Genomic DNA, 72,089 nt, shown 5'->3' with positions numbered 1-72,089 from the left:
TTTTGTTACGGATGGACAGACAGACAGACAGAAACAGAAAGGTATAACAGTATACCCCCCCCCCTTCTCCGTTAGAGAGAGGGTATAACAATTTCATGAATTTTAACAATACTCATAAACTTTCAAGTGCAGCAACTCTCAATTTTACAAAAATATTGACAGGTACTTTATCTGAAACTGCCCCTTGCTACCTTTATCTAACAGTAACATTCTCTGAAAAGTCATCTTGTATTAAAATTAAAAAGCTTATGCTATTCTGAGAAAAAGTGTACCACATTTTGCCAATTCCACTGAGATTTAAGAAAAATATGGTTATTTAAGTGAACCCACTATTTCCACTTCCCTCTATTTAACACAGATTCATAGTACTCTCCATAAATAAAGTATCTTTATCCAATCTTTTAGCAGTCAATTGTTGTTCAACCTCCTTAAATAGGAAATCTTATTCAATACTACATGCATCTACATGATATTATCATGATAAAAGCATCACATCACTTTGAAATAACCTTACATTTATACCCTCCCCCATCTTTTGATTTTCATAAGCATTAGTTCAACACTTAAATCTAATATAATGAAACCAGCTTTGCAATTTCCTTGAGTCATGTCTCATACAAATTTGAAAACAACCATCACTGATATTGAAAATTGATCTTTTTTGGTAAATGGATGATTTGTAGCATTTTTATTTACAAAAAGACATGCTGCCCTACATGCGGTTTCTTATTTTCATAAAAAGGTAAGTTTATGATCATATTTAGTTAATATCTTATCTATTTTGGTTTCTAGTTTGCTTTTAACTTTGCTAAAATAGTAGGACCTACAAGTGCGACACCAAAACTCCTGTCCCATTGTCCATGAAATTCATAATTTTGGAGAGGGCTTTAGTGGAAAGATAATTTAAGATAATAAGTGTGCATGACCAGATACATTGAAAAACTAGAAGACTCTTATGATACAAAACAAAATATTTGTGAGCCAATGCTCACTAGTAATACCTGTGATTTGATGTAAATATACAAAATAAGCAAAGAAGACATTTTTAAAACAGGAAGTTAATCAATTTGTTGAATCCCACCTTATGGTATGCCTAAACAAACTAGATGTGTCGAAACTCCACAAATGCCACCGTAAACAGGACCTTTCAGTTTTAAAAACCGACATTCCACCAACTGAGCTAAAGGGTCAATCCACTAGCTAATGATAGTAGTGAGCCTATTATATATACCTAATTTAATTTTAAACACTATTACATTTTTTCCCCTTTTCTTAATAAAAGTCTATCATTTAGAAATGTCACACAAGAAACTCTCAACAACTCTACGTCAGTTTTTTTGTTGTTGATTGCTACAAATGTAATTGAAGAGAAGGCTCGCAACCTGAACCCTTTAGTTTAAAAACCAATATAGCAGAGGGCTAAACCTCTAGCTCAAGTGCTAATAGAAGTGTAGAAGTTCTGAGCCTATTATATGAAAATATACAGACTAATACAAATGAATAAATGCTAAGAAATTTATTTAAGAATAATTTTTTGGGGGGTAAATTTAGGTGTATAATAATATAAAACAAAAGAAAAGGTGTCAATGTGACAGCAAACCCTTCTTTTGTGTGATCAATATCCATAATAATCAATTAGTCAACCCTTCATTAATAAACACCACAGAACCCACAATTTTATTTATTACAATTCAATCCTTTCCCTTTGTGTATTAATCCTATCGTATTGTGCGAGTATGTTGTTCTATCGTGCCTCAGAGCTATCAAATTGAGTGTTGATCCTATCAGGTTTATCATTCTTTTTATCAGATTGTCCGTTTTTCCTATCGTGTTTATTGTATCCTGCCTTTTCCTTGAATGATAATTTTATTTTGAAGTAACAAGAGACTCAATGTGCTGTATAGTATAATTTATGGAACACATAATGTACAATTCTATCACAGTTTTATTCAAATCTATAGACCATAATCTAAAAAGAAATTACATGTCAATCATATCTATAAGCAATGTAAATGCTTATTGAAACATTGAAACATACCAATTATGGGCAGTGGCTGGTGATTAAAGGTGCCTGTAACAGCAAGTGCCACTGATTTAGAACATTAGAACAAATACATTGAATAAAATGAATTTCTTTAATTTTTCTACCCAGCAAGGGTGCAACAATAAACCGTGAGACGGTATATGACAGTAAAAATATGCTACGGTTCAATGTCATGATACAGTAGGCTATACCGCAGTTCGGTATTTCGATCCGGAATACATTTATCCGTCTGATTCGGTTTGAAAATTATATTTTAAAAATGGCCTCGGTGTTGAAAAACGTGCTTCGCATTATTTAATTTTGCCCCCAGCTACAGTGCGTCCCATAAATCTTCAATATGGTTACATTTAGGGTTTGGTAGGATAAACGAAATTGGTTAACAAAGTTCCCAAATTGAGTGTTTCTACATGCTAGTTCTATTTTGCAGACGTTTTCCTAAAAACAAACGACATGTGTATTGCACCTTGTATAAAACTGCAATTTGTCTGTTGTCGCAAGAAATCAATGCAACTTTCCTAGATGTGCAAAAATTTAATTAAAATTAAAGGTTACCAAAGTCATTAAAAATTTTGCCTTCAGAAAATTCATTACAACTATAATAAGAGCATAAATAATTTAATTGTTGTCAATGTTGAAATACCGATATTGATGCCAACATTACATTTTTACCCTATGCAGATCATGTTGACATTCTGATATTTATAGAGCTGATTTAAAAGAAAAATATGTGGAAAAAATTATGTAACAAAAAGTTGGAGATTAAACAATATCAAAATATGCGTTCTTGTTAATTTGTAATTTTTACAAGCACATCAAAAGTATCACGATACGTAACATATTATATTGTCTGTATCATGATACGTATCGTAACGTGAGGCAAGTGTATCGTTGCACCTGTACTACCCAGTCATAAATTTATTTAATTAACAAACAATAATTTAAAATAACAACTAAAATCTCAAGAAATGATAAAGGTTTGGCTATTCCAGTGTATTCATATCAAATACAATCAGGGTTGGTCGGGAAATACCAGTGATGGGAATTACCGGTGGTAAATACTGGTATTTCCGGTTCTGGTAAATACTACTGATTTTCACTAAACTGGGGAATACTGAGAAATACAAATGTGTAAACCTTATTTCTTTAATATGCTTAATGTGGATTGTATGTTTGAGATATAAGATATTAACTATCAATAAGCATCAAAACACAATGTAGCATACTTTGCCATTTCACTGTCAGTTTATGAATCTTAAATTCACCAGATCACCTATTCCCAAAGACTTCTATAGTTGCTAGTACAAATTTTAGTCCAGCTTTTTGAACCCCTAGTTTAGTGATTTACAGATTAATAATTCAAAGCACAAAATAAACTCTTATAATTACTGCAGGTGTTACAAGAAACAATTTAATAATCACACATGTTGTTTTAATAAATAATTGAATCTTGACAGTTTTGAGCTCCTGTTTTGGGGAGATATATACTATAAGTGGGGTTAATTGGCTTCTCAAATGTGTTGCATACTAAGGTAGATTTGCAAATGTTTCCTTATATGAACCTATATAATAATATACAGTAAAAACATTTAATTCTGAGTAAAAATAATTACCAACAGGCTCATCATTAAAAGTTGCATCAATATTGTAAACATAAAAGCATAGTTATATTAATAATTTTGAATAATTTATCCATTCTTAGCTGTAAAAATAAGTAACAAACAGCAATGTTAAAAAGTTCACTAAGACATGAAATTGGTTGGTAAATGAAAAAAATATTCTGACAGGATGTAGTCAGGTGACCAATGAAATTCAGATCCAAGTGATATTTGTAATGTGTTGTGTTCTCAATAAGAAAGAATCTCTGTTTGGCATTTATCAAAATGAAGTAAAATGGTATGTTGACGGCAACATTTTGTACTTGAACTTCAATGCGGGTACTCACTAAAATCCATTTTGGACATTAATTTCAGAGAAAACTATGTACCCGCGCGTTGTGGAACAGCGGTGTTCAAATATTGAATAAAGGTTAACACTTAATTAACATGTATACATGTTTTTTATTTTTCTTCGTTATTAATCTGCGAATCTCATTGAAATTTTCAGGGTAGGTTACTGACCGGTGTATTTGTATTTGTTGAAAATATTGCTGCACAACAATGTATATTAAGAAATTTATCGACAATTGTCGATTTCCAAGTTGGTAAAATGGGTAGGCAAACCCGGGTCGACATTTTACGGGTTTGTGGACTTATTAAAAAGAAACTTAATAAAACTTAATAATTCATGGTTAATTCCTTTAGAACATATGAAATACTTTTGAAAAATAATATTTTCTTTAATGGAAATTGATATTTCTGTGATTAATAACATGTTTTAAGAAAAACCGGGTCATTAAAACCGGATCCAATCACTCGGGACAAACTCAAATAATCACGTTTTAGTTGCGTGTCTCTGTTATCCCACATGGATATCTATTTTCTGTTTTATGAAATGGTATCATCAGAAATATGCATGTGTAACAAACTTAGGTGACATTTTCCTATTCAACTGTCATTATATATATATATAGTATATGAGCCTCTTAATTGCTCCTATGGATAATTAATATGTTAAATATAATTTCCCAATTGTTTTATTTCTATCTGGTGCTTGTAAGATATTGGATTTTTTAATGGGCAAACTGAGTCTGTGCCTAGTTGGTAGGATGCCTTGTTAACCACGAAAAGAACAGTAGTAAGTTGCTTACAAAAAAATAATTCACACAAATAAAACCCTAAGCATACTTATTATCACTCTTTCAATAATAAGCTCTAACCAATATTTCAAAAACTAAAATAAATAAAAATACTGCTTTAAATGTTCATTTAATTATTTTAAAAAATAAATAATGTGTAACATCCAAAAATGATTATTGATCACTTTTTAAGGCTGTAATGAGGATACGCTGGGCAATGTCACTGCAGGGGCTAATTTGTGATATAGCTAACATCATCACTTCGGAATTATTGAGTTTGTCCCAGTGATCGGATCCGGTTTTAATAACCCGGTTTTTCTCAAAATACGTTATTAATCGCAGAATGATTACTTTCCGTTTAATAAATATCAATTTCTAACAAATATTTCATATATTTTAACGAAAGTTAATGTGAAATAATGTGAAATAATAAGTTTCTTCTTAAATAAGTACGCAAACCCGTAAAATGTCGACCCATTTACCAAGTTGAAAATCAACAATCGTCGATTAATTCCAAAATACGCATTGTTGTGAAAGCGAATACAAATATACCGCTCCGTGACATATCCTGAAAATTTCAATGACATTGGTTAATTATTATCGACGGAAATAGAAAAATCTCGATCTGCCGCGGCTTTTATTTTGCCCCGGCCCGGGTTTGCCTACCCATTTTACCAAGAACAAGAACGATAACTCTTGTTTTTAAAAATAGGAAATTATTAAAGCTAAAATGCGACCGGTTCTATAGATTTCATAGACTTAACGCTTGCCTATAACCTTGTACATGTAAGTGTATTTGTAGTCCCTGAATTTTTATGGGAGTATGTCCTAATGTATACAAATGTTTATTTTTGTGCACAAGTAACTCTGGTATGTTTACCTCCGCAATTACTGCAAGCATAGTTAAAGTGGCATCCAGGGCATAAAGGGTAGAATTTACCCGTATTGTAAGTATTGCAGGTTTGTTTAACATCAGTTTGTTTTGGGTTTGGAGAAGACCCATGTGCTATAGGTTTGTTGTGTTGTTGAAATCGAGAATAAGAACCTTGCTGTGAAATAAAATTAGATGATTGATTGGTGTATATCACCCCAAGACATAGCTGGGTTGGACACCTTGCGCAGACGGAATTGATCATCATAGTTGTCCAGTGATGTGAACGACTGCAGCTATTCTGATATCGCGCAGATATTTAAGTATTTATTGCCTAAGGTGGTGGTAACTCTCCACTGGAGCCTGTGGCGGGTCCGCAGCGGGGCCTGTTCTGGAATGGCGGGGAACTTTTCTCCCTGGCGCTCAGGCTGGCGTCCCTGTGGGTGCTTTACGCTTTGCTGGCATTGCTTTGCGTTTTGGGGGCATAGCAAACGGTGAATGCTATCCAACACTTGCTGAGAATTTACGGCATATATATATATATATATATATATATATATATATATATATATATATATATATATATATATATATATATATATATATATATATATATATATATATATATATATATATATATATATATATATAACAAATTACTATATAACAAATTACTATATAACTGCTCTAAAAAGGCAACACGTGCTTTCTGCTAAGACTCAATGAAACTATGGGGGTTTTGCAGAGGCTTCCGGATATGCCAATGGCTAACTCGTACAGAGTGTCTCAAAATTAATATATACTACTTGATATAAAAACAAATAATCCTGATTACATCAAAAGACAGTAAATCTTTCTATTCTGATATTTGGCATTTTGTATTTATAAGGCGAAATTAATTTGGATTCTATTTTAACCCGTGCTGTGAACGCATCATCAGATAAAGTTCATCAAGTTACATTTGTTTCCTTGCATATGTATCACACTACAAAAACAACATTGTTTGCTTTTGAAAATGAGTTCAATCAAATTAATTAGGTGACTTTGTGAAAACTCACCTAATAAAAGTCATCCTTGGATTGTTAGATTAAAAAAAGGTTATACAATTTCATTTTCATTAGTAAAAGTACACCCTTCCTTTATGAAACAGAAAAAAACCGCGCATTTCATTTTTTTCAGCATTGATGCATTGTGATTCAGTAAAATTTGTTATTATAATCCTAAGCACATTTTAATGATTTACAAGGAAATATTAGCCACTGAATGTGAAGTTAGACATATCTAGGTTAAGTCCCCTTTTCCAACTGTTCTCTATCCGGCAGGCAAACCGAATTCATAATTGACTTCATAGATATTTCGAATTTCATTTGTGTGAATTCACGGGCGAATAAAATGTAATTAAAAAATGCAAAAAATTCTTTTGAAAATACATTTATTGTTCCTTTCTTTCTATGAAACTAGCAAGTTAATTCTGTGTATGTGGAACTGCTCAAGAGGGACGCATTATAAAAAGGTATCCAAAATTATCGAGATATTCTCGTATTATTATTCTTTTTTGTATATTTAGTACTGTAATTACTTCAAAAGTCTCTATCAATGAAACTATATGCATTTGAATTATGCCTTACTTAATGACGAAGAACTCAACATTAGTCAATAAAAAGGTTTTTGGTTGGGAAATTCATTCACTTTCTAGTTTTCTTTTATTTCGTTTAATTTATCAATTTGTAATTGTTATCTCATTTTTTTAATAAGATTTTTTTATGATATTATTTAATTGGCCCTTGCAATGACAGTTGAGAGTGAAATTTTTTAAACCTTGATATTAACTCGCACAAGCAAACTTCACTTTTTTACGTTTGTTGATAAGTAAGGAATAAATTACAAATAACATGTACATCCGGTTAGCAGAGGGTGATCACTGCTCAAAGGCACCTGATCCTACCTCTTTCCTTTTAGAGGTCTGTGTTGCTTTGCTTTAAATTTTTATTTCATTTTATGGATTTTTGAGATGGTTGGAAGTTTGTTATTGTCATTTTTCATAACAATTTGAAATTATTATGATGAAACATATTTGTCAAAATCATTGGCAAATGTCTTAAAAATATTTGGAAAATAGAAGAGAGTTTACCACATAATGTCTAAATCGTATTAATCTTTATTAAATTTGAATTCCTGTTATCTTTTCGATCTCTGCTAAATTGATCCTCTGTCAGAAGTTCTTTGGCGTTATCCTTAATATTTTCCCTGTGGGTTTTGCTGGAGTGCTTCCTTAATGTGTGGTCAAAACATTGCATTTGTTAACTAATAAGAATGATACAAACTTCCAAAAAGCATAACATTCTATAGTCTGTCCCAAGTTATTGCCTCCATCACGTTTTGGTGATTTTAGATAAAAAAAAAACATACCTGTGAATGAAGATATCCAAGATATCTTCATTGAAAATTTATCATATTTCACTCATAAAAGTACACAAGAACGAAAACAAATTTCTTACGGAGATTTTCAATGGGAAATGTTTACATCTTTTCTCAATTTGGAAGTAGTCTTTTTTCGACGTTATCATCCGGGCTTATTAATGGCTGATGCAATGCAAAATCCCTGTAAGCTTTCTATTTTGGGATGTGTATTGAAACCTGAAGCGGTAGATGGGGTTTTTCAAAACAGATAATCTGGACATTTTTCATATTAATTGATGAAAGTAGTTTGAGCTCAAAAGGATTTATGATTATCGAAAGATCGAGCAAAATGTGGTGGAAACAAAAACTCGGGACAGAGTATAATCACATCTTGAAGATCTAAAAAAAAAGATTCATATAAGAACTTAAATGTAGTAAAAATACAACTACTGACAGAGAAAAAAATACCAAAAACAAAAGACTTCACACAAAAATAAATGAAAGTAATATCATATTTTTATGCTTTACGCAGTGAACTATAATGTTTTGCTAAATGTCTTGCTTTTGTTTCCTGTCTGTACGCATATTTCACCTTTTAAACGAACTTTGCATTTTTTCATTATACACCAGGATTGTATTTCTTTTGCCGCCTTTTATATCAGGAAAACCTAGAAATCATTTGAAAACGGAATATTCTTGTAAACCCGATAATGTTTAAGAACCACTTCAAGCATATTCATTCCACAATAGCATATGTTTTGTACCATCCAGAGTTCATGTACATCTTACACTAAAAGGTGCAATGTCTGATTTTTAGTAGAAAAATGATTCAGCCATTCTTAATGAATAAATGTAGCTTTAACACAAACTGATATCTAATTTAAGAAAAAGGAAGGACTATGATGAATATGAAGTAAATTTTACAAATTTAAGTTTTCATAAGTATTTGATCCCAACTTAGTTTACCGTGCAATCTTCTACATGAAATTGTAGTCAAGCAGAATATTAATGGATGAAAAAATGACAATAACAAACTGTTAACCATCTCCAAAATCCATAAAACGAAATTCGTATTTAAAGCAGAGCAACACGGACCTCTCTCTTAAAAGATTGAGGTAGGATCAAGTGCCATGGAGGAGTGAGCGTCCTCTGCTGAGCGATCACAGCCGTCGTGTGCTCTTTGTCGTAACAGGGGACATTGATTGGTTAAGACGCAGATTATAATTCATTCTATTACCCTCAGTGTTAGCAATACACTTGGTAACGGGTAACATTACGAACTGTTATATGCGCGTAAATTATGCACGTACGCTTCGCCTGGAATTCACGTCATTTCTACATAAAAGCAATAAAATTTCTCTAAGATTAAGACATTCAGTATAATGAAATAAAAAGTGTCTGTTTAGGAGGATAACAGTTGAAATTGACACCCTTCAGAAAACATTGTCAACCTCCGCTTCGCGTCGGTTGACAATGGTTTTCTCGGGGTGTCAATTTCAAATGATATCCTCCTAAACAGGCACTATTTATAAAAAATTAGATCATATAGTTTTTAAATGATCTAGACACGATTTTGAATTTTAAAACGCCAACTTTCCGTGATGAAATCCTTTTTTCAAAGCATTTAAGATGCTGATTCTAGTTAATATGCAGAGGAACTATGATATAAACATCTTTTATAAATGAATGATCCTGCAATAAGTTTTATATGTATTTTTGTAGGTAACTTTAAATATCATATACCTAGTAGTGTATCAGCGCTGATACACGTGTTTTGGACTAGGTGAGACAGCAACTGGAAGCTAGGGCTGTATCGCCCTCGGGGCTGATACTTCTCTATCTCAGCCCGTCGTCAAGTGGTGTATTGCCCTCTAATTTAAAATCGCTTATTCCTAAATATCTTTGCCTTAAATTAAGACTAGTTTGTAAAATAACGATAAAATAACAAATAAATAATACAAAGCATCACCTTACACGTCTGAATATTTTTACTTAATGCTGAAAATTGAAATATAATATATCAAAAATAGCGCCAAAGAGTGATATGTATCTAAGTAAGGGGAGGTAACCTACACAACGGTTGTGTATTCAGAACAATAGCACGCTTTATTTAATAGCAATCAACATTTAAATGATGGAGGATATAGAGAAGGATGGAACGAGACTTAATCTTAGAAAACCAGAGATTTAACTGTTGATATTAAGTGATTAAAGAAATGGACGCGCTTATGAACGTTCTCAAACATCTTGCTATAACAGTATGGATTTTTATGAATGGAATCTGACAGGAAACTTACAAAATCCAAGTGAAGGAATTTGACTCATTACGACGTTTCGAAGGATGGAAGTTTCTCTCTCGATTATTTTTAATTCTAGAAGATAGTGCTTTATTTCAGACGATAGACTCTCTTATACTGTATTTCAAACAACAATGGTTTGTCAATAAAGTCCGACAACATTTACAGTTAACACATATAAAAAAGAATAAAAACGAACGAGTTTTGTAAATCCGAAAAAAAAATCTATCGCGTCTTCATGATAAACTATATTCGTTATTTGGAATTTGAATTTGAATAAAAGTCTTTGATTTTAGATATTTGATATAAACTATATCACACTGTTGTTTTAATCTCGGCCCTGGTATCAGCCCTTGGATGGTATCGTTCCGTGCCCTTCGGGCTTGGGCCGATTCCAACCGCTCGGGCTGATACCAGGGCCGAGATCAAAACAACAGTGTGATATTCTATATATAACATCATTAATTTTAAACAAAGCAGTCTTAGTATTTTAGTATCAACAAGAACTCTTACGAAAACTGGATAACACTTCTGTGTATGATTCTTATGTAATATCTGTTGAATTTTAATAATGAATATTATCTTGGAATTAATCATTCAGTGCATGATAGAAATATATCAGAACAAAATGACTCTTCAGCACCTGGTATTTCTGAAATAAACAAATTTCTTTTTTTTTCATTTAGAATGATAAGTCACACATTTTGGAGTTGGAAACGAATAACATATTAAGGAAAATGACAAAAATATATAATCAGAGTGAAACCAACTTCATTAACCAGTTTGCCTATTACTGTGGCACTTGGGTTAATGCTAAATGTACAGTCCCTAAAACGTTCTACTTTCCCATTTTTGCATTCGCTTAGCGTGTGCTCACTGTGCCTTCAACGTTTGCTTACTGTGCGTTCACCGTTCAGTTTAACGCTCTCCGCTCTGCATTATTTGTGCTCTCCGATCTTAAAGCGTCAACAGTGCGTTCACTATGCGCTTAGCAATCGTTCAGCGTTTGCTCACCATTCAGGTTTAATTAAACTCAAACTCTATTGCCATCCAGAACTCCGAGATGGGAAGAGATAGAAATCATAAAAACAAACATGAGCATGTTTTCATATAAAGATATAAAACAATATTGTATACACTGTCAATGTCGTTCTGTAAAAAATAGCATCTGGATTCTGAGCAGTGAGTAAATATATTCATTTTGAATTGACTGGTTGATTGTTTTTTTTATTTTTTTTATGAAACATCGTCACCTCTTGTTCAATCTGTTTGACAATTACAAACTTTGCTGGGACAATAATAACGATACTGGAAAATAGCCAGTTTAAATATAAAGATTTCAAATACTTAAAATGATGCGGCAAAAATAATTCAAATACTACAAATACCTATATTTCTCACTTGTTTCCATTTCAAAACAGACTGGCCGATCACCAAAAGATTAGCCCGACATTTGAAACACAGGAAACAGTGTGAAAAAATAAAAATAAAAATAATCATTTTTAAAATTATAAAAGTTTATAAAAGTATATAACTTGTAACAGGAAGAAAAAAATGTATAAGAATATAAATGTATACTATGACATAAACAAATTAGATTACATATATACGTACAAGCTGACGTTAACGCAGTTAAAAATCCACGTACGTCATGCATTCGACATTAACAAAATGGCGAAAATCACAAGAGCATAAATTATTGCATTCATAAACACGTATATGTATATTTTTTAAACTACCCCTAACTCACGACTTTATTTAAACAGCTAGGTAAATAACGAAAACTGAATTTAAAATATGCCCTCACACACAAACACAGAAACGAACTAACAATACCAAGTGTCAGCAATCCTAAAAGGGCCATTCAAACTGTCTTAAAAGTAATAGTGAATCGATATATGCCTAAACTGATTTAATGTTTTCTGTATTCTGATAAAGCAAATATTGAATTTTTAAGATTATTTTCAAAATTTTAAAATCTTCTAGGAATTATTTCGGATAATTGTTTCATTATTTTCAGATGTTTATGTTAGTAAATTTTATGAAGATATTGATAATTTGAGGGAAAAACATCTTTGCAAACCGAAAAGAAGAATTAATTACAGGAATATAATTATGTTAAGTGGTCTTAGCAACAGCTAAGCATTTTATCTGTTGATGTTTAAAATTATACATGTAAATCACAGTAATGAAAAACAACAGTCCTGCTAATCCAAAAACTCCAAACATAACGGGGCGCATCCACTTACTTTCTGTTTCCGTGGTAAAAGTTTGGCCGTTCATGTTAGTATCGTTTTTTACTGTACTGCCATTACTGTCTGTAACTAAAATTGCAAATCGCAGAAAAAAAAAATAAAAAAATGAAATATATGTTAGCATTTTTTTTTAAAAGGTCGACAAATCCCGACGACCATTTCAAACGAATAATCGCAGCAATTCTACGAGTACAAGCATAAATTCGGGTTTTAAGTAAGAATTAAAATAGGTTAAAGAGTTAAATAAGTTTTTATTCGGGAATAAAATTGAAAATTATCATTAAAAATGATTGAGAAATCACAAATTGTTATGTAGATTTAAGTTAATGCTGAATATGGGTATACTATTGCAGATATTCAAACATAGAATTTAGGAGTTCATGTTTATACTGATCATGATTCTGGATCATGAACATAAAAACTCTCTAGATTAAAAATTGTTGTTTATTAGCTTAATTTTTGTTCTAAATCTTAACATGATCACTCATTCAAGAGTTCCATCTGAACTTATACTAGGCTCTTGAGCATTAAGAAAAGGACTGAGTATTATGCAAGGAAATAAATTATTCATTTTTTGAAAATGTTCCCTCTTTCATGAAAACAATCACATTAATTCTTTTCCAAAAGTTCATCATAGATACTGAGTACATGTATCAGTTTACATGTAACAAATATTGAAGAGAGCAATTAATTATGAAAAAAATATCAGTATCTTGTAATTAGCTGTTTCCAGCTGTAAAACATGTTTTCCATAAGCATTTGAAGAATCTTTTTTTAATAACATATTTTTTAAAGTTGCTTTTTGTCACGAAACAATGGAAATTCCATGTTAAACTTAATTAGAATTAATTATTAAATAAAGATACAGTATATTGAAACAACAAATTTTATCAAATTTGACCATAAAACTCACCACTTGGAATTTCATTACAGCCTTGGATATGGTGGCACTTGTCATCGGTACAATTACATGTTGATTTACATTTCCATCCATAAAATGGGATCAAACATTTTGATGTGCAATTTATTCCAAAATATCCCTGAGGACAAGCTGACAAATAAAGTTAAACAAACAATTTTAGCATTATTTATCACAACAATAGCTTGCGCTTTAAATTTTCACTTTTCAGAGATTTTTTGTAATAGATTTGTTGTGTAGGTACAAGCAGTACTTACACTTGCATTGTCCTTCTTCAGAATTCCACATTTACCCTCAATTCTACTAATACATAAAATTAATATATTTTATCGCATACGTTCATCTATTATAGGTTAAACGTTTTTGAATATTTTTATTTACCCTGTCATATTGACGAATTGTATGACCAGAAGAGGCAACACTATTAAAAGACTGCAGAACATGGTGCCTCTTTTCTAAATGTGTTAATTGCATGTCCGAGATTAAGCTAAACAACTGCAATATCATTATTCCGGTAAAACTTGGAAAATTGTTAAATTTTATTTGGACTATAAACATGGTATCATATTCCTTGTAACTAGCTACATATGCGCTTTAGTGGACGCTTAGTTACGTGTGGGAATTTTAATATTAATAAAAGTTGTTGTTAAATTCACTTCTAACAACCCCAATTATGACATAAACAACACACGTGTAGTGGTACAATTGTTATATTGAGGCGATTCTTTTATTGAAAACAGTACTACATGTATGATAGAGCTGAATATTTGAATCTTTTTCTATTTTAAGTTACTTAACAAAAACATACCGGAGCACTTTTAATCAATCGCGCAAAAATGTCAAAATTTGCTTTTTTGTGAATGTACTATAATCACAGGATGAATGACAATCTTTAAGTTCTCCTTAAAGGTAGCTTAAAGGTGCGGAGGTACCTTATAGGTCGCTTAAAAATGTGTAAAGATGGCTTTAAGGCAGCTTAAAGACTATCGTTAAGCCACAGTTAAGTCACCTTTAAGGACAATTTATTGGTCATCAATGTCCAAACATCTTTAAGCCACCTTTAAGCTACATTTTAGCTGCCTTTAAGCCATCTTTAAGCCATAAAAAAATGTGAATTTAAAATTGTGCTTAATTTACCAACAAAATGTATCAACTTTATGATAAAAAAGGTATTAAAAACAGTTTTTGTTCTAGAAAATAAAAGGAAAAAAGTCATTACGCCCAAGACGAGGATTGAACCCGGGGTCCTACGTCTCCAAGCAGCACCTCACACCCTCAACATACATAATAGAAACGGTTTTTATGTCCTATATATTAGTGGATATAATTCAATGTTATAAATGTGTATTTTTTCCTTGAAAAATTTTGACTTCCATTCAGTTTGTAACAATCAATTATATCTAATTTATAAATTACATGCATTCGTGTATTTAGAATAAAATACGGACCTTCTTCAGTGAAAAAAAATAGATTATATCTAAATGGAAACCATTAGGCTTAATAGTCCCTTACCGGTTTTCACCGGAGAAGACTATAGCTTTTCTCTGCGTCCGTCAGTCCGTCCGTCCGTCCGTCTGTCTGTTCGTCCGTCTGTCTGTCCCACTTCAGTTTACCACACTTTTTTTTCTTTATGCGTTTGAGGAATTATATGAAATTTGCTGAACAGCTTCAAAATGTTAAAGTACAGATCAAGTTTACACTTTTGTAGCGTCTGTTTGACATATTTTCGAGAAAATTCATTTTTTATTTTCCAAATTTTAAATGTTCGGGTTCGATTTTCTGCATACCAGTGCTTCCACAAACCGGTAGGGGACGTGTATTGCTTATGCAATACTCTCAGAATGTTTGTTATAGAAAGCCTACTTAGTTAATAAATTTAAACCGAGTAGATATACGTTCATCTCATTCATAGCTAAATGAAATGCAAGGAAGAAGATGAAACCATTTCTTTATTGAAAGCATTGAGACTATTAGGGTATTAATTCTACAAAATTTCCCGGTTTTCATGATCACTGTTCCAGTGTGTTTAAATATTTAATTGTATTCATGATTTTTAGACTATCAGTTCTATAACAAACAATATTACCAATTACTGGTGACGTATTTACTGCATATGGCAATTGCAAATGATGTATACATATACTTGTACATACAATTGTATGATGTACCAGGTCGGGTATGTGACGTTTTACCCTTATACATATATTTAAATGAGTAAACCCTATTTATGATCACCGGTTCAGTAGCTAATTAGCCTCTTGATTCTACTCTTACATACATGTATCTCAATTTGTAGACGTAACGTTTTTAAAACCCAGAGTTAGGAAATAATACTTTGAAAATGAATTAAAAATGTAAATAAACTTGTATTCACTAGACGCTAACGCCTTTAGAAACCTTGACGTGTACCTGGGCACACGACACACCTGTTGTGTAAATCTTGTATATTCTGTGTTAGTTCCAGAGGTTTTCTTAAGTTGGACAAATAAAAGACTCTAATTAGATATACACAAACGAACAGAAATATGTCTAGTATCGTACTAGGATTTCGCTCAATACCATATTTCAGTTAATTAGATCTTCAGGATCTTATTCGTCCTTGACCAGATCCCTGGCGTTGTCTGTGCCACGTTATATAACCCAGAATTCTCTCCTCCTCAACCTGGGGAGTAGCCCTTTCCCTGTATAAAAAGAGGAGGCAAAAGACAGCTTGACTACTCTTTTATAAATTTGATATGACATTTTAACAATAAATATCAATATTAATTACAATGAAAGGACTATGTGTGGTATAGTCAAATATCTGCCCCCGATTTCAACCAATTTTTAAATAGTACATGTATCGTATAAAAATAAAATCTTCACAAATCATTGTATAGAGGATGCCTATAACTTTAATCTTGATTTTAGTCATCTTTGCTCTTTCGTTGGTTATATATGACGTCACCTAAATGACCTAATTCCTTCAAATTTGTAAACAAATGAAAATATTATCATTTTTGCTCTATATTTTGCATTTGAAAGTAAAGAGCGCAGGTCTGCTCAAATGCGATTTTATCATATGTTTTTTCTTTAGATAATTATACACATTATACTTAAAAAATGGTACTTGAGCAAGCCTGCGCTCGATGTTTCCAAGTCGAAAAACCATCGGAAAACACCCATATTTTGCTACAAAACATCAATTTATCAAAATAATGCAATCTTCATGACGTCATTTCTACATTATGACGTCACTGTGGTGATAACCTTTAATACCTTTATTTCCAATATGATTTTAACTATCTTTCACCTTATTTTTAAAGCTCTTTCTAAAACTTTTATTTTGGGGGCACGAATGCATAAAACCGCACAAAGTCCTTTATCAACATTAATATTTATTACAATAATCTCTGAAAATAACATATTAGTTGAACCCTCTGAATCAATTAACTTTACTTTTGAGAATTCATCTTACCTGTATAAAAGAGGAGGCAGAAAGAGGGCTTCCAGATGACTACTAGAGAGCTGTGTTTCCCGCACCCCCATTTTATACGCACGGACACTGCGCTACAACATTCTCCTCCTAATAAGTAAATGCGATCAAATGCATACTAATGATCTGACGCACCGTGGTCAGTAGTATCGTTTTATTTTGATTTTTGACCCGGCGTCGACAGGCTCATCACTGAATTTAAATACACATTTCTCCCTGAACATAAATAAACATACTCTATCTATCTAACGCATGTACTTTAACCAATTTCTATAAAATTTCCGTTATGATACTAAACAAACAAAGCAGTAATATCCTGCCCGATATAACAAAGGCAGTTGAAGGTTTTTTTCATCTTTAACATGTATCTAGCAGATCTAGAATTAGACCTAGATATAATTAAAATTGAAAAACATGACATACCTTAAACCGATTTTTAAATTAAATCATGCATTTTTGGTTCATTTTCTGTATTTTGTTTAATAACCAGATGAACTAAGAGAGAGAGAGAGAGAGAGAGAGAGAGAGAGAGAGAGAGAGAGAGAGAGAGAGAGAGATATTTCACCGATTAATTTATAATAGGAAACAAGCATACTTTAATATGATTTCATGCACAGATTTAAATACAGAGACTGCGCTCACCCATACATTAATTTGGAAACAAAAACAAATTATAAAGAATTTTATAACGGCAATCTGTGTCCATTTGAGCGGTGTTGATGACAGCGATCTGTGTTTAATGGAGCTACAATTAAAACCGCCTGGAACACCCCCCCCCCCCTTTTTCTTGGAAATTATATCATCACTCGGATCACCCCATCCCATCCCTATAAAAGAGCTTTTACATTTAATATATTTGTTATTGTTCAGTTTGATCAAACTTGACTTAAAGGGAACTTAAAGATGGTGTAAAGACAACTTAAAGGGAGCGTAAATGCCACTTAAAGATGCTTAAAGGTGGCTTAAAGATGGCTTAAAGGTGACTTAGATAAGTTTGGACATTAAGGACCTATAAGCTTAGCTTAAAGGTGACTTAAAGGTGGCTTAAATATTGTATAGCGTTTAAGCCACCTCTACGCCACCTTTAAGCCACCTTTATGGACTTGCTTAAAGATTGTTTTTTGCCCCTTTAATGAATCCAATTGACAATTCAAAAATCCTTAAAAGTGAATGATTGTTTGTCTTTTAGCATAAGATTTTAGAAATATAAATATCCATTCACTAAGCATATTATATAAACAATTGCAGCTAAACAAAAATAAAACCAGGAAATTAAAATTGATATTTGAAAACAGATGTTGAAAATGTGGCTGCTCATATACACATTTTTTAATTTTTCGTTAGTTTTATATTTTACCAATACCACTAAAATAATGTACTCTATCATAAATGTACATAATACTATGCAGTGTAGGGAAGTTTACAGTTTAATCGACGAACAACGTTTATATCTTCGCATAATAAAAATAGAGTGATAAATTTTATCTGTTTTCCGCTTTCGACGGAAATAAAGACCTCGGCATTACATTTAAATAATTTTTAAAAATTGAAAATCATAGTTAAACACTCAATGCTTTTAATCTGATTTAGCAACGCAAATTCTCTGTAAGGTTTTACTTGAAATGACCAATCGCCCTTTGTGGCATTGAAATACTTAATGCATGTGTCAGATGTTACGATCGAATGACAGTCTATTTCATATAATAGAGATTTTGCAGTTTTCCTCTTATATACCACTTTCATTCACTTTTACAAAACTGAATTTTACCATTTCATTTGAGTGCTCATGTAGTTTCATATAATTGAGAAATCGTAAAGTATAATATTCTAATTGTAAACTGTATTAAGTAAATAGTACTGTGGTTTCAGTAATATTCGTATGAATCAATTTTTTTTCTTTCTGATCAATGAAATTTACAGCCTTATGGATATATGTAACGAAATACCACGAAAATTGGTATTTAACGAATATTGATAAAACCAGTATTTAATATACATATATGTGTTTTTGGGGTGGTAGGGTTGTTAAGCCTTCGCTCTTTGATTTTTAGGTCACCTGAGTCACTCAGGTGACCTAGTGCAATTGGTCTTAGTCCGTCGTCGTGCGTCGTGCGTCTGTGCATTAACAATTTTACATTTTTAACTTCTTCTTGAAAACTACCAGGCCAATCGTTACCATTTTTGGTGTGAAGCATCTCTATGTTAAGAAGAATCTAAATTGTGAAATTCATGGCTCTACAACCCTTGGGGTGCCACGGACGGGGCCAATTATGCAAAAAAAGCCAAATTTTCAAAAATCTTCTTCTCTACTCCCACGCATGTGAGGAAAAAACCGGTTGCATGGTTATGATGTCCATGAAGCCCTCTACCAAAATTGTAAAATTCATGACCCCTTTGTTAGGTGTTCAGGCTCTAGGATGGGGCCAATATGACCATATAGTAAAACTGTTTTAAATCTTAAAAAATCTTCTTCTCTACTCCCACACATGTGGGCAAAAAATTGAATACATGGTTATAATATCCATTTTTAATTTATAATGTATGGCCCCAGGGTCAGGGGTTCTGGCTCTAGGGTGGGGCCAATATGGCCATATAGTAAAAATGTATTAAATCTTAGAAAATCTTCTTCTTTACTACCATATATGTTTTTTCAAAACTAAATGCATGATTATGATGTCCATGAAGCCCTCTACCTAAATTGTGAAATTTATGACCCCTGGGTCAGGGGTTCAGGCTCTAGGGTGGGGCCAATGTGGCCAAATAGTAAAAATGTATTAAATCTTAGAAAATCTTCTTCTCTACTCCCATACACCGTATATCAGGTTTTTTCCGCGTCATGTTTTTTCCGCGAATCAGAGCCGAAAAGGGTATATAAGATTTACACGAATCAAACTTCACTATGTCAACGTCACATTGAAAATATAATTTACGATTGTTTAAACCTGTGAGATTAGAGGGGGAAAGTATCTAAATAGTCGCTCTTTCGGACAATGAAACCATATACACGATTTCCTTAGTGTGAAATAATTACCGATAATTATTTTCAGAGACGCAAACAGTCATAGATAAATAGATCATGTACCGTTACATATACCAGTAGCTCGGGAATAATTAGACATCTGTTTACGCAAGGAAAGCGACCGTTTTAATTGGCTTGTCAATTAATTATTAAATAAACAACGAGGCTTACAAATCTATAATCTGGCGCTTGTTCTCCGATCCCGCAACTGAACATAATTCACCGTACTTTTACCTACCTGTTTACGTTATCAGGAAAGAGAGAACTCTATTACAAAAACAAAACTTTGCATCAAATTTACGCTGATTTATTTTCCGCGATTCGGAAATCGTCGCAAACAAAGCGGAAATTGGATACACGCGGAAAAAACCTGATATACGGTATATTTGTTAAAAACTAAACGCATGATAATGATGTCCATGAGGCCCTCTATCAAAATTGTGAAATTCATGACCCCTGGGTCAGGGTTTCAGGCTCTAGGGTGGGGCCAATGTGGCCAAATGGTAAAAATGTATTAAATCTTAGAAAATCTTCTTCTCTACTCCAATATATATTTGTTAAAAACTAAATGCATGGTTATGATGTCCATGATGCCCTCTACTAAAATTGTAAAATTCATGACCCCTTTGTTAGGTGTTCAGGCTCTAGGGTGGGGCCAATATGGCCATATAGTAAAACTGTTTTAAATATTAAAGAATTGTTTTCTCTACTCCCACACATGTGAGCAAAAAACTGAATACATGGTTATGATGTCCATGAGGCCCTCTACTAAAATTGTAAAATTCATGACCCCTTTGTTAGGTGTTCAGGCTCTAGGGTGGGGCCAATATGGCCATATAGTAAAACTGTTTTAAATATTAAAGAATTTTTTTCTCTACTCCCACACATGTGAGCAAAAAACTGAATACATGGTAATGATGTCCATGAGGCCCTCTACTAAAATTGTGAAATTCATGACCCCTTTGTTAGGTGTTCAGGCTCTAGGATGGGGCCAATATGACCATATAGTAAAACTGTTTTAAATATTAAAAAATCTTCTTCTCTACTCCCACACATGTGGGCAAAAAACTGAATACATGGTTATAATATCCACAATCTCCTTTACATAAATTGTGAAATTCATGGCCCCTTGGTCAGGGGTTCAGGACATGAAGGGGGGGGGGGTGCAATATGGCAATATAGTGTTAATGCATATAATGTTTAAAAATTTTCTTCTCTATTCACACACATCTGTATTAAAAAAACTGACTAATAATTATGTTTACCCATCTTCGCTAGCCAAGGGTGACGATCCACTCTGCTACTCTTTGTAGCAGAGTGGATCGTCACCCTTGGCTAGCGAAGATGATGTTTACCAGAAAGCCCTCTACTGAAATTTTAATTTTCATGTCCCCTCAAGGATGGGTTTTGACTCTAGGACAGGGCCAAAATGGATGTATAGATGTTAATGCATATAACGTTAAAAAATTATCTTCTGTACTCCCACACACCTGTAAGGAAAACTGAATTCATGATTTTGTGTACCAGATCGTAGTTTTTCACCAAAATTATAGGTTTCACAGTTCTTTTTGAAATGTGGTCGTCATTACAAATTTATAATTTTTCTACTCCAGTATGAAAATTAGATGCATATATGAGGCTCCGTGACAAGTTTGTGTATGGGATGTATGCTACTCAGGTGACCGTTAAGGCCAGTTAGCCTCTTGTTTTAATAGGTTTTTTAATGATCTTTTTTTGTTCAAAGCTATCAGAAATATTAAGGTTCTTCGACTACCACAATGATGTAACAAGAACAGTCATGGCATTTTACCCGAGTTGAGTTTGATTTGAACAGACTCAGTTATAACGTAACATGATTTTTTTAATAATCGTTTTAAGTGATGTACATTGAAAATATGCTTGTATTGTTTAATCAAACACAAAAAACTAATTTAAGATTTTTTTTATTAAAGAAAATTACATATGCACAACATATATAAATGTAAATTAAAATCGTTCGATATAGTTCTTCAGACAAAGGATAATTGTGAATCATATATATTAAAATCACATACCTAGACACTTGGCAAGCCTTAATTATCATAGGCGTCGGAACCGGGGGAGGGGGGGGGGGCTTAGCCCCCCCCCCCCCCCCCACTTTTTTTGCAAAGTTATACTTAACCATTAAAAACATAGCATGATAGAGGGTTCACCCCCCCCCCCCCACACTTTTTCTCGCAGGAAAGATTATTGTTCCGAAATTCACCTTGAAAGATTGAGAAGTTGGATTCAGAAGCATACTAGCCCCATCCCCCCCCCCCCCCCACACGGATTAGGAATTTCATGATTTTGGGGGGAAAACAATTTGGGTAGGTAAATTTCTTTTACTTTTGTAAGTATAGGAATACCCATCCCCCCCCCCCCCCCCGGATTAGGATTTCCATGATTTTGGGAATTCCTTTTTCTCAATATTTCTGAGGATTAGTCTAGCCCCCCCCCCCCCCCCACTTTCAATTTACTTCTGATGCCAGTGATTATAATATGACAACACATTGAGATTAACAATAATCATGCACGTATGTTCTTTATCTAAAGCGTGGGAATTAAGAAAAATATATGGAACAATTCTTCAATAGCTTTCAGCGAAATTGAGCTATTCGCACTTTGAAACGTTTTTACCAAATTTAAACAATAAATAAAGCACCCAAAAAAACCCAATAACATAGGAAATTTCAGCTAGATGACATGTGTTTGGAAATATTAAAATACAATGTACAATACACATAACTTTGTAGATTCAGTGTTACCAGTATATTAGAAAAAGGATATTTATGTTTAGAATAACTCTTTAAAAAATCAAACTTTAGCAAGATGGAAAAAAAAACTATCGCAAATTTGTAATCTTTTATCTTTTCATTCACTATATATTACTTCTACCGTGATCTCAAAATAACACTGAAGACAGTTTCAATTACTGAATTTATAACATGAAAATAAATCATTAGAAAATATTTACAAATTTCAATTCTTTTTTATCCTCGCTTACACACTCACTCTCGTTCAAAAACTAAAAGCTTCAATCTAAACCCCCAAAATTAAATTCCCTTCTTAACAATTACTCTTTTCTCTCTCTCTCTCTCTCTCTCTCTCTCTCTCTCTCTCTCTCTCACAAAAGACAAAAAATACAAATACAAAGACGTTTAAAGTTATCAATAGAAATAAGAATGGTGTATCTTAACTTTCTCGCCACTGTCACACTGGAGTGAACAACACAGGTGAGGTTTGTGAATGCTAGCCTAGCTAAATTTAGAATTAGGTTAAAGTTAAACTTTATATACAACAATTACAAGAATGCATATCGAATGCACTGTATATTATTCATCACGATCTTTTTTTCGTGCCGGTGTTATGAAGTAAGTCGAGCAGCTATGTACATAGGCATGCTAGTAGATAAACCGTGCGCCCCACTTGCAACACAACCACACACCTGAGAAAATGGCTCGACTCTACTACGTCACACATGATCACGTTTTATAGAATTGTAAGTTATACCCAGCCGGGTTTTGAATACAGCGCCGTTAAGAGTACCTGATTGTGATTGGTATAATCACTACTTGTAACATATAATTAGTTCGCAGTAGAGCTTTTTGGCTTCAAAGAAGAATTCGTATTATTTCTTTTCCATTGTTTTTTAAATAAAGAGAGAACATGATGGGATGTGAAGAAACTAATGAAAATAAAGACTCCTTGCAAGGAAGTTATCATGGATGTAATGAAGGAAAAAACCGATAGATGTAGGAAGGCGTCAATAATTGTGAAAACAAAAATACCTCCTGTAACTGAGAACAGCTTAAGAGAAATTATGATATAGGATGTGTCCTCTTTAGACTTTTGAATATGTTTTCGACAAATGATTGTACAAACAGTAGAAACATATAGAACGATGTTTACCAGGCAAGAAGTCGCAACAGGAATTATAAATGTTAGCAGATTCGAATAAGTATCTTCTACGAAACAAACGGTCATTCCGTAACCAATATTGTTGTTTCTGTAAATGTTTGTCACAATCGACAATCCTACAAGTAACACTGGGACTGAATGAGTAAAAACAACATAATTATAGAATGTTTTCATGGAAAATCCTAGTTGCGATGTACTGAATAGCCAAAAAACTCGACACATATGTAAACAGCAGGTGAACTGACTGCAAGAAAGGGTTAGCCAAAAGTAATGAAGAAGAACTCCGAAGATTATGCAAGCTGATGTACGAACTTCCAGAAGATTTGAAATGGTAAAGACAAGTTGTGTAAAAAACAAAGATATCACAACATTCATCAGAATAAGACCAGGTAAGGTTTGCAATGTTCGAAATACCATGTAGGTCAAGAAAAGAAAGAATAGAAAAAACATGCTACAACAATTAAACACTATAGTCATCAGTGTAAGGTGTTGACTTAAAAGGTTTAAAAAAGGTTTACCTTCACAAACCCCTACCCTACCATTGAAATGCAAAACGAACTCGCCAATACCATATGATAATTTTGATGAAATATGAGTAATCTGAAATGTGCTGAAAACAAAATCTTTGCCAAAATTTTCAGATAGTATTTGGTGACGACAAAAGAGAAGGCTGGAGACGTGAATCATGTCTATTGCTGCGATTGTACTTTCATAATTTATTCGTGCGTGTTCCAAAAATCGATTGTATTCATCCAAAAACAAATTTTCTTTTACATTTAAGGCCCTTTCTATAGCATGTTTAGTTGTTACCAATTTGATCCCTTTTATCTTATAACTAGTGTGATTAAAAATAATACCAGAAAAGTGTAGAGACTCTGAAATTTTCGTAAAATTGTTCTCAACTACATTGCGAACATATGCATGAACATAGATTACTTCCATATGCAAGTAACATGAAAAATACGTGCTTTGGTCTTTAAACAAATCAATTGGAAGGAAGAAAAATGAAATGATGTCTTTTCCGAAATATGCTTGCATTTGTGATTTTGCCGAGTCCCGTAAAGCCAATGTCCATGTAGCCGGGTGATTTTCTGAGTTCACTTTGACATCAACCAAAAAGGTCAATACATATTTTAGGTTCTCTGCAACAGGAAGGAGAAGTTCACAATTGACGTCAATTAAGACCCTTCCCGGATAACATCCATAACTTAAGGACTGAAACGAAAAATATTTTTATTAATATAATGACTATCATATAACAATTTTTAAGATGTAAGAGAACAAAACAGATGATACCTCTGTTAACGGTCCTTTAATACGTTGATTTAATTGGAAAACTGTTGGGACAAACAAGTCCCTGTAGTTTTCTTCTATTTTACTGTAGCCCTCTCCTTTCGGTATTTTGCACATTTCGGGCTGTGGCTGTGTTATTCTACCAAAACAGTTAGAACAATTCAAAGCACAAGATGCACAGTAAATATTTTTGTAAGGCGATACCAGTGGATGGTTTGTGACCATGGGAAGCAGATTGCACGCCTCTAAGTCTCTGGAATCATAGCATTGGTTAATCTGTACAGGAACTGGTCTTTCGAGCGCACAGTCAAAACAGAAGTCCCATATTAAGCTTTGTATCCATGTAAAAGAACTCATGCTTGTATCTCTGCAGGCCCAATGGTTTTCGTCTTCTCTAGGTAAAGACGACAGGCATCGTGATTTTTTATTATGTATTTTGTAGCATAATGGTATTTGACGCAAATCTAAAGCAATATTACAGTGTAATGTCATTGCTATTTTTAGAATTTGAAAAAAGTTTGTCGTGTAGTGATATGGTAATATTGAACTACATACAATAATAAAAGGAACAATATGGTAGTCCTCCGTGAATATCTGACCGTTTCTTACAGTAAATTTACTATTACAAAGGAAACAAAACACATTTTTAAATGTTACATTTTTTGATTGAACAGGGATTGATTGGAAAGGGCCGGTGTTTGTTATGCAAAGGTGTCGAATGTTAGAGTGTAAATCTTCAGAATGGAAAGATGTAAAATTAAGGCAGTCGCTGACAACCATAGGTACCGATTCAGTTTTTATCCCCTCGGCAACATTTTCGAGACAGCTAACCGGACGGGTAAAAGCTGTGTCGAGACAGCAATCACATTGCCCCTCAAAAATACACGACAACTCGTTACTGCACTCCATAGGGGGGTGATTCTGAATATATATCGGAAGAATGTCCCGGTTGTAAATCCTATCCGGAAACACAGCGGCTAATTTGAAAACGATATCCGCAATGTTGTGTGGAGATTTGCTTCTATGTTTTTGTTCCACGTCAGTCAAACTGACATTATAAATTTGTTCCATTGTAATATCTAAGTTAAACGTTATGTTATCAAATAAATAATGATGTTCCCAGATAAAGGTTTTTCTAGACAATTCATGAACAGAAAAAGTGAAACTTTCTGTAGAGTGCCACATCGAAGAAGAATCCATATCATTGAAATTTCTCGTAAAGTCTCTGTTCGTACTGCATATATAACAATAAATATTTTTGAAAGGATATGTGACAATGGTCGGTTGGTTCTTCATGCAAGCATTTTGAATTGAAAGAAAACTTCCTGAATCATTAAAGTTTGCATTACATGTGTCAATAATTTTCTCTTTAAATGAATGATACTTAAAATACTCGTAAAAATCGCAAACATAGCAGAAGATATTTCTGTAACCTCCATACGGTCTAACATATGCAGCACTACAAGCTCGCTGAATGTCCGGATCTAAATAACTTGGGCATGATACCTGTTTGTACTTTCTGGAATATTCGGAGTAAATATGTGGCAAAATACTTTCAGGAGGGACAAATGGAACAGAGACGTGATGCGTTATTTTTGAAAAATTAAAGAGAGATTGAAAGGAAGATATCATATTTATCAAGGAGATATGGAGACCATTTGTGGGTCTCGAACTTAAATGCCATCGAATAAGATCTGATTCGTCTTCACCATGACACAGGGCACACATCTGATTAATGTACGTGTAGTTTGACGAGATAGACGTCACTGGAAATAACCTTTTAAGGTTTTCATAAGAAAATGTTTCACACAACTCTTTGCTTGTCTTCAGAGTTTCCGACGGACATTCTGTTATTATGGAGTATTGTGTATCATACAAATCTTCATCTGTCATTGACCGATAAAGAAATGGTGTGATGAAAACTTCGTGTCTTTTTCTTTTCATCATGAAAAAGGCATCGGGGCAGCATGTCTTGTTTTTAGTACATTCTTCATCGCAAGAACATGGCGGACATTTGGTATGCAAATGGTTGACCGTGTATCCCACCATCCCGGGCCATTTGTTACAGAGATATTCCTCGCCGCACATGTTCATATATATCAGCATCAGATTGGTGATGTTTAAATCATATCGTTTTACGGCAGATATGTATAGATTTAAAAATATCATGCATATTGCCATTGCTGGCGCCATAGTGAACTGCATCTAAAATGCAATCAAGAGATACGTTACAATTAGATAAATGAGGAAACATGTATCATTTACACACTTGATTCTATGAGTACATGTCATATGTGTCGTAAAAAAGACACGGGTTTGTGAAGGTTATTTGTCATCAATGTTTCGCGTTGAACTTTTTCTTTGAAGAAGGGTTATTTCTAAAGGACTATGAAACCTATAATTTTAGCGAACAACTAAAAGATCATAATATAGTGCATGACTTGATATTGAAAAGGTGCAAGACTGTGATAGAAACTAATTTTGCCATATTTGTCAACTTTAAAATAGTTTTTATGTTTATATGTATTTATTGATAAAATAAAACAAGGTGGCTAGTATACACGTTTTATTTATTCTTTTTTAAATCACAAAGCCCTGTCAATCTACTAAGTTTAGACTGACCGAATTAATTAACTTAGCTAAAACCGCTAGAACGAAAACGCACATTCATGTACGTTTTGTCTCGTATTGCGGTAAAAGTTGATATAGAATTGCCGATTTTCTACTATTGTACATTTAATAATATTGACAACAATGTTCTAAAGTGAATTGACCCAGAATGCTACATTTCTTTTCCATATTGTGTAGCGTTACCTTCATTTGGAAGCATTGTTGATGGAAATTTTGTCTTTTTGTCAGTTAACGTTGTATCACATCTTTCGAAGTTTATTTGTATATATGATACAATAATTTGATCAGCCAACTAGTTCATGTTTATTAATTAATTATTTAATTCTGGTTGTAACGCGCTTTCTGATTGTCTTAAACATTATTTTTTTTTCGTACAATGAATGTTGCCTTCGTCGTAGTAAGAGTAACGTCAAAAACGTATCAATACGCCTAACGTCACGTTTGAATTTTGTACACTTTTACGTCATTTTAAAGGTCAAATGACTGTTTTTGTCTACAATGAAGAGTAAAACAAAATAATTATAAGGTATGAATTCAATATTTATTAGTTTTATACGATATAAAATGGTTTGAAACAGTTTGCGCTTTTTTATAAACCGCTTCATATTCATTCCTTAAGTATTACTTCTAGAATCCTATTGTTAATTGGATAAAATAGATATTGTTTTTACTTATCCACAACTTCTTCAATTTTATTTGAAATACTACGTGTTTACAATAACAAAGCACCGAATTCTGGCAGCATTTTCAAGATAATTTTAGATAATATTTGCCAAATTCATCTTTCATTATATTTGAGGTTGTTTTACATGTTTGCCTTTTTGTACACACTGCCAGAGGAAAGCCTGGTCAAGCCATATAAATGTCAATTTGCTTACTTTATAAGCAACGTTGAAAAACAAAATGCCAATGCCTGTGTTATGCTGATTTTATCCTAACTGATATTCATCTAAATCGTCGGTATCTTTATTAAATGAATCTTATTTTGGCATTGTTTACACTGCATTTCGATGATTTTTCTCCGACTTTGATCTTCTCTATTGAATATGCCTGTGATGTCATCTTTGATAATTGTACGTAATATAGAAAAATTGAAATTGTTTTTAGTTCGAAAAGTTTCTAGTGACATTGAACACCTGTATTTTTTATAATTTAATCTAGAGATAAAGTTAGAGTTGACATGATCCGGAGTAAAATATGATATCATGTTGCTTATTGCGACATCATGTCGATCAGACGAATTTTTGCGATCGTCCATATGAGGCATCCGGCAAATTTTACCATTTGCGCATACGTTGTGCCTTTCATTACTTTATTTACTATACAATGACAGCTTTATTTAAATCTTTAATGATATGTAGATTACTAAAGACGTAATTATAATGCGTTTGTCTTGAGAGTAAAACATTTATAAAGTAACACACAAAATGAATTAAATCCCGTATTTCTTTACATGCATATGAATATTAATCGGAAGTACAATTCGCTTAATAAAAGAATAACAGGACAGTTTTCTCATATCTTGCTATTTCTGAAATCAACAAAAAGTTGCGAAACATCTTACAAGTATACATCATGATTGCCTGTACTATAAAACTTTTGCATTGCATCTACAGAGCAAACCAATGATATAACAGACTGATCATTCCTTTAAAAGGAATAATTGTTCCTCATTCGATCGCTGAGAGTTGACTTATTATACCCACGTTGTTTTAACCAATTTTATAATTCATCGCTAAGAATATAAACAATACAATGCATCTCCCTTTTTACATTACATACAATTGCGAAATTATCAGAAATCTATTGCCTAAAAACAATTTTAGTGGAAACTACGAAATGCTGAAATTAAGTATTTTAGAATGTAGAACATTAAAATATAAACATTAACAGTTTTCAGCTTACAAGGCTTATTTAAACGAAAAAAAAATACGTTTAACGAAGAATTGCTCCCCTCCATAAAAAAAGATTGATAAAAATATCTAAGACAATATTAAAAATCATACTGTTCAATTCTTAAATTGATTGGTTTTATACATTATATTTTTTTTTAGGAATTTTCCTACCTGTTAACCGTTCTTAATTTTTGGATTATTCGAAAATATCAGTACTATGTCTTTTATACTACTTATTGTAACAGCAACTTACCTTAATCAATCATGTATTACATCAAAAGACAGAAGAGTTTTCTAAAATGATATCTGACGTTTTGTATTTATAAGGCAAAAATTGACTGCGATTCAATTTTAATCCGAATTCTATGAACGCACCAACAGATACATTTGATCAGTTTACCGGAATATAGATATTTTAGATTAATTGGTTTTCTTGATGAGGTGTCTTAATTACAAAAACAGTCGTCTCTGCTTTCGGAAATGAGTTACATCAAGTTTATAAGGTGTCGTTATGAACATGTACTGAATAAGAGACATCATTGAATCGTTGGTGATATAAGGTGGCAGGGGACAGTTTTTTTGATACATTCATTGTAGCCAAGGGATGCATGTCTTCGGAACTTTGTAACTAGAATTTCCTCAGTTCCCATTCAGCACAAATACCTTTAATTCACTCTTTATAAGGCTAATCACCAATTTCTGAAGAAAATTACTAATCAAAACCTGTAAAATTCTCTACATACTGGTTTTTATGAGATTTTGACCCTTTCATATTTAGCTAATTTTTCATGATTGATCAGCTTTTTAGACCTCCCCCAGCTTATTCCCTGCAGAGGGTTGACCTTCCGTACCGCGTGCATGTTGCACTATCACATGTCATAAGCTTACCGGTGTATAGTTTTCAATGTCCCATCCACCTACTTTTCGTGTTATTTTACCTCCCGTCTGTAACTTGCAATTTCACTGTGCAAAGTCAGCACAACAGTCATAGCCGCAGGTTTCGCATTTTACTTCTGATTCTCATGTACCTAACATAAGGGGCCTACATATTGCATATCAATTTCAACAAGAGACACCCCTCTAACTAATGATAATCATTAAAAATCATTTCATGAATTTTGGCACAACTCATAAGCCTTCAAGTACAGCAACTCTCAATTTTACAAAAATATTGACGGGTACTTTATTCGAAACTGTCCCTTGCTACCTAAATGCTAAATCAATGCTACTTCACTTTCATTAGTAAAAGTATCCCCTACTATGATAACACAGAAAAAAATAGAAACGCAGTTTTTATTATTTTTTTCTCAGCATTGATGCAGTGATAAATTAAAATTCGTTTTACTACTGCTGAATATATTTTCAGTATAAGTAAGGATACTTTAACGAAATCAAATATTTTAACAGCGAGACGTGTCTAAGCTAAGTCCTGTTTTCTACTGTTTGGTATAGATCTTGCCGGAAAACCGAATGCAAACTAAGGATTTTGTTTCGTGTAGTTTTACACCACAACTAGTTTTTGTATACTGAATGATATGATAAGCAGACAGTGAGAAGTCAGGACAAAGTTCTAAACTGAATTTAGCATGAAAACGCTGTAAAATTAAAATTCCCATCACGGACGCTATTCTAGAATGGCGTAAAAATGCTTTTTTACAGTGTTATTTACATTATTTAACCAATCTAAAATTTGATGTCGAAATATACCATAAAAGTCACGCGAAAAATAAATTTTGATTTTGTTGAATTTAAAATCCATTACTTATATCTTTGATAAAGAATAAATCTGAAATTTACATGGAAAAGTATTAAAATTCAACAATTTTTAAAAAACACAATATTTATATCCATGTTTTCTTCGGTAATATAATTCAATAAAGGCATTTGAAAAATAAAAATGTGACTTGTTGCATTTTAACAATTCATTCACAAGCTATAAATTTACATTTGTATTGTGAATCATGCAACAAAGAGATGTACATCTATTTTAATTTTTTTTTAAATCCATGACAAAAGCCATTTCAGCGGAAACATTTCCTTCTTTGATAATAGTTTTAAGGAGCATGGTCACGATTTTTGTTGAATTCTATTTTTCAGTTTTAAATATTTACAATGCTTTATTAGATATGCATTTCTAATGATCAGATGAAATTTGATTGTCAGTCATTAGTTTATAAGCAAGATACAGAGCTCACAATTCTTGGCTATGTAAACAAGGCTCGTGCACTGTTTTTGTTTACATAGGTTCAATATACCAGTAAAAAATCTTTTGAAGTTGATTTTTTTCTTTTCTTTATTCATCTTAATCATAAATAAACAGTTCATAACGTTTAACTTTTTCATTTAAGGTCTTAATTAGGACTTTTCACTTCAACATTCAAAATGTAAACAAAGGTATTGTTTACATAGTAAGGAATTGTGAGCTATGTAACTCGCTTATAACTCAACGAATAACACTCAAATTTTGGTTGCATATTAAAAACGCCTTACTTGTAAACAAAAGCATTGTAAACACTAAAATCAGAAAAATATTTTTCGACCTAAAATGGTGACCATTCCCTTTAAGAATGTTTATCTGAATTTTAGACAAAATATTTTAATACCATTTTTACGTAGCGTCATCAATTCGAAACAACATGTAATTGAAATTATCATTTCCTGTCTAAATGATGAATGATGAATCATATACATCAGTAATAAAAATTGGTACTGTTTAGCAATAATGCTACACTCTTCAAATAAAGTTTTAAAACGTGTTTAAATAACATGGAACAGTTTACATGCAATGTAATGTTTAGTAAGCAACTTGAAGAAAAAGATTTAATGACGTTGATATTAAACGTAAGGAACAACGTCATATATAAACTGCTTTTCTGAATGTATGTTGTAATAATAAAATAGGACATTAGAGTATTAAATTAATGTTCTACGTACTGTGGTACACGTTAACATCGAATTAGTTTTGGTTAAACGTGGTCTTCGTATAGAAAAATAGACACATATTTCAATTAGTGTCTTTTTAATGCAATCATTTTTATAGCCATATTTATTGAAAATGCATCTTCTGAAAAGTTAGATGCATGGCCTTGTGGTAACGCGGAGGTCGTTTTTTTTTATTTTGTGGTCGCTGGATTTAATCCTGCAAGTACTAAATATTTTTTCCACCAAATTGAAAAATTAAGATTAATTTTCATTATCTTATCTTTTGGGTTTATTTTAAATTATCATTTTTTAATTCGGTCTGAATATTGAGGCACTCAGTGTAAACAGTTCAATTCTTTAACACAATACATATACTCTATTAACGCTTAGGTCCAAATAAATGCATAAATGCATTTTGCTTTAATCTACAACGGTTCAGAATATCAACTGATATTATACACAGACTACCGCTTTCATGACAAATCAGTTGCTACAGACACAATTATAAAATCAGTACAATGTAACTAGGTTTCATATTGCGACAGCTAAGTACCTGCATCTATCGAAATAATGGAAAAAGGCGATACACCTCTTTACAATAATTTACGTTTTACGAACTTTATGTACTTCCCCGAAGAATGGTGCTTTTTTAGTTATACATGCATGTATGAATTTTCTAATGCTAAAGACGATCCATTTTATTTGAGTTATCTTTAATTAACAAACATGATAACCAATGATACACGCTCTTATAGTTTACTTGTTTTCACAAAACCGTGTTACCAGTATCATATCAAGATACGTTTATGCTAAGAATATCAAAATCAAACGATTGCTTTTGAAGTAAAAAGGTATTTTAATATTCCGAGTCATTTCTTTAGTTTTATGTACATTTAAGCATTTAAAGCAAAAAAAAAAAAAAAAAGAATAGTACATACTTTTTTTCGACAAATAATCTAAATATATTACACAACAAAATTAATTTTACATACAGAAACCAACTTGTTTTTACAAATCAAAATCTGTTGGAAAAGAGAAATATATAGATGCTCATGCGCGAAGTCTTGTGGTAGCGAGTCGTTCACTTTGTTATCCATTAAAACTAAAGCTTCCCTGATGTGTTTGCTAGTAATTGTTGCATATTTTGTAGACATATTCATCATAAGAATATATGTGATATATTTTCAGTTTCCTTATTAGTAAATAATGGATGGTTTGGTTCTAGTCTTAATTTTTAAATCTATGAACCAGATGCCATTTTGCAAGTTTGAAAGATACTAGTGCCTTGTAACCAACAGTTGTACAAATGATTAACAGTGCCTTTTGCGGTAAATTAATTGGTTTATCGGGGCAAATTACATTTAAGCTTCAAGATGGATTCATGATATTGAATAGAAGCAATATATGTTTATGAATTTTTTAAGTTTGTTGATGGGTTTTGTAAAAATTTCAATTCGTAATCTTTGATACTTAATAAATCAAGGTGTATCTTACAATGTTATTTAAGTATGAAATAACTTTTTAAAAATGAAAGAGATCAACACATACATATTCAAAACAAAGAAACTATATTTTGTTTGGTATGAATGTTTTGAGCGCATATAAAATTGCAAATAACAAAAGACAGCTCCTTATAAAATTAACATTCCCCACGGAAAGAGTTTTTGTTAATGTAAAGGACTACCTAGATTCTGCTGCAGGAAAACTAAAAAACAATCCAGCAATGCATAAGGTCGTAAAGAACACTGCTTTGTTCCTCGCAGATGTGGCTCTTGTTCTCCGTCGTCAGCATTCTATTTTCCTTTTCAATTGGTAGGATTCTTTACGATTTATTTCATTTCCTTCTTATATTTCAAATTAAAGTGAAACTATAAATCATTTGAGACCAGGATGCTTTTTTCTAATCTGATTGGGGTTTTTGTAACAGCATATTTTTAGATGAGTCATGAAATCAATTTTCCTGAAAACAGGATATCAACTATATATATTTAGTATGAACGGTATGACTCATTGATTATGATATTGCGGCTACATTTTAATTCATCATCTGTCTACGAAGTACAGAAATTTAGTTAGCAATATAAAAGATTTAATCTAAATTCGACCTTGTTTTCCGCCCATATATACTAACGCTGAAACCATTTAATCACATATCTTTTAACATTTTATACCTTTGAAATCAGTAAAATCAACACATACTTCTGTTTTAATGTACTTGTCATATTTACATCAAATTTGCGTTTGCTGCATAAAGGGAGATGTCTCTTGGGATGAAAACAATCTATAAAATCAACTAACCACCTATGCCTCAAAACATAATTATCTAAACTCAATCAAGACATTACCATCATCTATTATTTATCAATTTATAAATACTATGATTATTAGTATGAGTATGCTTTTGGTTGTCATATTTATAGAAAATATATCATTGTCATCATCATAATTTAACATTTTTGACAAACCAAGATTATATATACATATATATTAGATAAAATACACGATTAACAACCACCCTTTTTTCCCCTTGACATGTATGTTAATGTGACAAACATTATAGGATACACATGTTGTATACACTGAAAATAATTTTCTGAAGAAGAGGTAAAGTGTTTCTTATGTAAGGTCTGAAATATGAAGACAATGTAATACAATTTTTTTATCATAATAAAAACGATGAAGACTTAGGATGAAAAAATTAAAACGACGAATAAGATTAAAAAATACGACAATTAAAAAATTATTGACAACTGAATGCATTTTGACTGTATATAGCCCGTTACTTATAATGATCAAAAAGCAATTTGCAGCATGTACCAGTTTATTATTCTACTGAAAACCATGACCAACATGTTATACCTTTATGAAAATTTCAATTTTTTGTCTACTATTTCAAATGGTGGTATTGTCATGTTTGGTTTGCTTACCTCCACGATCGGTTTAGGTACATGATTTGTGAGAAATTTTAAGATAATGTCAGCAATTAATAGATAGACTAATGCAGAAAACTTGCTGGACAAACAGACGCTTTGCAATGAAATATATTTTAATTAGTGATAATTTAACAAAACTACAAGAAAAAAGCATTCTTTAAATAAATATACATTTGTTTCAACCGCTCATTTAGATATTAAATAAATCTTCTTTCTGCATATATTTTGTTGTCTGATATCTCTCAACAGGATAAGTACACATTATCAAGAGTATTATGACCACAGAAAGAATTGAAAGTAAAATGATTCCTATCATGACTGGCTTTATTTTTGCTGTAGATTCTGAATTATTGTCAATGTCTTTATTTCCGGATTTCGTGTGTGGATTCTTTCTCCTCACCTCTAAATTGTCGATATTTGTTGTTGTCTGTGTGTCAGGAGTATATTGATGACTTTTCGTATCTGCAAGAATTGTTGAAATTGCCAATAATCTGTTCTCAATGGTGCTAAGTACATAGGTGCCAATGTAACCTCATTGTCATATCTAAGAGCGAATGCACAGCGGCAAGCGAAGCGAGATCTAAGAACTAATGCTCGCAGAAAAAAGAGTAAACCAAGCCTACAGATTCATCAAGAAAATGTTTGGCAACATCCCATAATGATCTTTAATGATTTTGCCGTAGTACAATGCCAACAATGGCACATTTACAATGTAACTCACAATTTAGGGTGCCTTACGTACTGCACAAGCTTTGGTGAGACCCAATATAATTTTAACATGTTTTCATTCCTTCTTATTGAGTTAACATACTTAAACAATTGTTTATTGATTTTAACATATGACCTCATAATGATTTCCCCCGATAAAAGAGGTGGAACAAATATGCATGAACTAGCTATATCAATATAAACTGCAATTCCTGCCTTAGATGACCTGTTTTTTATTTATTTTTTTTGATAAAGAGATCATATACTTACAAGAACTATACTGTACTGTCATTTCGATCCAATGTTAAGCTAATTGTTAATGCATAATCTGTAATAACATTGTCGACTTTGGGGCAAAATTAAAAAAAAAAGGTCATTTTGAGCTAAATAAAAAAGAATAACGAGAAAATATACACAGTTAGAAAATCAAAGTAGATATTGCATATTGTCAAAACACTAAATTAGAATACGGGAATATATACATCTACTACAAACAGAGACTGGGGGGCAAAGATTTAAAGTATGTAATTAGAATGCAAAAAATAAGAACATTGTTAAAAAATATATCTGAGCCAGTAATAAAAATAAAAGTCAGATGAAAATAAAAGATACAAAAGAAAGTTACATGTAGTACTGGATTTATCGTTCACGCTTATGACCACATTAAACACAATTGGAATTTTACAAACTGATCAATTCCTCAATAAGTAAGGAGCAGTTTTAGAGGGAATCGAGTCTAGATATTTCTTTAAAAAAAATTTAAAACATAGTAATATCTTAAAATTCTCCCTCTCTCTCTCTCTCTTTCTCTCTCTATTTCTCTTTCTCTCTCGCTCTCTCTCTCTCTCTCTCTCTCTCTCTCTCTCTCTCTCTCTCTCTCTCTCTCTCTCTCTCTCTCTCTCAAAATAACACTAATTTGACAATGATGCAAGGTAAGAGAATTCTTGCTGCGTTCTCGACATCGATAACACCATAAATCACATTAGTTGATACCTTTTTATAAAAATTCTGAATTAGATAAAACTTAGTTCTCTAAAGGGCTTCGTGGTACTGGCAGTTTCTAGACTATTTCAAACTCTTTAAAGAAGAGCTCTAATCAAAGATAAAGGAAGAAAACCAAATTTTAATGCTTGATAGTTTGGACTCTTTCTTTACTAAATGTTTTTTTAAGGCAAAAAATCCATATGTCAAAGTGTTTAACTTGTTAACCATCTAGTCTCTTACATCTGGCAAGTAATCCTTTTCAAAAATGTCCAATCTGGGTTTTTTAAACCACGAAAAGTTTACATTTCTTTCATACACTGTTATAAACATTTGATATTTGTTGCTTATAATAAAAAAATATCATGCAGAGGAAGACCAAGGAGGACACTTATACATATATTTTTACAATGTTAACTAATTTCTGCTGTGGAGGTCAATAAAAAATACAAATGATAAAAAATACACAAGAATGTTTCATCCTTTATGTTCTTTTTTAACTGGACTCGACAACACGTTGCATTTTAAATCAGTTATCCTGGTGCATTTTAAATCATGTAAACGTACAATCAAGTATCAAACATATAAAAACAATTGCAATGTTGATATCGAAAACATAAGTTTCTTTAAGGTTTGTTTCTTAGGTTAGAAACTACAAAAGAATATTTTTGTAGTTTTGTTCAGTTACAATTTAACAAGACTTAAAACAGGTAATATCTGCTTTAATTGTTATAGCCACTATTTTGTTATGAAAGGTTTTACTGACTTTTTTTAATGATCAAAGTTTTATCAATTGATTTGATGCAAAAATACCCAATGATTTATTTTTTTTTGTAAAAGAATTGTGGTTTTTTTTATAAATGCTTCAGAAATGTGTTTAATGGCCAAATTATGGTTGTATCAGTGTAAATTAAGAGCAAACTTGAACTGAAATTGGAGAATAAAGAGTGAAAAAAAACCAGCTTAAGGAGAATACATGTCAAGTTACATATACCAGTCAGCATTAATGTATCAATCCAAAATGCATTAAATGCAGTAATTGCATTAAACATGTTCCGCTTTCACTGTGATGTATTTTTATCCCTTGTATCTTTTTCACATAACGCGACAAGGACCAATTTGTTGTTCTAATTAATTAATTTTTTTTCTCGTATCTTAAAACCTTAAATGGCTTCAACTTTATTTTGAAATAAGATTCAGGAAATAATATTTCGTTTCCTTGCTCAGGATTGTGTTTAAAACACCCAACTACTTAATATTTAGAGGCTCTAAATTAATGAAAGAAATGTTTATTTTCTCGATATAATAAGACACAATCGTACCGGTGTATTGTTTGTTTTAGTGACGCAAGATGTGAGCTACAAGATATTAACATTTTAAGATATTGCTTTAGAACAAGGCAAGTCTAAATGAGATCTGACATATGGCCAAGTTTGGACTGTGCATCGAACTTCTGCTTCAAATTTGCATTTATATGATTGTACAGTTCGTTTACTTGAACATGGTATATTCATCTAGCATTTCATTATTTTTTTTGTAAAATATGTGTGCATGCAATTTTCTAGATAATATCCGATGGAATATTTCTGATTTTCTTACAAAAAAATCAGCATATTTTAAATAATTAATATCTAACCTGGGAAAGCCTAGAGTATGATTTATATAGTTGATACATTTTAGTTGGGCGCAAAAGACGCTCACATTGCTCACTTTATTTGATCTTATAAACCAAATTTCTGATGATCTAACGACTGTTTGGACCACCTTTTTTATTCTGTTTTTTTTTTATTTAAAAGAAACAAAAAATATTCTATCAGATATGTATTTGACAGCACAAAGCAGTAGCAATTTTACATAAATTCAAATGTGTTTATTTTGAATTGTTAAAAAAATTGACGTTAAACAGAATCATAAACATATGTATTATGTGGCTGAGATACATTTTTACCGGGTTTTTTTAAACTAATGTGTATAAGCAAACATATACCTTTCGAAGTTTGCGTACATCCTTTAACATGGTGACAATCTTGTTAACTACACTTGCATTCTAATAAGCATTTAACACCATATCTTGTAGGCGGACATTTTGTGTTACAATTCATTCCAAAAAATCCGGGATCAAAGGCTGAAATATAAAAAACCTGATACAAAACTCCGTTGTCAAATAATAACTAATGTTGAAACATTTAACACTTGCGAATGCAATTCTGTTCTGCAAAACTCCACTTGTAATTTAATAGGCAAGTTTGATTTCTTTTAAAACAACAAACCATATTTCCATATATACAATAAATTAAAAGTAACGTACTGTTGTATTACATTGAAAAAATGATAATATTATTAAAGGGGTGGCATATCTGTTTTTCTGAATTTGATTTATATACTTCATTATAGAAAAACTGTGTGACTGTCATTTCGAATCAATGAAAATGTTCGTACAATTTCTTAATGCCTTGTAACGTCACTTTTGTTTTCGTTTTTTCTTTTGTTTCAAATATAAAACACTTGTAGTATGGCAACCTAAATATGGAGATATTTTGAATCTTATTATGGAATTCCAATAACGTCTCTTTTATTAAAGTATTGATATAGATTGTGCACTTTCACAAATAAATCTACCTTTCAGGGGTTGTTGTAATGTTAAAATGATTGGTTTGTTCTGATTGTAGTCTACAGCCGTTTTCGTGATGGCAGTCCTCAATATCACAATTATTGCACTCTTGTAGACATTTCCATCCATAATATGGAAAGAGAAACTCCATTTCACAGTTTTCACCAAACTATCCTTTAAGACAGGCTAAAAATAACAAACGGACCAAATCACTACTCATCAAAAAAGTATCATATAACATATCTAGCTTAAGAGTTATTCAGTCATTGGTTATTTTTAAAGTGCTCACGTATACATTGCTTTGTTGTTGGATCCAACATATTGCCTGAAGTACACGCGTCATCGTATGCCCTAAAAGATATCAAAGTGAAGGAATCAAAACTTGTTTAGTAAATTATTCAAACGTAAAATAGATTTACTTACTCAACAACGGAACAAACAAACACATATGGAAAAGTCATCAAAATCCCTGTTATAGAACTAATGGTTTTCATTACATTATTTTTCATTTTTTATCTACGCTCAATATATTTTGTTAGTGTTGCTGAGTACATGAAAATGCTAATATAGTGATGTTTCGCATATGCATGAAAATGAAATAAGTGTGCTTCCTTGCAGTGACTGATACGCAAAATAGCATCTGCTATATAAATAGATTGAAGGAAATTAATTATAATGACCCAGATGGCTGTCAGGTGATTGTCTTGTTACGAGAGTAACACAGAGAATAAAGAGCTCTACTGTAGTCAATTACAATTGCATCAGTTTACAACAAATGCATTTAGGCAATCCAAGTGCATGTTGAAAATCAAAATGCAATCAATTAAAAATTAAAATGAAATTGACAAAGTTCTTTAAATTAATGGTTCCTATTAATGATTTTTTTTTCAAAATTTATGTATACATGTATACATTTTTTGAAGAGATCAACACGAAATATATATTTTCTGGGTTTTTTTAAATTAAGTCTCTTTAACTAATAAATCTAACATGATTTAATAAGCCCAATTTCACTATTTTGGATCCACTGAATAGATTTGGTATCATGACACATGTAACGTATGCATGATTTTTTAATTTGCTCAAGGCCAAGTTTGGGTAAAAAGAACTTCAAATTGGGAAAAAGCTGGAAATGTGATATTTAAGTAAATGGTACTCTGATGTTTCTAAACAGGGTAAGTACTGATGATCAAAAGCGTTGTAAACAAACAAACTGCTGTAAGTAGAATGAGTTCTATTCCTACTGGATTTTTTTGTTTTGGTTTTTTTTAAGACTTATTGTCAGATCTTTATGTCCTGCTTACTATCTGGATTTTCACTAATTCGCGTATATTTAATTACTCTGTCGAACTGGTGAACATGTAGACGACTTTCCGAATCTGCAAATATTATAGTGAAAACTTGAAACAACCTTTTTGAAAATCGCAAACTCTTTGATATTGAATCAAACATTTGAAAAAAAGTAATGACTATATTAAAACTATTCATAACATTTCTGAGAACTACAAGGAAAACCAAGCACCGGGTAAAGCATGACTATTTTTCTTGCTTTACATTTCCTTATGTATTATAAACTGCTAAATATATATTTTGAAAAACCCCAAAACATATTGAAACCTATTTATATACTTGATTAAGCGAGCATTTAAGACCATTAAAGGGATGTCAGAGGCATTTGCTGGAAAATACATTGGCTTACAGTTGATGACAGGGGCGTACAGGTGGTGACAGGGGCTTACAGTGGTATGAAGGGGATGTGTACAGGGGCTGACAGGGGATCTCAGGGTGTACAGGGAATGCAGACAAGGGCTAACAGCGGGTGACAGGGAAAGTGACAGGGAGAGAAAGGGGTTTTGAGAGCCAGTAGTGTTAATGGTCGTGTAAACCCAATTCCTTTTGAGGGTCGACATGGATTTTCCGGGACCCCATTCTCACCAAATATGAAGCCCCAGATATGGGATACAATATGATAGCCAGCCCCCCCCCCCCCCCCCTTTTGAAAGATATCCCCGATGCAACAGAATATAAAGCTAATTATGTCAATGCTCAGGTCAGGTTTGCAAATAATAATTTTTAATAAATAACTGTTTTTTCGATTAAAAAGGGAAGTTTATATCAAATGTTGAATGTAAATTTAGTAGCATGTTTACGGTAATTTTGACAGCAAATCGGCCACAAATTTCTATTCGCTATACGAATAATATATAACAAAAAGCGAATAGAACTCCAAATTCTTAATGCCTCCGTAAGTAATCGTTGAAATTCTTTTTGTAAAAAACGTATAATATAAAAGCTTATATTAGTTGTTATATATAGTTATATGATAGTCTGTCTTAAATATGCACATTCTTTAAAAAACATGCAAATTGTACCTAATATTCAAAGGTTTGCTTTTCACATTTGACATATATTGTTGCTTTAACATCTTTTAAGAAATGTATAAATGTCAGATTTATACGAAAGCCGAGAAGGATCATTCGAGATTCGAGATTCAAAATACGAGATTCGAAATTCGAGATTCAATATCTAAATTAACCAATCAAATCATGGATCTGAAACCTGTATCCTAGCAACATCAAACTGTTCTAAATAAAGATCATTCGTACATGCTCTTTCCTACAAATAAATGTGTTTATAGCTCTTATGTAATGGTTATAAAATGGTTAAATTAACATTGATTAATTAACCCCACACAATATAAACAATTAAATTAGTGATAACACTGTTGGCTTTGCGAATCTATGTGATTTTGTTTGTCCTGTATGTATTTTCCCCCCGAACCATTTTAACCCGTAGTGTATTCGCCCCAACTGTGTAAAAATCGGCTCGCGAAATAATCTAAATAATTAAAACTGAGTGTGGTTTTATCTATGAAACAAAATTCAATGAAATAATCGACATGTCAAAATATAGGTCATGATAAAGTTTTAAACCATAGAAGATATAATGATTTACAACCTCAACGACAACAATCCAGATAGGAATAGTGTATTGTAGGGTATCAATGTCATTGTTGATATGAGAGAGAGAGAGAGAGAGAGAGAGAGAGAGAGAGAGAGAGAGAGAGAGAGAGAGAGAGAGAGAGAGAGAGAGAGAGTTTTGTAGTGTCATATTCAGTTTTGATTTAGAATTTGAAATTGTTTGATTTGATACAAGCATATGCAGACAATTAAGCCTCTCAAAGAAGAAAAGAGAGGAGGTAGCTAGGGTAGGGCATACCAACTAACAAGCTTTATGAGTCTATATGCAATTTTTGATGCGTTGGGGGGGGGGGGGTTAGGAAACTACAGAGACACTCAACTTTGGTGTGATACTTATGCCTGTCTATACCTTCTATTCTTTCTTGTTGATATATCAATGAATGAATTATAACAAACTACAACAATAGATTTTGAAAAATTCATGCACAATCAAATTTTTAAAATTTTACTGTTCTCTGCACAAGAAATCGGCAATGTGAACACATTGGCACCCTATTACAGTCATTTCATGCATATCTTTTACAATTTAATGCTATGCTATGGTATGCAATTTTAATGATATGCTATGAGATTTGTATGCTATGCTATGAGATTTGTATGCTATGCTATGAGAAATTGAAATGAAGGGCTTAATGATATTGTATGCTATGGTATCCTATGTTATGCTATGAGATTTGAACAAAAACGCCTCCATACACAGAAGAGTTCCTCACATTTCGAAGTAAAATTATAAGAAGCCAAAGTTTACCACAAATCTGTCATGTAAACATTTATTTTATCAAATAAAAACATTAAAAAAACCACTTCAAATAAAATCATTCAAATATATACATTATCATTGGTTTCTCTCACGTTTTTTATTCGAATTATTGTTTGTAGTATGAGAAGCAGATGCCTTTGGAAGGGGGGGGGGGGCACAAGTTTATATCTAAATGTTTGATATGAACCCCGATAGATTTATTGCCTTTTGATCATCATTTATAGATGCGTAAACAATTGTTTTAAGCTGAAAAGGCTATATTCTCACTTAAAATCTTGCTTATAAACTCCGGTGGCTCTTTTAAAAATGAATGATTTAAAAATGAGTATCAGGTTTCAGTTTTTAATTTATGGTTTCCATTTACATGTAAGGAGTTTCCTTATTAAATATTTGGGCATTATGACACAGTTTTGAGCAGAGGCAGATAATTACTTCATCATCACAGCGTATACTAATTGTATCTGAAAGATAAAAAAAAACATTCAATTTCTTTTTATATCAGTAGCTTTGACATACCAAATACAAATTTCGAAAGATCGACAGTAATATAAACTTGGAAGGTATTTCAGGTAGACTGGTTTTATTTAGAGCTAACATTACCATTGCTTACCATTATTTTTTGTTGTTGAAATGGTTTTGTCACGTTTCACTTTTGTCATAAACCCCATATCAAATAAACAGAGATATAATCTAATGCGTGTATATTTTACAGGTACGTACAAATCGTCTGTTAAGACTTCTGCGATTTATTCTGATCAATATACACGCACAATCAACTCTTCGTAAAGTTTTAGGAAACAATTATACCAACTTATTTTAAATATCATTAAATTTAAAGATGCAAACATTCTCAAGGTTTGTTCTTATCCTTTGTTTTTAAAATGAAAACGTGATGATTTTCCAGTGCTTTAAATGTTATAAACATTCAAAGTTTTTAAGCGTATACATTGAACCTTATGTATAGGATATTAAAAGAAACCATACAAAGTGTACGTTGCCGTTCTAATGGGTTTTTTCCTTAGCGAAAAAGGAATGTTTTAAGCGCGAACAAGAATAATCAATACAAGGTACGACAATATTCAGGTCTTGACGATCATTTATTGATTTTTACAGAGTTCGTATTTTGAAAGCTGGAATGGGGTCGTAAAATGACACTAGCAACCATTTGTATCTGTTATACCACCAAATTACCCATTGTGTTTTTTTAACCTGCTTTAGCGGTTAATATAGGCCCTGCCTGACCAGAGGTACCACAAACTGTCTATATCTTCACACATAGGAATAAATCAGGTGAGATATAACATTGATACTGGGATTTTTTTTTTTTTGGGGGGGGGCAGTTTTGTTTTGTTTTTTCTTTTGTTTTTTTTTGTGGTGGGAGAGGGGGTGGGGGGGGGGGGTTAAAAACGTGTTTTCTTTGAGTGTGTTAATTAATGCTGCTAGCAGTTGTTTCCTTTTATGTGATTGTAGTTTAATTATGTTTACAGCTGGTGGTTGGTGATTTTTTATGCAGAAAAAACTGTGACAAGCGTGTAAAGATTGCAAACGTCTGGTGAAAGGTAAATGATCGATACTTCGATAAAAAAAAACAAATTTTGTCGCTATAACTTTTTTCCGTGTTCTAATGCATGTTCCTCTTTCAGGTGTGCCTGTAAAGGGAAATATAAACCAAATTATGATCAGGATATTTTGTTCGACATGAAAAATGACAAACATCTCAGAGCTGAATGAAAGATGGACTATTGTAAGTGGGAAAGACCTAATGGTTAGTTTTTCTTATGACAAAAATATAATTCTCGTCTAAATATAACCCCTGTTATAAATGTGTTTACGTTGTAATCGTTGGGGCGACACAGCAGAAACTAACCAACGTACCAAAAGTATAATTGTCCAAGGTGCTAGCACATTTTTTGTTTACCCTTTGGAAAAAGTAAGTAAGATAATAACCAATATTTTAAGTATTGTGAATCAGTATTTTTTAATGCATCATTTTCTACTGTTCAGCATTGTCTCGGTAGAATAGAATACAGTGGTTAGAAATATTTTATTTTTACAGTTTAATCAAAGCACACAGTGTTTCCTTGTTTCAATTCAATTTTGACATTTAACGAGGTTGAATCTAATTATTTCTCTCCCAGTTATTTTGAAGAATTTTTGTGAAAGTAGGTTACCTTCTTTATCAATTATTTTAAAATAAAAGAAATTTATAACCCCGATTTTCTAGAGGCTCGTCTCAAGATCATCAATTTTTACGTTGGGACCCTAGAGGAATTTGTTTAAAACAAAGCTTAATTATGACATTTTTCCACGTGATTGTATTGGTGTAATAAGGATTTCTTGTTCTACAAATGTATACGAAAACAATTGTAAAATGTGATATTTTGTAAACATTAACCACCTAGCTGTTCCAGGGATTGATTGTTTTAAACATATTTTTGCATACTACGGTATATAAATGGCTTAGAGATAATATTTCTAATAATATAATGATTTATTGCAATTTTCAGAAAACATATCATAAAGTGATTATATGGTTATTTTTAACACCTTGTCAAAATATTCTTACTTCAAATAAATGAGCGAGTTACACTTTTTTTTCGGCGTAATTTATCTATTTACCTGAAAACGACGACGCGTAAGCGCCATTATAGAATAAAATCCAACCAATGTCATACTATCATAATTCCGAAACTCATTAACGTTACATTAAAAGTTCATTTCGTATAAAAAACACAAAAGAAAGTTATAAATGTGCACCTAAGACTGTACAAACAAAGACGGCCAAAGACATATGAGCTTGTAATTGTCTTTTAGCGATCGTCTGGATTGGCAATTGTGCAGATTTTTCTTCTGCATCGCCTTCTAAGAATAAATTTCCTTATTTACGTAATGGCAGATAAATACTGAAACGGAAAAGAGGTAATGACAAGCAGAAAAAACACACCCATGAAGTTTAAGTAATGAAGCACACCCGTACACGTAATAGAGTACACCCATTGAAATGGAATGACCTGGTGCCCCCTTGGGAGTAAACTCTCCCAAGGGTATATAAGCAGACACATCTAGCAGATTAGGCAGAGTAGGTCTGAAACCCACAGCTCTCAGAAGAACCCGCAAGACCTGGAAGGTAATAGAAACCTGATAGAAGTAATTTGTGAGGTTGTAAGTAGGCAAACTAGGGGAAGGAATACTCCTCAGCGGTAATTGGAATTGGGATCTTAATTGGTTGTCGGGAGGTAGTAAGTCTATATGACTGAGGCGCCTGACTTCCTGTAATATTAAAGAACCCTTTACCAAGGCACGCGGGGATAAGTATCCCAGTTAAACAATACTAAGTAATTTAAATACGCCTCCAATCAATTGAAAATCAAGTTTAATCATTGTACTCAGGAAGAGTAGAAGTAAAATTAATATATGTCTAATCATTGCACTTAAAGTCCTAAGAAAATTTTATATCCCTTAAAATGAACCCGGTATTTTGTTTAGGTAAAACACGTTACAATATAAAAAGGTGTAAAAATTCACCAAATATTATTCTAGTTTATCGTTTACATTTTTATAGGAGACCGTACATATTAAGTAAAATTTAAATGTAACTATATTTATTATAGAGCATGGTCTCCAAAATGAATGTTAGTGATAAACGGTGTCTTCCCACTTAGCCAACATTTTGAAAAAATACAGGTAAAATACAGGTAGATTTGTGTTGGCTAAGTGGGAATGGGGTGCATGTAGAGAACAAAAGAATTTAGTTACAGGTAAGCTATAGTCTGTTTTCGAATACGGGAGAACAGATATGAATTAAGCTTTGACACAGTACTTTTTTGATTTAAATAAATAAGAGGAAAATGTAATTTTAAATTTAAATTTATTTGAAATATGTTAAAAAAATAATATATATATATATATATATATATATATATATATATATATATATATATATATATATAACAAGCACAAACATTGCAATAACTCTCAAATTGACATATACCTGCCCATAGTGAATGATAAAGATATATATAAAGCACAGAGAAATTCACTTTTGTTGGAGCTCCACCATCCGCCCCGACCGAGGCTTGAACTCACGACCTCTGGAACCCATTCTCCTAGCAGTGAGCGGCCACCGCGCTCCCCACTCGGCTATCTAGGCAAGACAAAAATCCTGCTTTCGATAACGAACGGAACCTAGCGCGCTGGCCGCGCACTACACAGTCGCTTGAGATACAGGTGGAATACAGTTAAACGACAATCTGAGAGGATCGGAACGATACACATTGCATAGATACAAACATATATAACAAGCACAAACATTGCAATAACTCTCAAATTGACATATACCTGCCCATAGTGAATGATAAAGATATATATAAAGCACAGAGAAATTCACTTTTGTTGGAGCTCCACCATCCGCCCCGACCGAGGCTTGAACTCACGACCTCTGGAACCCATTCTCCTAGCAGTGAGCGGCCACCGCGCTCCCCACTCGGCTATCTAGGCAAGACAAAAATCCTGCTTTCGATAACGAACGGAACCTAGCGCGCTGGCCGCGCACTACACAGTCGCTTGAGATACAGGTGGAATACAGTTAAACGACAATCTGAGAGGATCGGAACGATACACATTGCATAGATACAAACATATATAACAAGCACAAACATTGCAATAACTCTCAAATTGACATATACCTGCCCATAGTGAATGATAAAGATATATATAAAGCACAGAGAAATTCACTTTTGTTGGAGCTCCACCATCCGCCCCGACCGAGGCTTGAACTCACGACCTCTGGAACCCATTCTCCTAGCAGTGAGCGGCCACCGCGCTCCCCACTCGGCTATCTAGGCAAGACAAAAATCCTGCTTTCGATAACGAACGGAACCTAGCGCGCTGGCCGCGCACTACACAGTCGCTTGAGATACAGGTGGAATACAGTTAAACGACAATCTGAGAGGATCGGAACGATACACATTGCATAGATACAAACATATATAACAAGCACAAACATTGCAATAACTCTCAAATTGACATATACCTGCCCATAGTGAATGATAAAGATATATATAAAGCACAGAGAAATTCACTTTTGTTGGAGCTCCACCATCCGCCCCGACCGAGGCTTGAACTCACGACCTCTGGAACCCATTCTCCTAGCAGTGAGCGGCCACCGCGCTCCCCACTCGGCTATCTAGGCAAGACAAAAATCCTGCTTTCGATAACGAACGGAACCTAGCGCGCTGGCCGCGCACTACACAGTCGCTTGAGATACAGGTGGAATACAGTTAAACGACAATCTGAGAGGATCGGAACGATACACATTGCATAGATACAAACATATATAACAAGCACAAACATTGCAATAACTCTCAAATTGACATATACCTGCCCATAGTGAATGATAAAGATATATATAAAGCACAGAGAAATTCACTTTTGTTGGAGCTCCACCATCCGCCCCGACCGAGGCTTGAACTCACGACCTCTGGAACCCATTCTCCTAGCAGTGAGCGGCCACCGCGCTCCCCACTCGGCTATCTAGGCAAGACAAAAATCCTGCTTTCGATAACGAACGGAACCTAGCGCGCTGGCCGCGCACTACACAGTCGCTTGAGATACAGGTGGAATACAGTTAAACGACAATCTGAGAGGATCGGAACGATACACATTGCATAGATACAAACATATATAACAAGCACAAACATTGCAATAACTCTCAAATTGACATATACCTGCCCATAGTGAATGATAAAGATATATATAAAGCACAGAGAAATTCACTTTTGTTGGAGCTCCACCATCCGCCCCGACCGAGGCTTGAACTCACGACCTCTGGAACCCATTCTCCTAGCAGTGAGCGGCCACCGCGCTCCCCACTCGGCTATCTAGGCAAGACAAAAATCCTGCTTTCGATAACGAACGGAACCTAGCGCGCTGGCCGCGCACTACACAGTCGCTTGAGATACAGGTGGAATACAGTTAAACGACAATCTGAGAGGATCGGAACGATACACATTGCATAGATACAAACATATATAACAAGCACAAACATTGCAATAACTCTCAAATTGACATATACCTGCCCATAGTGAATGATAATGTATCTCAAGCGACTGTGTAGTGCGCGGCCAGCGCGCTAGGTTCCGTTCGTTATCGAAAGCAGGATTTTTGTCTTGCCTAGATAGCCGAGTGGGGAGCGCGGTGGCCGCTCACTGCTAGGAGAATGGGTTCCAGAGGTCGTGAGTTCAAGCCTCGGTCGGGGCGGATGGTGGAGCTCCAACAAAAGTGAATTTCTCTGTGCTTTATATATATCTTTATCATTCACTATGGGCAGGTATATGTCAATTTGAGAGTTATTGCAATGTTTGTGCTTGTTATATATGTTTGTATCTATGCAATGTGTATCGTTCCGATCCTCTCAGATTGTCGTTTAACTGTATTCCACCTGTATCTCAAGCGACTGTGTAGTGCGCGGCCAGCGCGCTAGGTTCCGTTCGTTATCGAAAGCAGGATTTTTGTCTTGCCTAGATAGCCGAGTGGGGAGCGCGGTGGCCGCTCACTGCTAGGAGAATGGGTTCCAGAGGTCGTGAGTTCAAGCCTCGGTCGGGGCGGATGGTGGAGCTCCAACAAAAGTGAATTTCTCTGTGCTTTATATATATATATATATATATATATATATATATATATATATATATATATATATGGGTCATATGTTATTTCCTTCAATTTTATGTAGTTTCTTTAGTTATAGTTTTATTCATGAGTTAGAATTTATATTAGTTGACTTTAAATAAGGCTTGAAATATATATATAAAAACAAAAATATGGGTCATATGTTATTTCCTTCAATTTTATATAGTTTCTATAGTTATATAACAAATATTTCCAATCAACACAATATGAATATAACAAAACAGAATAACGCTTGAGTAAAGTGCTTTATATGTTTTAATGTTGTATACTTCACATTTAACAAGATCATTTGTATGATGATGAATAAATACATTAAGAATAGACAACGTAACATCAACACTATTCCCGCACAGAAATATTCACAACATTTTCACTTTTCACATTTAATAAGATCAACTGTATGATGAGGATTACATTCTTAGGATAGACAACATAAAATAAATATTGTTCCCACAAAGAAATATTCACAACATTACACAATCATTTTCACATTTCACTCGAAGTGAACGAGATGAGATGCAGCATCCGCGTAAGCCATTAAGTCCATTTCACATTGACGAAGCCTGTTCTTGAGACTCTGAAGACGGGAATCCCACTGACGATACTTCCTTTTTTGGGACGGACAACTCCACCTGCTGTAATCTGGATGATCTTTGCCTCATTCGCAGCCTGTTCCTTTTGAAGTAATTCTAGAAACACAAAGATGTTTGGGTGGGCCCGTCGACACATTCTGTTGAACTTGTGCCATCCCTCATTTCAAGGTGTCCTTCAACCCAGGTTTCTGTCACATAGTCCTTGAATTGCAACACAGGAGCGCTCTGGTCATCACTATCCTCCAAGGCCTGGAACCACACATCTTCCACACGGTGAGCGGGAACCAGAGGAAGGACGCCTGCTCTTCTAACTAGTCGGTGGAACTCCTCATTTTTTCGAAACTCTGTGGTCAAACCGCAGTTTTGAACTTTCCTCCAGATACACTGTGTTTAGTGGAAAAAAAACACTCTCGAATTGTCGTATTTGGAAATATCCCTCCTATTGCATTTCTGGCTGCCTCCTCAAAGTCAATCATCCAAGTTTCAGGTATGAGCGCAGACTGTCGTTCGTTCACTGCGGTCCTCAAAATTGAAAACAAACGGCGGTAAGTTGCTTCAGTCTTGTTGGGGAGCAAGGCAAACACAAGAGGGAAAACTGTTCCTTCCACATCTGCGTGCAAAGTGTAAAACTGTGTGATAGAGATGTACAGGAATAAAAGGTCTCATCACTATACACAGTCGAGGATGCACACAGTCTCTGAAGATTGGCATCCGTGGCGAACAAAAGAATTCGGTTTCCAGCTTCATCTCTGTCGTCACACAACAGGAATCTCTCGTGAGCAAGGGTCTGTGTCCAGTGGTCTTGGAGGTTGATTTCCTCTTGTGTTGTTGGCAGTTTTGGCATCATCTTCCCTCAGCTCCGGTACAGAATAGACTTGCAAGATTGAAATGTGGGAATCTGCCTGATCATTTCCTTCACGCTGTCATCACAGTCAGCATTCCGCAGGGCTCCAAGTTCTTCATCGTACAGCGAGGGTATGGGTGCCGCTTCATCTCTGCATCTCTTCTTCACTTTACTGACAAAGGAGTCTGCAGCTAAGGCAATGGAGTCTCTTTCATGGTTATGGGGCCGTCCGAAAGACAAAAGGATGTTGTCCAAAGTAACAACAGTAGCATGGCATTGTCGGTCTACACATCTCCAATATGTTCGGTTGTTGCGTCTGTCCTCACGGAATACTTAAATCCAGTATGAAGAAGATAGAATCCTCCTCTGCCGTTCTCTAAAAATTTGACTTGCACCTGAAGATTGACCATTTTGATTTGATTTGATTTAATTTTCTTAATATTTTTCAACTAACAGTCCATAAAACAATTAAGATTTCATAATTTTCAGTCTTTTGATTTTGTAAACTAAAGACCATAATTATGCTTATCTATCTAGTCTATATTCTTAAAAACTGCTGATCATCTCATGTAATTATACCTCCAATTAAAACATTTTATAATCATTTATTTTAATGTTTTGATAATGCATGTACCGCCCCCCCCCCCCTTTTTTTTTTTTAGATATTTAATATTCCAATATCATTTAAAGGCTTAAACATTAATTAAACAATTTTCTCCTTTCTATTATTTTTCTTTTTAAAGCGCTAAGCATAGCTTTAGCGCTTTTTTGTCGCCAGATTTCTAAACCTACTTCCACTTTCGTTTTCGCGTTTCCTATATACCGCCACCTACTGGCGGATGCTGAGAGGTCGTACCCTGGAGATGACGTACTCTTGAAATATCATAACTTTGCAATAGGGAGAACTTATTTAAATTGAAGTTATCCTGCATGCAGATGCATTTGTTCTACCAGTATTAAATTAACAATAAGTTTCATTTAAATGTCATTATTTTATATCAGATACGGGTGCTCCAAAACCCATATCATGATGATTTATTTCGAGAAAAAAAAAGATGGCATATGCATTAAGTTGTGTTTTAGGTGTTTACTAATAATTGAAATAATTCTACAGCATCAATAGGTTTTGAGTGTTTTTAATCGTAATATCTTACAGTTATGAACACCATGTTTTATATAAAAATGCAGAATTTTTGTCGAGTTACTTGAAATACTAAAATAAACATATGTAAAAATCTGTATAAAGTGATACCAGCTAACCTCGTTTAATTTTCAAATATGATTTCTTTTAAATGATCTAATTTATGTGCAGTATGGACAAAGGCAGATTGTTCTATAATTGTAAACACAGGGCGAAAAACCATCTTTAAGCAAGTCCTTAAAGGTGGCTTAAAGGTGACTTAAAGGAGCTTAAAGGCTATACAACCTTTAAGCCGCCTTTAAGTCACCTTTAAGCAAGTGCTTTAGGTCCTTAATGTCCAAACTTCTTTAAGCTACCTTTAAGCCACCTTTAAGCATCTTTAAGTGGCATTTACGCTCTCTTTACACTGCCTTTACACTGTCTTTAAGTGGCCTTTAAGTCAAAATTGATCAAGCTGAACAATAAAAACATATATTAAATGCAAAAGCTCTTTTATAGAGATGGGAGGGGGTCATCCGAGTGATAATATAATTTCCAAGGAAGGGGGGGGTGTTCCAGGCGGTTTTAATCGTCGCTCCATTAAACACAGATCGCTATCATCAGCACCGCTCCGATGGACACAGATTGTCGTTATAAAATTCTTTATAATTTTTTGGGGGTTTCAAAATTATTGTAGGGATGAGCGCAGTCTCTGTATCTTAATATGTGCATAAAACTAATTAAAGTATGTTTGTTTCCTATAATTATAAATTAATCGGTGAAAAAATCTCTCTCTCTCTCTCTCTCTCTCTCTCTCTCTCTCTCTCTCTCTCTCTCTCTCTCTCTCTCTCTCTCTCTCTCTCTCTCAGTTCATCTAATTATTAAACAAAATAAAGATAATGAACCAAAAATGCATGATTTAATTTGTTAATCGGTTTAAGGTTTGTATTTTTTTTTCAATTTTCATTATTTCTAACTCTAGATCTGCTAGATACATGTTAAAGATGAAAAGACTCTCAACTGCCTTTGTTATATCGGGCAGGATATTACTGCTTTGTTTGTCTAGACATAGTTTTGTTCGTTTGTGTATATCTAATTAGAGTCTATTGTTTGTCCAACTTAAGAAAACCCCTGGAACTAACACAGAATATACAAGATATACACAACAGTTGTGTCGTGTGCCCAGGTGCATGTTTGTGTATATCTAATTAAAGTCTATTGTTTGTCCAACTTAAGAAACCCCCTGGAACTAACACAGAATATACAAGATATACACAACAGGTGTGTCGTGTGCCCAGGTGCACGTCAGGGTTTCTAAAGGCGTTGAATCTTAGTATGTACGAGTATACGATAAGTCTAGTGAATAAAAGTTAATTTACATTTGTAATTCATTTTCAAAGTATTATTTCCTAGCTCTGGGTTTCAAAGATGTTACGTCTACAAATTAACGATACATGTATGTAAGAGTAAAATCTTGAGGCTAATCAATTAATGTATTGGTGATCATAAATAGGGGTTGATTATTTAAATATATGTATAAGGGTAAATATGTCAAATATACCCGGCCTGGCACATCATACAATTGTATGTACAAGTCATTTGCAATTGCCACATGCAGTAAATACGTCACCGGTAATTGGTAATTTTGTTTGTTATAGAATTGATAGTTTAAAAATCATGTACATACAATTACATGTAAATATTTAAACATATTGGAACGGCGCCGCGATCATGAAAACTGGGAAATTGCGGGAAATTGAACAAATACCCTAATAGTATCAATGCATTTAACAAAAGAAATGATTTCATTTTCTTTCTTACATTTTTATAGCTATTAATTAGATGAATTACGTATATCTACTCGGTTTAAATTTATTAACTAAGAAAGCCTACTATAGTGAACCTAACGGTTTTCATTTAGGTATAATATATTTTTGTTCACTGAAGACCAAGTTCCGTTTTTCATTCTAAATACATGCATGCATGTAATTTATAAATTAGATATAATTGATTGTTACAAACTAAATGGTTTGTCAAAATCTTTTCAAGTAAACACATTCAATACAGTGATTCAATATCCACTGATATATAGGATATAAAAACGGTCATAAATATGTGAGTTGCCGTGGCGCAGAGGATGTGTGGTGATGCTAGTAAACTAGGGGTCCCGGGTTCAATTCTCACCGCGGCCGGTTTTTTTGGTGTTTTTTTTTTTCATTTTTCTTTCTAGAACAAAAACCGTTTTAATACCTTTTCTTTCATAAAGTTAATACATTTTGTTGGAAATTAAGCACAATATTGAATTCAATTTTTTTTAATGGCTTAAAGGTGGCTTAAAGGTGGCTTAAAGGTAGCTTAAAGGTGGCTTAAAGGTGGCTTAAATAAGTTAGGACATTAAGGACCTATAAGTTGTCCTTAAAGGTGGCTTAAAGGTGGCTTAAAGATAGTCTTTAAGCTGCCTTTAAGCCATCTTTACGCTTTCTTTAAGCCACCTTTAAGCAATACATATAGCTTAAAGGTAGCTTAAAGGTGGCTTAAAGATCGCCTTTAAGCTACCTTTAAACACCTTTAAGCTATCTTTAAGGAGGACTTAAAGATGGTCATTCATCCTGTGAAATTTGAAATTTCAATTTTACATATTAAGTGCATTTTTTTCAATAACGAACGATATGATTCTTTACATGTATTTTCATATCAATCGATATATTTTTAACACTTTCTTCCCGGCTTAGCGCTTTTTAGTACTTTCAGTACTTTGATTATTATTCACCACTTTATACTATAGAAAGCAACATATCTTAGAACATGCGTGTATATATCATCCCCTTAAGTGAGAAATAAAAGAGTTTTAACAATAATTAACAGCAAAGGACCACGGTTTACATTAATATACCAAGTACATATAATATAGTACACGTAGCACGCGGAACAGATGTTGATCCAAATTTACAATTTAACGTGTGTATATATTGCCCGAGTGTACTGTCAAATTAATTTTTTTCTTCGCAGTCTACCCTAATGTACAAACTAAAAACTAGATTAAGCTTGCGATCAAATTGATCTGACAATAACCCGGCAACATTCAGTTTTCTTTAGCTATGCCACTCCCATAAAAAAATATTCCTAAGCAACCCAGATTTCTACCTTTTTAAACCATTTAAACCAAGCAAATTGTAATTACTTGAAAAGAAGGGCAATATTATTATGTTATTATAATTTCTGTTGAATATGTTAATTTTGATCAGTAAAATGTGTTGATTAATGCTCAAAAGACCTTCGTAAAGTAAGATTTCCAATGATAAAGTTTAAACATTTGGGTTTTTTGCGTCGATGCTACACAATTATATTTCATAGGTTATATATCTTTGATTATGATTTCCCTGCCATTGATCATAATAAAATTAAATGATTAAATGTTGATTTTTAGCTGAATATTTTTTAATGTACATCTCAGGCATAATGTATTCAATCCATTTTCCAATAAAAATAAATAGGTTATAAATGATGCAAGTTTCAATTTAAACAAACGTAATTTGAAAATTTTAATGATAAGATTTTAGTCCTCAGTGAGAGAAGCAGTCTTTCCAATTTTTATTTATTCTGTAGCATGCAATTCATTTTGAAAAAGAATATCAAATTGGCACACTAACATTTACTAAACGTTTTTTGTTGTTTTTTTTTTTCTAGGTACTCTATTCTTCTTTCAACAAATTGATATTTTGAGACTCCGTTATCATCCCCGTATTGACAATGTCAAGCTCTCAATATAGACTACATACATGTAGGTGTGATTCTTTTACATGCACTGAACACACTGAGTTTATCTGTGTAACATGTCCATCTGAAAAATGCGCTCTTTGTTTTCAATGCAAAGAGAGCCATGTAAACGATCTCAAAACGATAGACCATAAAATTGTAACTTACCGGAGTAAATTTGAATATACCCCAACACAAGAAAACTGTGCAAGACATTTCGGCAGTGTTTATGAAAGGTACTGTACATCTTGTGAACTCCCCGTCTGTTTCAAATGTACCGAACATGAAAACCATATGCTAGTTGACATACAAAAACAATATGAAACAAAGCGACAACAATATGAAGAAAGCATTGACAGCATCAGAAGAGAAATTCTCTATTCCGAACGTTTTCTTTTATCAGATATAAAAGATGATATCAAAAGATGCCAGACGACGTTTTCTCTGTATCGATCAAAGATGTTAATTAAGGCCCAGAGGGTAAAGGACTATAAGTTATCTGGTTTTCCCTTGAAACACAGGTGTCTTGGTCAGAAAAAAAAAATTATCAATAATCTTGCAGACATACAGACATATGAATACAATGTGGAACAATCGTCACCAGTGAAATTCCTGTCTTCGGTCAAAGAATTATGTCCTCTCTTTAAACAGTGCAAACCTCATCTTGCATATTGCAGCCAACTTTACGTGACGAAGTGTCTCATAGATAAAGATGTGATAGATTTTCTAAGTATGGTTCAAAAAAGAGTAATTCGAAAAGTTAAAAATGAGAGACTATTGAAACTAATGCCTGATGAAACAATGACAGTGACATGTGTTTTGAATTGTCGCCATATTTCATTTGTGACATCAGACCAGTTCTGGATTAGTGATACAAAATGCAACCTTAGCTTGACAAACAAAAAAGGTGATATTCTATGTGAACTGACTGATGTATGTAGTGGTGTTGGATTCCACACAGTAAACGATGAAAATGAATTACTTTATATAGATACAAGGAATAACATAAAAAAACTTTCAACGGATTTGAAAGCACCTACAATCTTTATGCAGACAAGTGATAGAACATGGGTACTTTTGTGCGTGTATTGGTCCTCGTTAACAGAAGAATTACTAGTTGGAATGCGTGGACACCTAAAGGATACATTCAAAGTGACCCGGTACAACCAAGATGGACAACTCAAAAACACAATTCAGTTCAATGACACAGAACAAAAACTGTGCCAATACCCTCGCTTTTTAACAGTAAACAACAATTTGGATGTTGTTGTGTCGGGGCCAGGTGCCGTTTTGGTGACAGATCATGGAGGAAGACATCGCTTCTCCTACACGGGACACCCTTCAGCATCAGCATTTTTCCCACAAGGGTTATGTACCGATGCATTGTCTCATATTCTAGTTTGTGAAACAAAAACTCACACAGTTCAGCTGATAGACGTGGATGGCAAGTTTTTGTTCCATCTTCTCATTAGACCCTCAGGGATATTTTATCCATACAACTTGAGATATGATGCCAAAACGCATCGTCTCTGGGTTATGTCATTTAATAAAATATATGTCTACAGGTATTTGACGCAAAAGGACATCTTGGCAGGTAAGTTTTTATGCTTTTCTCCACGGTAAAAATATATTTGAATGAATAAATTCGATTTTACTTTATGTATTTCGTCCCTGAACATTTTTAATTCTAAAGTGAGCTTTAAATTGAAAGTTTAAGAAAATTGAAACCATATTATGTGTGAACAGGATTATGATTCTAATGACGTTATAGATTAGAGAAAGTGTCATTACTTTTACGTTATTTCAATGTCCCGAGACAATTAACGGTTTACACAAAATGATTTTGGGTTTCAAATGAAATGCATAAAGGTTTACAAGTAACGCTAAATAATTTATGGAAAGCAGTTCTAGCAGGAAAATCACAATCTCTTTTGGTGTAGTAGTACGATTCAGGATCTGAAGGTTCACTTTGGCAAACTTCAAACTCTGTTCCAAACTTCTTTTGTAGGTATTGTATAATAACAGAAACTTAAACTCATATTGTTTGATAAACTGTCATGTAAATCAAAACAAGTATAGATGTGTATTAGTAAATAAAAACATTAAACATACAATTTAAAATATTGTCATAGACTCTACTGAACATGTATAACGTTTGTAGATCACAATTCCGACAATACTAATGGGACTAACGCCCATAATCAAATCCAAGTTTCATCGACAGTAAAACCACAAGAAGAAAAGGGTAGTCTGAATGTGTTTAAACCTCCAAAACTTCATCATACGTTTTCAGTTGATGGTGCTGATAGATGTATACACATTTCTTTTGTGAAACCAGAAAATGCTTGGATCAGTGATCATAAACATAATATATTCTTTACAAACTCAAAAGGTGACAACCTACATCATGTGAAGCGCATAAGACGAAATCATGGAATACATACAGTAAACAACGACAATGAATTGATATATATCGATGATGAAAACAATATTAAAAAACTGTTAAAAGATAAGAAAGCTACTGTGATATTTCTAACAAAGAATTCTACGCTGCGACTATTATGCATTTACTGGTCCCAAGCCACTGACAGTTTACTAGTCGGGATGGGCCACAAACTCCCAAGGTACCAACAGAGGAAAGCAAACATGCAAGATAGCCAGGGGCTGAAAATATACAGGAAGTCAGATAGTTTAGTGTGCAACAATGTTACCCGGTACAACAAAACTGGAGAGGAAATTCAAATAATCCAATACGACTATAGAGGACAAGAAATGTATAGAAAACCTCTTTATATCACAGAAAACAACAATGGGGATGTCGTGGTATCCGATAACAAGGAAGCTATCGTTGTGACGGATCGTGGAGGAAATTATCGTTTCACGTACACAGGTCACCCATCAGGGTCGGAACTATATCCTCGTGGGGTTTGCACGGACTCTCTGTCTAACATCCTAATAGTTGACATTAAAAGCAAAACAGTGCATATGATAAACCAAAACGGTCAGTTTCTTGGGTATTTGCTAAAAGATTCACAAGAAATAGAAAACATATCCTGTCTTTGTTATGATGTAACCGCTTCTCAACTCTGGGTAGGATCATGGACGAGCAACAATGTGACTGTCTATAGACATACAGACCAACCTGATGTTCTTACCGGTAAGTCTGTTTTTGTTCCAGTATTACTTAGTTTCCGAGGATAAGCAAGGAAAAAAGATAACTTCTATACAACCCAACGAATTTATCATTTAATTTCAAGATAACAAAATGATACCATAGAATATGATAATTCCTCTGCCGACCAATCATATTTTAAAAGAATGTAAGTCAAGTTGTTTTAATAATTGTATTAGTTTGTTAATCCTCTGAATATTTGACAGATTCTCACAAAAAGGCAAATTTGCTTCTTTACACAATATGCAAAAAAAGTTGTGTGGCAACAAACCAATCGTTAGTAAAATCTTTTTGAACGATTCATTATGCTTATGGTAATGGTTTTTTGTGCTTTGTAACAATGTAGGTCACTGTAGTGGATATCCGTTTGAATCGGCAAGAATGATATATATTTGCACTCTTTTTTTAGTTCTAGTTAAATGTAAATTGATTCCCTTTTACCACTTGATTAAGAGTATATATCACCAAATATTGAAACCCTTAAGTATACGGACTAGCAAACAAAGTTTTTTCTTCTGTTTTTTTTCTTTCTTTTTTTTGGCATTAATGTTACTTAAATCATGTGATACTTATTCAATATATTATCGGTATATTGGTATTGGTACTTGTTCAATATAGGCCAAAATACTAATACTTATTTGCGCTGAAAATGATTTTTTGTTTAGAAAATGCAATAGAGTTAAGATAAATTGCTCTTTTTTAGTTGAATTTCAAGCTTAACAAAATAGGTGTTTTGATCAAAATAGGAAAAGTCAATGGTTTTTTTTTCTCCACAAACAATGAACAATATCAAGTTAGAATGTAAATTCAATGGAATGCAATAATCAAGATATTTTAATGGTAACGTCACTGTGTTTAGTTATAAGGTTAGTTAGACATTCCAACGGACGTAATAAACAAAATCATTATTATGAACTTATTATAAGTACTCATTAATATTTTTAAGGGATTTTTTGCTAAAAAATATAATACTAATATCCATACAAAATATGCGTGGTAATTGAATATCTCTAGATTTAAAGCAGCCACAATGCAGGAATTATTTCAGTTTAGATTTTGTTTGGTTCATTTAAGACCTTAGTTTTATCATGTTTTTTTTTACTTATTTTACCTAATTACTGTTCATCAGGTTCATATTTTTAAGAGAATTGAAGGAAAGCGCTTAAAATAAATTACTGTGTTAAAATTTGTAATTATAACGATTCACTTTTTATAACGGTCTCTTTGAAGATGAAACTCAAAGTTGTTTAGATGAAGATACCTTGGCCAGCTGCTCCCCGACAAATCCAACGTTTTAGATATTTTGGATACAGATGGAGTTTTTCAGCATCAAATTCCAGCTATAATGTAGCTATAACCGATAGACCTTACAATTCGTATGGACTCCAAAGGTTTTTAGATTTCAAACTTATGTTAAAACAATGCTAACACAAAATTACTGAATCATTGTAATGTATCTTGAATTTTTTTATTTATTTTTTTAGTTGATCTTTTTTCATGTTCATAATATGTATATCACGTCCATATCAAATAAAATTATTGTTTGTGGAATAAAAAGTTTTGTATTAAATGTTTTGTGCTTGTTTGTTTCTTCTATTTTGTTTTTGCTGTTTTTCACCTTTTTTACCTTTGTTGTAGACTAGTCACATATAGGAAATGCTATGAGGTAATGACGTGTTTGGTTTCTAGATATTTTTATCCGACGCGCTAACACACCAATATATGAATTAATGTATTTTAAAGTATGTCATTTCAACAACGGTTGCTTACACAACAAAACATCAAAACGAGCTACATGTATAAATTTAATGAACTTTTAAAATTTTTCGGGAAAAAAATCTATAAAACGGTTGTTGCAATTTATTATGCAGCAGTTTAATAATCATACATTGTATATATAATATATGAAAGCCTGGGTTAACGTAAACTGAGTTGATATGATATTTTTACATATTTTCTCGTTTAATTCACCTTTGTCAAAAGTATTACTGTAAAACGGATTAGTTTTGAAATTTTATCCTGGTGTCTATGTCCATAGGAAAGAGTTTATAAATTGTTGTTTGTTTTACCTTTTATAACTATCTTGAACTTTTTTTTTCCATTCTAAGACCTTTTTTCAATTCATATATCTAAATAAGAAATAATTGTGTTATAAAAGTAATTTTGAATTTCTCTCCCCCCCCCCCCCCACCCCCAACAAGAAAAAAATAAAACATGTTTATATTATCACAATCATGATGAAAGATATTTGATATTTCATTATAGAAGCCACAATAGTCATGTCTGTATTTGAAATGTTCTAATTTTTTTAAAATTAGTACCCAAGATATTGTCAAGTAAAGTGTATTTGAATTCACTAAGACGTCATTTCATATATATTTTTAACCTGTTTGTGTTGACAATCTTTTTTTTAAAGAATAACTTAAAATTATACAACATAACTTACTTTTTTACAATTATTGTTAGACCATGATTGATCACCATATTGTCTACGAGTTTTCCGTTTTTTCCCCGATTAAGACAAAGAGCACACGGCGCGTGTGACCGGTCAGCAAATGATGCTCACTCCTCCATGGCACCTGATCTACTGATTTTGGAGGTCCGTGTTGCTGTGCTTTGAATTTGCATTTCGTGTTATGGATTTTTGAGATGGTTGACAGTTTGTTATTGTCAATTTTTCATTCGTACTAAAATTAACATTATTTTCTCGGTAGCACAATTGAAACCAATGTGATATTTGAATGCGTTAACGAATTCAGTTCTGGTGAAAACACAGCAATTTATATAAAACAATATAATATTTTTCCTAACTATGTTTTTATTTCTTTCATATCTACACACTTATTGTACCTTGTTGCCCAAATGTCTGCATAATCATGCAATGGTTAAACTAAACCATAATTAATATATATCTATTTATCCTTTCTTTAAATCATGTCAGACCACTGTAATGAAACAAATCGATTTTGTATTTAAAGATGTTTCCTTGGTAAAGGAGGTCATATTGAGTTTTTTATTTTGCCGTAATTGTTATTGAATGTGCAAATTTATAGTGTTTTAGAAAAAAAAATTACAATTAACATAAACTTAAATGTTTAATTTGTGTTTAATGTGTGTTTTTGTTTTGTTTTGATTTTTGTGTTTGATAATAAATATACTAACATTTTAAATATTTTATAAAAGACCCATTAACTTTGTTTTTGAAATATAGCTTATTAAAGGTAAAATTGTATAGTTCTTTTTAAAACCGTTAACTGTAACATAAATGAATTGTTAGAAGAACGAGATAATGTACTACTGTGGTTTCATTAATATATTAAGGGTAACGATTTTCGTTGATAAAGTAAAAATCATGGTTTTAAGAATGCGTAAATTCAAGGCCAATGACCCTATCAATAGAAACTGTAAGTAAAAATTTTACTGCAATGAACATACAATTTCATGAATAAACGAAACAACGAAATCCACGAAAATTGGTATAATAATTCAACAAATATTGATGAAACCAGAGTATTTTCTGATAAATGTTTTTTTTTTAAATTAAAAAATCTCAATTTCAAATAATCCCACATTTTTTTTTTTTTTGGTTTTCTGTATAACTTACAACGTTTTTGTCAGTGGAAATAAAACGACTTATAACTTTTATTATATTTATAGCAAAAGCTGCATTAGAAAAGTTTTCGGTTTTTATGATATGATAAAGCAATGAAAATAAGGACTACAAGTATACAGTTTGAAATCCAAGTATACATTGTACATAATCATTAACCCAAATATTTGAACGTAATAACAAAAGAATTTAACATATACAACAACTTTTAAACAAAAAACATCAACACACAAACATACTCTTAGAAACCTGTATCAAAGAAGTTACAAACGTGTCTCAAACACCTGTGAGTTCGATTATCTTAATATCGTGATTTTTAGTCATCGTTTTACAACTTTCCAATAGATATGTACACGTAATTAAAAGTTTTAGGACAATGGATACTTGTGTGAGCACTATGATTCCAATCATCATTGTAGTTGTATCTAGTTTAAAATGCTTTTTCTCAGAATTTCTTATTCCTTTATTACCTAAAATGCAAAAAGAGAATAAAATTATGTATATATCATATTATCAGCATGACAATATGTCACACTTCGATTGTGTGATCTTTATTGTTATGCCGGACTGTGTAGCTGTTTATCTGCTTTTAGAAATTATTTTATGCAACTTTACCTCACATTGAACTTGACTAAAAACAATTGTCATTCTTATCGTGTATAATGCTCAAACATGAAGACAAAACTTACGATAAATATTTTACATGCTCATATTTTTCCAAACGTTTTTCTTTTCTATTAACAATTTAATTTTGAAGTTTAATATTCACGCGCAAGCTGTTTGGTCTTGTTTTATTTTTACACGAAATGCGCCGCTTCCTCATAAGCAGTAAACAAAATCAAATTTTGCGATGGCTTGGTAGAGATGTCTTTGAGATAGTTGTAAAAATTTGCTTTTACCTTGTGGTTGACTGTCTTCAATAGTTGTCAATGACAATGAAGTGTCATTTTCGTAGTCTTCAGGTGAGTATTAATAGGACCTATCAAGTTTGGGAGTTGATTTTAATCAACTCTCCTCTGCAGTTACTCTGACAAACCGAAAGTGAAACAGTGTTTGGACCAAAGCACAAATCATCGCCGCTGACAAGACTTGGTTCTTGAACATAATTGATAAATTCGAAATATCATTATCCATCTTAAAGATTTAGTACTGGATGAAAGATATATTTCATTTGAGCACATGGTGAATTAGAAACCAATATCTATCTACTTATATACACACATTTTCTTTTCCATTCACTTCTTTATGATGAGAAATGTGAAACAGATATGAGTGATACACCAGCAATATATTAAAACATTGAGGCTATATATAAGTATATATAAGTAAAAAGGTGATTACAATGGAAATAAACCATACTGAAATAGATAACTAATCGGTAAATATGTGTGTGCTATATCATTATATGTTTTAAAATGACAATACCCAAAAGACTTTTACAGCCAGATTTATGATGACAATCCTCTCTTGTACAGTTACAAATCGGCGTACATAATGGCCCATAATGTGGGTACGCACATTTTGCTACACATTCTATCCCAAAATATTCTTCAAAGCAGGCTGAAAAAAAAATTGAGACATTCAAATAAAAAGTTTGCAAATTAATTTCCATATCTATATATATATTTTATAAAATAAGCAAACTTACGGATGCATTGTTTTCTTGCATTATCCCACTTGTGGTGAACATAACACTTTCTAACAATTCTACATAGAAAACATATAATTATCTACATATAATTGTGAGCTTTTATAAACAATACGTTAGAAGTTTAATATGAATAATACACTTACCGTGTTGTATTGACACATTGTACAATCTGAAGATACAACACTAATGACAGAATGCAAAACATCATACCTTTCCCCCTAAACATGTTTATCGTTGTCTACGGCTTAAAAAACCAGAAAGATAAATTCCGGTATCTTTTTTCAAAAAATTATGGAAGCCTTATTACATAAAACATTCTCTTCCTTTTTGAAATTGAATAATAATGCAGATAATGAACGCAATGTTTAGGTAATTTCAGCTACGCATGTTGGAAATTCAAAAATTTAAAAATATATGAAAAATTAACTTACTCATTGAAATATCCCTATGTTTATTACAAAGACAAACTATTGCGTTCACATATTAAAGTGCTATGTATAAGTATTAAATGCTATTATAAAACAGTCAATGAGAAGCTTTTCTTTCTGCCTGAAATAATTAATCAAACAAACACATATCAATTGCTTCTATGTGAAGTTTGTTTCGGGGTTTAATGAATTAAATTCTCGAATAGTTGTACTCTTATTATCATAAAACGTTTTCTGAAATGGTTTAAGGTTAACGATATATTGGGGCAATGTGCAGTAAGTATAAAGAAACATGACAGAAAACCAATTCAAAGTAAAATAGAATTTTTTTTTTGGAAAATAGAAGCATCCACTGTTTTCTGTTGCTTTTATTACTGATCTTTATAATATTTTACCACTATCAATGCACTGTACATGTATCATGGATGCACAGAATGACACGATGAAGGAAACGGTTTGAAGGACAAAATTTGTTCTAACTTTCCCACAGAAAAACAAAAATAGAGTAATAACTCTACGTCTGGTATCGGGATCGGATGCATAAATGTATCTCACAAAGTGCCATTTTTTATTGATAATTTCTGATATTTACTGATATTGTACTGTTAGTGCTGAGAATAAATAATTCTCAATTATTTCTATGAAAGATTTTACTTAGTATTTTTAATGATCAAAGTTTTATTCAATGATTTGATTCAAAAGTATCCAATGATTTTTTTTTTTGAATTCTTAAATGTATTGTTTTTCATAAATGCATCAGAATTCTGTTTAATGGCCAATATATGGTTATATCAGTGTAAATTACGAGCAAACTTGAAATGAAATTGAACAATAGAGTGAAAAACTCAGGTTAAAAAGAATATATGTCAAGTTACAGGTACCAGTAAGCAGTAATGTATCAATCCAAAGTGCATTAACTGCAGTGATTGCAGTAATATTCTGCAGCTATCATTGTGATGCATTTTTATCCACCGAATCTTTTTCACATAACTCGACAAGGATTAATGTGTTGTTCTCATTAATTATATTTTTTTTCCCGTATCTTATAGGCTTAAAATGGCTCCACATTTATTTTGGAATAAAATTCAGGAAATCATACTTCGTTTCCTTGCTCAGGAATTTGTTTAAAACACCTCACTACTTAACATTTAGAAGCTCTTAAGGAATTACACAAATGTTCTTCTTTTTTTTAATAATAAGACACAATCGTACCAGTTTATTGTTCGTTTTAGTGGTGGAAGATGTGAGCTACAAGACATTAACATTTTAAGATATTGCTTTAAAACAAGGCAAATCTATATAATAAGATAGACAAATCAGCCTGAAAAAGATTTTTACTGGTATATTGAACCTATGTAAACAGAAACAGGGCACGAGCCTTGTTTACATGACAAAGAATTGTGAGCTCTGTATCTTCCTTAAAAAAACTCATCGACTGGCACCCAAATTTCATTTGATCATCAGAAATGCATTCCTAAAGCATTGTAAATAATGAAAACAGAAAAATAAAACTTGACCAAAATCGTGACCATGCCCCTTAACACCAAAACCCCAAAAAACAACTTTTACCCCTGGACCTATTGTAGTTTTTCTTAGGATTCTGTTTCCCTAACTTTTTTGATTAATATTTTGATAATTATAAGTTTTAATGTATCCAACAACGCTTATCCACTAGGAAAAGGTTTCCAAACTCACCCTTTACCGTTTCAGGTTTCAATACACAACCATAAAATTAAAAATCTAAGGGGATATTGCATAGTAAACTTTATAAAAAGAGTTAAGTTGATAACGTAGAAACCGTGCAATGTGTACCTTGTACTTCCGAATCGAGAGAAGATGTAAAGATTCCCCACTATTGTTTATGTTGATTTCATCTGGTAAACATAAAGACAGTCTCAACGAATTTTTAATGTTTTCTTTTGTATTGTTTTTAATTTTACTTCTGTGTTTTCACATTAAAACTCATCAAAAATGTGGTAGGAACAGTACCTAACCTCGGAAAGCCTAGAGTATGATTAGTATAGTTTATACATTTTAGTGAGGTGCAACAGAAGTTCACACTGCTAACTTTATTTGATCTTATTACATCCAATTTTTGATTATCTAACGACCGTTAAGACCACCTTTTTATCCTTTTTTTAATTTAAAAGAAAAACAAAGCATATTCAAGTAGATATGTGTTAAGTTTTGACAGCCCAAAACAGAGCCATTTTATATAAATTCAAATGTGTTAACTTTTACTTGTTACAAAATTGATTTTAAATAGAATCTTAAACATATGCATATTGTGGCTAACATACATTTTTACTGATTTTTTTTTTAAGTGTATGTGTATAAGCAAGCATATACCTTTTGAAGTCTGCGTACATCCGTTAATATGGTGACAGTCTTGCTCGCTACACTTGCATTCTAATAAGCATTAAACACCATAACTTGTAGGCGGACATTTTGTGTTACAATTCGTTCCAAAAAATCCGGGATCACAAGCTGAAATGTTAAAGTATTCCTTTTAAAGGAATGATCTGCAATAATGATATATTGATAGCTAGAAGCAATCAACATGATCAGTTTGATGTAAAATAATTTTAAAAAGTACTGTATTTTTACAAAATTTAGAATATTTTGAATCTGTACACCATAATCTCATCATTATAAACCGTCAACAAATTTAATTTTGAATTAAATTTGGGGAAAGCCGTTCGTAAACTCCTTGTCTAGTTTTATATTTTTAACACAGTTATTAAATGTTAATGTATCTTCTCCTTCTTCAGAACACTGAGTAGGGCTCTTCAAAGAGCATTAACACGTATACAAAGAAAGAGTTGTATTAAAATAATTTAATGCGACTGAAAAACATTGAATGCCATCATAACTTGCTATTGAGGTCGCATTATAACGTAACTTTGTTTATAAATCAAGCCGTCTTCCTAGCTACTATTATGCAGCATCAATAGATCGAGGTCAGTTCATGGAGCATCTTCTTATGATTGAGGCCAGTTCATCAAGGTCAACTGCATTACTGAATAAATCTTTCAATTCTTACGCGTGAGACAAAATGTGCATTCTTGAATTAACAGGTCTAACTGTATTTTATGTATGTTTGCATCTCTTAAGGTAAATGAATTGAAATAAAACTGAGTAAAATGTTATATAAATACTAAACCAATCTTCAAGTTTTTATAAGAACTACTTATGTTAGCGGAATGTGTGCGCACGTGGAAGCATTTGCCGGATGCCTCATATGGACCGAAGCTGATCACAAAAATACCTGCTAAAAACTTCGTTGTCAAATAAATCATTAATGTTGAAACATTTTACACTTACCAATGCAATTCTGTTCTGCAATACTCCACTTGTAATTTACTAGGCAAGTGTGATTTCTTCTAAAACAACAAACCATATTTCTATATACAATAATTTAAAATGAACGTATTGCTGTATTAAATTGAAAAAATAATAATACTATTAAAAGAATTGCATATCTGTTTTTTCTGAATTTGATTTATATACCTCATTATGGAAAAACTGTACGACTGTCATTTCGAATCAATGTAAATTTTCGAACAATTTCTTAATGCCTTGTAACGTCACTTTTGTTTTCGTTATTTCTTTTGTTTCAAATTTAAAGTACTTGTACTATGGCAACCTAAATATGGAGATATTTTGAATCTTACATATTCCCAATTTTTCAAATAATTAAAATCCATTATGGAATTCCAATAACGTCTCTTTTATTAAAGTATTGATATATATTGTGCACTGTCACGAATAAATCTACCTTTCAGGGGTTGTTGTAATGTTAAAATGATTAGTTTGTTCTGATTGTAGTCTACAGCCGTTTTTGTGATGGCAGTCCTCAATATCACAATTATTGCACTCTTGTAGACATTTCCATCCATAATATGGAAAGGGACACTCTATTTCACAGTGTTCACCAAATTATCCTTTACGACAGGCTAAAAATAACAAAAGGACCAAATCACTACTCATCAAAAAAGTATCATATAGCATATCTAGCTGAAGAATTAATCAGTCATTGTTTTTTTTAAAGTGCTTACGTATACATTGCTTTGTTGTTGGATCCAACATATAGCCTTAAGTACACGCGTCATTATTCGCCCTAAATATCAAAAGATGTCAATGTGAAGAAATCAAAACTTGTTTAGTAAATTATTCAAATGTAAAATAGATTTACTTACTCAGCAGCAGAACTCAGAAACACATATTGAAAAATCACCCAAATCCTTGTTATAGAACTAATGGTTTTTATTACATTATTTTTCATTATTTATCTACGCTCAATATATTTTGTTTTTGCTGCTGAGTACATGAAAATGCTAATATGGTGATGTTTCGAATATGCACACAAATGAAAAAAGTGTGCTTCCTTGCAGTGACTGATACGCAAAATAGCATCTGCTGTATAAATAGGTTGAAGGAAATTAATTATTATGACTCAGATGGCTGTCAGGTGATTGTCGTGTTACGAGTTTAACACAGTGAATAAAGAGCTTTACTGTAGTCAACTGTAATTGCATTAGTTTACAACAAATGCATTTAGACCATCCAAGTGCATGTTGAAAATCAAAATGCATTCAATTAAGAAATAAAATGAAATTGACAAAGTTCTCTAAATAAATGGTTCCTATTAATGTTTTTCTTCAAAATGTATGTATATGTGTATACATTTTTTGCAGAGATTTTTTTTAATTAAGTCTCTTTAACTAATAAATCTAACATGATTTAATAGGCCCAATTTCACTATTTTGGATCTACTGAATAGATTTGGTATCATGACACATGTAACGTATGCGTGATTTATTAATTTGCTTAAGGCCAAGTTTGGGTAAAAGAAAAAGCTGAAAATGTGATACTTATTTTATTTCTTATAACATACGGACAAAAAAAAGGGACGGATGCTAGACTTAAACAGACTTAAAATTTTTAATAACAAACACTTATTAGCTGTTATTTAGCAATGAAACCGTTTATAAAAAAGCAAAAATGTCTTCCTGTGCATTAAATATTTAAAAAAATCTTTTTCTCGTGGATATCTCGTACTCTGATGGGGGGGGGACGGTTGTGATCGGCTGTGTCCATATGAGTCATCCGGCAAATGCTGCCACGTGCGCACACATTCTGCTTGCATAAGTAGTTCTTATAAAAACTTGAAGTTTGGTTTAGTATTTATATAACATTTTCCTCAGTTTTATTTCAATTCATTTACCTTAAGAGATGCAAACATACATAAAATACGGTTAGATCTGTTAATTTAAAAATGCACATTTTGTCTCACGCGTAGGAATTTCGATCGAAAGATTCATTCAGTAATGCAGTTGACCTCGATGAACTGACCTCAATCATAAGAAGATGCTCCATGAACTGACCTCGATCTATTGATGTTGCATAATAGTAGCTAGGAATACGGCTTGATTTATAAACAAGGTTATGTTATAATGCGACCTACATGTAGCAAGTTATAAATGCATTAAATGTTTTTCAGTCGCATTATTTAATACAACTCTTTCTTTGTATACGTGTTTATGCTCTTTGAAGAGCCCTACTCAGTATTTTGAAAAAGGTTTCGAAAAAGAAGTACCAATATATAAAACATCTTTCAAGAAAACAGACTTTTTGTATTGTTGCTAAATTTGAGCAGTGACAGAAGAAAAGATACGCGTATAAGACAAAGGACTGGGCGATCGGATGAAAATTTTGAGGTGAATACAATTATCAAGGAGACTCCAACGAAATCAGTAAGGAATGTATTTACCCGAGAAGTGGATTCCAATATTCGTTCTTCATCATGTTATTGAATTTTGAAATACGATTTGAAATTTACACGATAAAAAATTTCCATAATGCAACAATTAAAAGATACGAACATTTAATCCCGTTTAAGTTTTGCACAATGGATGTTGAGAAACATTTGTTTAACTGACGTCATTTGGTTTTCTGATGAAGCACATTTCATTCAACCCCTTAGATTTTTTTTATGGAGTTATTTAAAGAATCGTGTTTATTCACCACCCCCACAAAACACGACTGCTCTGAAAATGTCTATATGAAGAAAAATCAGACGTATAACCGTAGACTCTTGTAAAAATGTAATCAGGAAATTCAGAGATAGAATGAGACTAGTGACCGAGTAACAGGGCGAACATTTGCAACACTTACTTAAATGACGTTAAATCGAGTACTGTGAGTTTAAGTTGACTAAGTTTTAAAATGCCTGTCTTAAAATAACTGATTCAACTTTATTGAAATTTTTGATTTGATAAAATGGTATGCAACTGCACTTAACATTTTTGTAAACTTTCAGTCCATACATGAAGCATAACTTTTTTTCTAAAACTGTAAAGTTGGGACATGTTTGCTGAAACACCCTGTATATAGTTATATAATAGTCAGTCTTAAATCTGATAATAAATCCTATTTAGAAATATGCACAGTCTTTAATAAACATGCAAATTGTACATAATATTCATAGGTTTGCTTTTCACATTTGACAGTTAAGTTTGAAGTTAAGGTTTGTGATTGAAAACATTGTGCTGCCTCTA

At 32.6% G+C, this 72,089-nt stretch overlaps 1 protein-coding gene across 1 annotated transcript; it reads left to right on the top strand.

The window, feature by feature from the left end:
- Positions 1-56,593: 56,593 nt before the first annotated feature.
- LOC136272015 (uncharacterized) lies at positions 56,594-60,225 on the top strand. Its single transcript, XM_066072682.1, has 3 exons — positions 56,594-58,262; positions 58,830-59,593; positions 60,187-60,225. The coding sequence occupies exons 1-3, from the start codon at positions 56,663-56,665 to the stop codon at positions 60,223-60,225; spliced, it is 2,403 nt and encodes an 800-aa protein (XP_065928754.1). The 5' UTR covers positions 56,594-56,662.
- The last annotated feature ends 11,864 nt before the right edge of the window (positions 60,226-72,089 follow it).

Source organism: Magallana gigas, chromosome 10, assembly GCF_963853765.1.
Source record: "Magallana gigas chromosome 10, xbMagGiga1.1, whole genome shotgun sequence".
NCBI lineage: Eukaryota > Metazoa > Mollusca > Bivalvia > Ostreida > Ostreidae > Magallana > Magallana gigas.
Note: the sequence above shows the minus strand (reverse complement) of the source record. Positions and strands in the feature narration are given on the sequence as shown.

Coding starts and splice junctions, on each gene's coding strand:
- LOC136272015 (XM_066072682.1), top strand. CDS start 56,663: ATGTCAAGCTCTCAATATAGACTACATACATGTAGGTGTGATTCTTTT. Junction 58,263..58,829: donor GCAAAAGGACATCTTGGCAG/GTAAGTTTTTAT, acceptor TAACGTTTGTAG/ATCACAATTCCGACAATACT. Junction 59,594..60,186: donor CGGAACTATATCCTCGTGGG/GTTTGCACGGAC, acceptor GTAACAATGTAG/GTCACTGTAGTGGATATCCG.